Source organism: Photinus pyralis, unplaced genomic scaffold, assembly GCF_008802855.1.
Source record: "Photinus pyralis isolate 1611_PpyrPB1 unplaced genomic scaffold, Ppyr1.3 Ppyr1.4_LG9, whole genome shotgun sequence".
In the NCBI taxonomy this organism is placed as follows: domain Eukaryota; kingdom Metazoa; phylum Arthropoda; class Insecta; order Coleoptera; family Lampyridae; genus Photinus; species Photinus pyralis.
In genome coordinates this window covers 15,713,189-15,779,513 of record NW_022170878.1, presented here as the reverse complement: position 1 = coordinate 15,779,513, position 66,325 = coordinate 15,713,189, and the positions used below count along the sequence as shown (strand labels likewise).

General features: G+C 36.8%; 3 protein-coding genes and 1 pseudogene across 3 annotated transcripts; 1 reads left to right on the top strand and 3 right to left on the bottom strand.

Annotated features, from left to right (window-relative positions):
• Nucleotides 1–1,866: 1,866 nt before the first annotated feature.
• Nucleotides 1,867–5,081, bottom strand: LOC116180014 (ionotropic receptor 25a-like). The gene is made up of 11 exons (XM_031499836.1): nt 4,832–5,081; nt 4,586–4,789; nt 4,371–4,537; nt 3,811–4,323; nt 3,470–3,767; nt 3,247–3,424; nt 3,014–3,197; nt 2,801–2,922; nt 2,435–2,752; nt 2,265–2,386; nt 1,867–2,212 (listed from the first exon to the last, which is right to left on the bottom strand). Exons 1-11 carry the CDS (start codon nt 5,079–5,081, stop codon nt 1,932–1,934), a joined length of 2,637 nt encoding a protein of 878 aa, XP_031355696.1. The 3' UTR covers nt 1,867–1,931.
• Nucleotides 5,082–6,239: 1,158 nt separating this feature from the next.
• LOC116180013 lies at nt 6,240–6,770 on the top strand. The gene is made up of 2 exons (XM_031499835.1): nt 6,240–6,315; nt 6,448–6,770. Exons 1-2 carry the CDS (start codon nt 6,240–6,242, stop codon nt 6,768–6,770), a joined length of 399 nt encoding a protein of 132 aa, XP_031355695.1.
• Nucleotides 6,771–9,627: 2,857 nt separating this feature from the next.
• LOC116181302 lies at nt 9,628–10,246 on the bottom strand (annotated as a pseudogene).
• Nucleotides 10,247–16,789: 6,543 nt separating this feature from the next.
• LOC116181108 (histidine-rich glycoprotein-like) lies at nt 16,790–43,359 on the bottom strand. Its single transcript, XM_031501382.1, has 5 exons — nt 43,224–43,359; nt 23,334–23,448; nt 22,796–23,037; nt 19,107–19,259; nt 16,790–17,098 (listed from the first exon to the last, which is right to left on the bottom strand). The coding sequence occupies exons 1-5, from the start codon at nt 43,242–43,244 to the stop codon at nt 16,925–16,927; spliced, it is 705 nt and encodes a 234-aa protein (XP_031357242.1). The 5' UTR covers nt 43,245–43,359; the 3' UTR covers nt 16,790–16,924.
• Between the last annotated feature and the right edge of the window lie 22,966 nt (nt 43,360–66,325).

Below are 66,325 nucleotides of genomic sequence, written 5' to 3'. Positions count from 1 at the left end.
AACATTTGTAGTCGCACGTTATATTCTCCTGATAGAGGATTGATAAAAGTTAAAATTCTTTAAGATCCTGCTCAAGACTTCTTTCCCCAATTTCGTAATTATAGGTTCAAGAGGCCAATAAAAACGTTATCTCGCGGTGATGGAAAAAGACGTCTATCATGTTCCCCTGGAAGCCAAACCAATTTTAGAGTAGTTTTCCACTACCTTTGCGCACATTATATTCTCCTGATAGAGGATTGATAAACGTTAAAATTCTAAGATCCTGCTCAAGACTTCTTTCCCCAATTTCGTAATTATAGGTGCTGAGACCAATAAAAACGTTCTCTCGCGGTGATGAAAAAAGACGTCTATCATGTTCCCCTGTTAGCCAAACCAATTTTAGAGTAGTTTTCTACTACCTTTGCACACATTATGTACTCCTGATAGAGGATTCATTAAAGTTCAAATTCTTTAAGATCCTGCTCAAGACTTCTTTCCCCAATTTCGTAATTACGGGTGCTGAGGCTAATAAAAACGTAATCTCGCGGTGATGGAAAAGGACGTCTATCATGTTGCCCTGTTAGCCAAACCAATTTTAAAGTAGTTTTCTACTACCTTTGCGCACATTATATACTCCTGATAGAGGATTGATAAAAGGTAAAATTCTGTAAGGTCCTGCTCAAGACTTCTTTCCTCAATTTCATAAATATGGGTGCTGAGGCCAATAAAAACGTTATCTCGCGGTGATGGAATAAGACGACTATCATGTTCCCCGGTTAGCCAAACCAATTTTAAAGTAGTTTTCTACTACCTTTGCGCAGATTATATACTCCTGATAGGGGATTGATAAAAGTTAAAATTTTTAAGATCCTGCTCAATACTTCTTTCCACAATTTCGTAATTATATGTGCTGAGGCTAATAAAAACGTTATCTAGCGGTGATGGAAAAAGAGGTCTATCATGTTCCCCTGTTAGCCAAACCAATTTTAGAGTAGTTTTCTACTACCTTTGCGCACATTATATACTCCTGATAGAGGATTGATAAAAGTTAAAATTCTTTAAGATCCTGCTCAAGACTTCTTTCGCCAATTTCGCAATTATGGGTGCTGAGGCTAATAGAAACGTTATCTCGCGGTGATGGAAAAAGACGTCTATCATGTTCCCCTGTTAGCCAAACCAATTTTAGAGGTGTTTTCTACTACCTTTGCGCAGATTATATACTCCTGATAGGGGATTGATAAAAGTTAAAATTCTTTAAGATCCTGCTCAAGACTTCTTTCCCCAATTTCGTATTTATATGTGCTGAGGCCAATGAAAACGATATCTCGCGGTGATGGAAAAAGACATCTATCGTGTTCCCCTGTTAGCCAAACCAATTTTAGAGTAGTTTTCTATTACCTTTGCGCACATTATATACTCCTGATTGAGGATTGATAAAAGTTAATCCTGCTCAAGGCTTCTTTCCCCAATCTCGTAATTATGGGTGCTGAGGCCAATAAAAACGTTATCTCGCGGTGATGCAAAAGGACATCCATCATGTTCCCCTGTTAGCCAAACCAATTTTAGATTAGTTTTCTACTACCTTTGCGCACATTATATACTCCCCGCTGTTTCGGTAAAACCCACACAAATAGACACATAATACCAAAAAGGAAGTTAAAGCAAAGAGTTCCCTAATTACTCTTTGGTTAAAAGGGTCTCAGTTAGGGAAATAAAGAATTTAGCCGCACATTGTGAACTATATTTCAGCCTCGATTTCAGCCGAATGAGTTTAGGTGTCGTAGTGCAAAATAAGTACACAAGGCTTTTTTTATTTGAATTTTAATGTCTTATTGACTCTTGTTTTTCTGTTAGAGAATTGGCTAGAATAGAACTACCATCCCTAAATCGTATATTTGCAATATCCTACCGGCGCACAACTTAAGTTTAAGAGTTCCTCCATTTCTCAAGCATTAGTTGGGGCGGTGCATCAAATGGGGTTGATAGATGTGAGATAATTGTGGTGTCATTCGCCCATCCTGTCGTGGTTTAAATTCCGATCCAATTGTGATAGTGTTGGGATAAGGGTGAATGTTCTTCGAATGCTTCTTCTTCTTCTTGGTTTTCTTCGAGGGTAGCTCAACGGGTTTCGGTACGTTCATATCGTCGTTCTTCTTTTTGTAGTAGAAGATCTCCCCCGCCAAAGTCAACATGGCGAGACCCAACCCGACCAGCGTCGCGATGAAGACGCCGCCTGTAAGTCACGTGACAATTCGAAGAAAAACCACCTGACTCATGGTACTCACCCAGACTTTCTAGCGTGATCCCCTCGCTCTCGTCGAAATCCGAACAGTCGCCCCTGATCGACGTATTCCAATATTTCGTCTGGAGAAAGTCGAAGAAGCGTTCCCTTTGCAGATCTAAAATTCTAAACGTCTTTAGTTAGCGCGGAATTGGCCGAGCGTGGGATGATTACGCGATGCTGATGGGATCCTGGAGGTAGCTGCCCTGCTGAATGGCGATTGCGTACGGTTTCTCGGCGAAGACCTCGCCGACCTCGCTGAAGTTGCAGTTCCTCGAAATTTCGTACTTGATCTCGGACGAGTCGTGAATGAAGGCGAAGTCGCCTTCGAGCCGTTCGTTTACGATGCGGAAACCTTCGGACGCGTTCGGCACGGGGTTCGATTCGTTGATCGACAGCAGGATGTGACCGTACTGCTCGTGAATCGGATAGTCCCACACTCTGTACCTTTTGTCCTCAGTTGAGGCGTTGAGGGTGAGCTCTTTCCACATTCTTAAAGTGAAATAGCTATGAAACGATGGGGGGCGTGGCTGAGCGTACCTGTAAAGGGTGTCTTCGGCGAACTTCATGTTGATGAAGTATTCGTGGGTGAGTGACTCCCTGACAACTGTGTAATTAATACGGGATTGTCGGGAGAGTTGATCTAAGGACTCTACGGGCGACTGAAAGAAGTACCGTCTTGACATAGGTCCCAGAAGATGACAGTCAGGAAAACGGCATTCTCCTGTCTCTTATCTCCTTGGGGGTACCTACTTGCATACGCTCCACAGTTAAAAATGCAGCTAAGTTGGCTGTGAATGTCGCCAGCATGAGGACCACGAACAGCCAGTAGGCTGCCACCAGGGTGCGCGCTGACAAAGACTTTGGTGCCTCCCCTCCACCTTGGGGGGTGAACGAAGTCAAGGCGAACCAGAAGCTTTCCTTCAAAGTGAACTTCCTGAAAGCACCTCGTCTTTAAGTGGTAGTAACTGGGTAGATAAGCCAACCTGCAAGTGTAGGGATAGGCATCCGGGTTGTTCTTCGCGCTGTAAGGGGAGTACCGGTCTAAGAACCAAATCATGCAGGCCGCCACGATTAGGGCGGCAACAATGCTAAGCCATACTTCCACTTTGAGCACAGTCATAAACTTGAATAGCGACGTTTTAATGACCGGTTTCCTCATCACTGCAATGGACATGGTGAACACGATGGCAGACAGGCGCTACCAACCTATGGAAATTCCCGACTGCTCAAAGTATGGTGGTACAAAATCGACCACCTCCTCTCGGTCAGCTGTCATGATCAAAGGAGCTATGGACATGTACGTTTCACCTGATACAATATCGCCAATGATCCCGTCCCATTTGCCCTTCGCATTTTTGTGCCCAAATGTTCCGCTTTTGGGCACCACCAATTCGTAATTGAAGTGAAGCATTTCGGAAAGCTTCTGGACGAACTCGATGCAGTACCCGGTCCACCGCTTTTTACCAGTGACCGGGTCAGTCTCTTCGTACGCCCAGGGCACCGCCTAAAAAAAATCGATGACCGAACTTTGAGTTCAGCCAACTTACCGTTATGGTTCCGATGCGAAAAAACGGCTTCACCGGCTGAATATCGTAATTTGCTTCGGCCACCAACTCACCACCTCGATACCTGGCGATGATCTCCCCGTCGGCTTCGACGCTTGCCACCGCATCCAACCGTAACGCCCCTTTAACCAAGCGGAAGGTACCACTACCCCTGCCGTTCTCAGTTAAGCTCTGTAGTAGATCAGTTGCGATTGTCTCGCTGTACTTCTGCTCAAAGCACGAGACGTTTCCCCCCAGATCCACACCGCGCGCAACCATATCTTCTAAATTTCGATCGATCTCCCAAAGGATGGCGTTAAGCAGGTCGCGCTGTAACCGAAAGTCTTGGGGGCAAACGCATTCCTCCAACCTTCGCAGCTTGCAGCACGTCTCCGGGGCAATCCGCAGCAAGTTTACGTTTGTCAAATTTAGCTCCTGATCCAAACATTCGGAGGGGAAATCTAGAAACGCCAAATTCCAACGCTCGGGGAATCTCACCAGCCTCTCGCTGTAAGCCTAAACCACCAATTATTACAACCGAGCTTTTAACAAAAGGTGATTACCGAGCGAAACAGTTCGGTAACGTTCGCCGTGTGCGCGATGATCGCGAAGCTGTTCGGCATCGGTCGCATCTTCTTCAACCTCTCCGCCGTGACCTTGTCCAGCTGGTGCGTGACCACCATGCGCAATCGCGTTGAGTCGATCCAATAATACAGCGCTTGGTCGACGTCTGAAACAAATCCGCTGATGTGAATCGGCGGCGCTCTTACGCACTCACTATTCGGATCGTCAAAGATCGCGACGAGATCGGACGAGTTTCTCATGGTGAGCAACTTATCCAAAACGTCCAGTATCGGACTGATCGAAAGGTCAACTCTTACGTAGGGCACGTCAAGCTTCTCGGCCACTGACTTCGCCTTCTCGTTGCCGCTCCAGGTGGCGTCGATTACTAACGGGGGGTTTCCGGAGAGGGTGCTGCAAACTGTAAAGGAAATTAGCGTTGATGTACCATAGCGGAACTTACCCTTGTCCTCGTCCTCATCTGTAAATGCTAGCGTCAGAACGTCACCGGCGAGAGTTACGCGGCCCTCGCCGTACAACGGCAGAAGGTCCCGGAACCATGTTACGAATTCCTCTTGGCCTTCTTCTGTGACAAAAACTGCAACATAAAGATACTTTTGTTGTTGTGTAGAGGCAAATTTTGTCAAATCAAGAAGGGGGTACTGAATAGAGTCTTTTTTGAGTTTTGGAAGAAATTGAAACTGGGAGAACATGATATTGTGGACGATGTGACATTCCCTTCAGGCAAGATCCGTTGAAAAACTGGACAAGATGTAAAGTGATCCAAGATCGAAGATCCGAGATGGAAGCTCGAAGATCGAAGATCCGAGATCGAAGATCCGAAATTGAAGATCTGAGATCGAAGATCCGAGATAGAAGATCCGAGATCGAAGATCCCAGATCGAAGATCCAAGGTCGAAGATCCAAGATCGAAGATCCAAGATCGAAGATCCAAGATCGAAGATCCAAGATCGAAGATCCAAGATCGAAGATCCAAGATCGAAGATCCAAGATCCAAGATCCAAGATCGAAGATCGAAGATCCAAGATCCAAGATCGAAGATCCAAGATCGAAGATCCAAGATCGAAGATCCAAGATCGAAGATCCAAGATCGAAGATCCAAGATCGAAGATCCAAGATCGAAGATCCAAGATCGAAGATCCAAGATCCAAGATCCAAGATCGAAGATCGAAGATCCAAGATCCAAGATCGAAGATCCAAGATCGAAGATCCAAGATCGAAGATCCAAGATCGAAGATCCAAGATCGAAGATCCAAGATCGAAGATCCAAGATCGGAGATCCAAGATCGGAGATCCAAGATCGAAGATCCAAGATCGAAGATTCCAAGATCGAAGATCCAAGATCGAAGATCCAAGGTCGAAGATCCAAGGTCGAAGATCCAAGATCGGAGATCCAAGATCTGAGATCCAAGATCGGAGATCCAAGATCGGAGATCCAAGATCGGAGATCCAAGATCGGAGATCCAAGATCGGAGATCGGAGATCCAAGATCGAAGATCCAAGATCTAAGATCTAAGATCCAAGATCTAAGATCCAAGATCTAAGATCCAAGATCTAAGATCCAAGATCTAAGACCCAAGATCTAAGATCCAAGACCTAAGATCTATGATCCAAGATCTAAGATCCAAGATCTAAGATCCAAGATCTAAGATCCAAGATCTAAGATCCAAGATCTAAGATCCAAGATCTAAGATCCAAGATCTAAGATCCAAGATCTAAGATCCAAGATCTAAGATTCCAAGATCTAAGATCCAAGATCTAAGATCCAAGATCGAAGATCCAAAATCAAAGATCCAAAGAATTCAAGATTCGAAATTCAAGATTCCAGATTCAAGCTTCAAAGATTGATGATGCAAGATTCAAGATTCAAGTTTCAAGATTCAAGATCCAAGCAGCAAAGTTCAAAGTTTAAGTACAGTGGAGAGAGTTATGAGTTCAGAATTTAAAACCCGAGACTCTTGTGATTTAAGCTTTTCTAGATTCGAAAATGGTCAAGATTCTCTTGATCCGAGATGCTCAAGATTCAAAGTTCATAAAATTCTAACTTCGAGACTCAAGACTCCAAGCTCGAAGATCCAAGATCGAAGATTCAAGATCGAAGATCCAAGATCGAAGATCCAAGATCCAAGATCGAAGATCCAAGATCGAAGATCCAAGATCGAAGATCCAAGATCGAAGATCCAAGATCGAAGATCCAAGATCGAAGATCCAAGATCGGAGATCCAAGATCGGAGATCCAAGATCGAAGATCCAAGATCGAAGATTCCAAGATCGAAGATCCAAGATCGAAGATCCAAGGTCGAAAATCCAAGGTCGAAGATCCAAGATCGGAGATCCAAGATCGGAGATCGGAGATCCAAGATCGAAGATCCAAGATCTAAGATCTAAGATCTAAGATCCAAGATCTAAGATCCAAGATCTAAGCATCCAAGATCTAAGATCCAAGATCTAAGACCCAAGATCTAAGATCCAAGATCTAAGATCCAAGATCTAAGATCCAAGATCTAAGATCTAAGATCGAAGATCCAAAATCAAAGATCCAAAGAATTCAAGATTCGAAATTCAAGATTCCAGATTCAAGCTTCAAAGATTGATGATGCAAGATTCAAGATTCAAGTTTCAAGATTCAAGATTCGAGATTCAAGGTTCAATACCAAAAGTTCAAGATCCAAGCAGCAAAGTTCAAAGTTTAAGTACAGTGGAGAGAGTTATGAGTTCAGAATTTAAAACCCGAGACTCTTGTGATTTAAGCTTTTCTAGATTCGAAAATGGTCAAGATTCTCTTGATCCGAGATGCTCAAGATTCAAAGTTCATAAAATTCTAACTTCGAGACTCAAGACTCCAAGCTCGAAGATCCAAGATCGAAGATTCAAGATCGAAGATCCAAGATCGAAGATCCACGATCCAAGATCCAGGATCGAAGATCCAAAATCAAAAATCCAAAGAATTCAAGATTCGAAATTCCAGATTCAAGATTCAAGATTCAAGATTCAACATTCAAGAGCCTCCAAACTCAGGACCCAAGAGGCAAGATTCGAGAATCAAAACCCAAGATCCAACAGTCAATATTCAAAATGCAAGATTCAGGATTCAAGAATTTGTATTCATGGAAGAGAATTTAGAATTCAAGGATTCAATATTCAAACCTCAAAGTTCAAGATCCAAGAGATATGGGTCATGGTTCACTGATCGAGGTCATCAGGATTCAATATTGTAAAGAAAATTGTGCGTTTCGGGTTAAAGATCCAAGAATTCTATAATTCAAAATTGTCAAGATTCTATCTTTTCAAATGTAATTATTTTTAGGATTAAAAATTTTCAATGCTTAAAGTTTTCTCGATTAAAAATTGGATTACGGATTTAGCATTCATCAGGACCAGGATACAAGATTCAAGCCTCAGAATTCAGGAATCAGGACTCAAGATTCAAAATCTAAGGTTTGGGATTCGGTATTCAGGATTTTGAATTCAAGGAACGGAAGTTACGATTCAAGTACTGTATTGAGTACTGAAACTCTTACCAAAGTTCAATCATCGGGGTCAGGATTCGTAACGTTGTCATTTCAGGATTTTATGATTTTTTTGGATTTTCATGTTTTAAATTTACTAGATTTATAATTAAGATCAATTCAGGATGCATCAGGACGCGGAATGCAAGTTTCCAGATTCAAAAATCGAAATTAAAGATTAAAAATTCAATATTTAATAGTCAAGATTCAGGGATTCAAGATTCAGTATTTTGAATTTAGGACTGGGGATTCGAGGTGAAGAATTCAGTGTTCAAGATTTATGGTTCAAGATGCAAGATTCAGAATTCAATACGGAAGGTTCAAGATCTAAGCCGCAAAGTTTAGGGTTAAAGGACTGCGGTCAGGATTGAAGAGTCAGTATTCGAGATTCAATACCCGTGATTCAAGATTCAAGATTCAATGTACAAGATACAAGGTTCAAGATTCAAAATTCAAAGTTCAAGGTCAAAGATTCAAGATTAAAGTGTCAGGATTCAGGATCCAAGATTCAAGATTTAGGATTCATGAGCAAGGATTCAGGATTCCGGATTCAAGATTCCAGTTTCAAGATTCAAGGTTCAAGATCCAAGATTCAAGATTAAAGTTTCAGGATTCAGGATTCAAGATTCAAGATTTAAGATTCAAAAGCAAGGATTCAGGATTCAAGATTCCAGTTTCAAGATTCAAGATTCAAGATTCAAGCTCCAAGATTCAAGATTCAAGATCCAAGATTCAAGATTAAAGTTTCAGGATTCAAGATATAGGATTCATGAGCCAGGATTCAAGATTCAAGATTCAAGTTTCAAGATCCAAGATTCAAGATTCAAGTTTCAGGATTCAAGATTCAAGATTTAGGGTTCAGGAGCCAGGATTCAAGATCAAGATTGGGATTCAAGATTCGAGATTCGAAATTCTAGATTCGAGATCCGAGATCTAAAATTCAACAGAGAAGCGGCAAAGTCCAAGCACCAAGGTTTAAGGACCGGGGTCGGAACTCATTATTTAGTATTGAAAGTTCCGAATTGAAAATCTAAAACTTTTGTAATTTAAGCTTTCCAAGATTTCAGATTCTCTAGATTCCAGATGCTTCTAAATTCGATACCCGAGACTCCAGATTCAAGATTCAAAAGGCTCAAGACTCAGGGCCCAAGAGTCAAGATTCAACACCCAAGACCCAAGACTCAAGATCCACGGTCCAAGAAGCAACATTCAAGAGTGAAGATTCAAGGTTCAAGATTGAATTCGAGATTTAGGATTTTACAATCAAGAAACAGAATTTAGAATTCAATCCTCAAGGGATTCAAAATTCAACATTTGGAATTCAAATCTCAAGTACCACAAGTTCAAGATCTAAGAAGGAAGGATCGGGGTTTAATGATCGAAGTCAGGATTCAACATTAAGTATTGACAGTTGTGAATTCAGGGTTAAAGGTCTAACTCCACTGAATTGGTCTTATTAGAACCTTCACGGCTTAGGCCTTAGGACACGTGATACAGCCCCTTGAATTTTTGGTTTCTGGAACAGCTCGAATATACTGTAAACGCAACCCATCTCAGGTAGACGGGTGGTACTTTTGAAACCAAAAGTATTAAATTCTTAGCCGGGTTCTTTGTCTCGACTCACTTACCTTCACTCATGTGTGGGCCTCAATTGAACCACTGCAAAACCATCAGCAAAACCAAAGAGTTTGAATAAAATTTAATGTTTAAAAACGAATGATACAAATAATTACTGATCATCCTCCCTCTCAGACATACTGCTATCCTCCGCGCCCGACGAGTCCACCTCCTCGCTCTCCTCCTCCAATCTCACAATGTTCGCGTACTTTTTCACGTACAACTTGACCCTCTTCAAAAAGGTCGCGTTGTCAAACAAACACAAGGTCGCCGCCTCCGGATTGAGCGGGTCTCTCGAGTTCGGGTACGTCAGCAGTTGAGGCAGAAACACCTCAAATATGTTCGACAAGTCGTAGAGAGGACTCCACGTTTGATTGATGACGTCCAAGCAAACGGCGCCCGAGGTCTCCTCAACGTTCGGATGGAAAATCTTGTTCACGAAGCTCACGCTCGGCGAACTGAACGGATAGTTGCTCGGTATCAGAATTCGAACCTTCCACACGCCGCCCTCGTAGGGCGTCTCCTTCGGGCCCAAGAATTTCACGAAGTACTCGTTCGTGTTCATCATCCACACCTCGTGCTTGTTCAAGAGCAGTTTGGTCACGTCGGTGTATGCCCGTTTTTGCGCTGAAATTTGTGCCATTTTCAATCACTACTTTTTGAGGGCGAAGTGTCGTCTTGAAATTTACTAAAACGCAATCACTCAGATCAGCTGTCACATACAAACTGTTAACATTATCTCAACGCCAACTAATGAACAATCTTTTTATATTTGGCGCACCAATCCTGTCGCACTTCTAAGAACTTTTGTAATAAGGGTGACTTTAGTACCTATTTTCATTGGGATCAGACTGTTTAATGGAGTCTCGAGAAGTATGAATTTTTGAACCCTTTAGTTTCTGGTAATGTGACTTTTGAGTGTTCCAAAACTTGATGTATCTTGAACATTCATAGGAATCTTGAGGTTTGTATTTTGAGAAAAAGTGATTTTGGGACACTTGTTTCCCTTCAGAATTTTGGATTTCAAAATTTGTTTAGCATTTCTCGACAACTATGAGTTTCGAGAATCTTCTTTGAAAACGATATAGCGGGTGACCCAATAAGACTGTTCCTCGACCATATCTCGGGAACCGTTCGTCGTATCACGTATGACTTGGTGGTAAAAAAAATTATTGGGTAAATCGTTAGGAAGAATCGCTGGAAAATATTTTCAAGTTCTAAAAATGACCACCAGAGTGCGGAAATGCCATCTTAAATTTTAAAATTGCATTTTCTTTAAATTTCGCATAATAAACTAAACATTCTTTTTTCTCATTTTTAAAGAGAACCCGTTTATCTATCGTTTTTGTAAAAACAAAAACTCATTTATTTCAAAAACAAAGATGGTGTCGGGCGTTCAATTGTTTTTGGAATAACCTGCTTTAACTTCTTAACCGTTCTTTATGAAAAAGTAGCCAAATGATATCCAAAGAGGCCAGTGAAAACCGTTTTTCAAAATCTCGTTCCTAACCTCAAATATTGGGAAACTGAGATTAATTAATTAATTAATTAAAATGCTTAAATTGTATCTTAAATTTACTTTTGACGTATTTCCGGTATTTGTCGATGGCGCGAAAGATTGTTTGGAACAGCACCCTACACTTTTAGGTAGGCCTTGGAAAATTAAACAAAGGAAACACGATGCATTATAAAATATTATCAGCCGTAATTTGTAAATTATTCTGCTGTGTTTACATTCAGTTTTTTGAATTTGTAATAATAATAATAATAATAATAATAATGATTTATTCCCTACTTCTGTACAAACCAATAAACTAACAGTATAAATAAAATTATAAAATAAACAGAAGAAACCTATTACAGGTGTTGGGAAGAAAATAGAGCGTTTATACAGTCACTAAAAAATAATAATTTTTATTTCCTTCTTAATAATGTGAATAGAAATAGAAATAATATGGATGATGAAATGTGAACTAAGGATTGGTATCATGAAAGCTATAGACTCTTTTAATGAGTAAAATTCCTGTGATTTTAACCATAATTTCAGGCTGCGTTCTTTTCTAAAATGCCGATTTCTAACCAAGAAGCATTTAATATTCTGGCGATATATTTGAGTGTTTTCAAAATGCGACCATCGCTGCCCGCATCTTCTATTTGCGTTATCCGAATCCACCACGAACCATCGCCGCCAGCATATTAAATGCTTCTTGGTTAGAAATCGGCATTTTAGAAAAGATTACAAATTCAAAAAACTTCACTTTCTGAATGTAAATACGGCAGTTATTATTTTATAATGCATCGTGTTTCATTTGTTTAATTTTCCAAGGCCTACCTAAAAGTGTAGGGTGTTTTCCAAACAATCTTTCGCGCCATCGACAAATACCGGAAATACGTCAAAAGTACCTAAATTTAAGATACAATTTAAGCATTTTTATTAATTAATTAATTAATCTCATTTTCCAAATATTGGAGGTTAGGAACGAGATTTTGAAAAACGGTTTTCAATGGCCTCTTCGGATGTCATTTGGCTACTTTTTCATAATAGAAAAAGTAATATCATTCCATTTGATTTTTTTGACTTTTTTAGGATTTTGAATCATGGTGCAAAACTAGCCCCCTGGCGGAGAAGGATTCAACTGAATTAACCATATTTTTGATGGTTGATTCTTGTTGCCCAAGGAATGCTCTTTTCAACGATACCATTTTGTTACAATCGGTCAAACGGTTAAGAAGTTAAAGCAGGTTATTGCAAAAACAATTGAACGCCCTACGCCATCTTTGTTTTTGAAATAACTGAGTTTTTGTTTTGACGAAAATGATAGATAAACTGGTGCTCTTTAAAAATGTGAAAAAGAATGTTTAGTTTATTATGCGAACAGACAGAAAATGCAATTTTAAAATTTAAGATGGCAGTTACGCCCTCTGGTGGTCATTTTTAGAACTTCAAAATATTTTCCAGCGATTCTTCGTAACCGATTTACCCAATAATTTTTTTACCCCTAAGTCATACGACGAGCGGTTCCCGAGATATGGCCGAGGAACACAGTTTTTATTGGGTCACCCGGTACAACGAACCGGCAGCTACGAAGACGAGAGCGGGCTACGCGCAGATGAGCAATTTACAGCATGTAGGAGGAGCCAGTGTGGATTAGTGGCGCGTCAATAGGGGGGGCAATTAATAGTGTGGATGACTCATCTCTCGCCTTCCTACATGCCGGTACCATTACCTACATGGAACATCTCGAATCTTGAACAATCTTGAAGATGGATAACATTGGATCTTGAAAACCTGAACTAGTAAATACTTGCAGCCTTAAGAACAATGCATTTTGGACCTTGGATTTTGAACTCTTTAGCCTCTGAAGAACTTTGCAGCTCAATATCTTCAAGCCTTAAACATCTCTATAATCTCGAACCTCCATTAGACCTTGAACCTTGAAACGTTGAGAAATTCGAATCTTGAGAAGATTGACTTTTGAAAATCCCGAACCTGGAAACTGAATCTTTAGTGAAGAAAACTTTGATTCTTATTGAATCTGGAGTGTTGAGAATCTTGACCTATTGACATTTGAATGTTGAGAATCTTGAGAGCCTTACCTATATCATAGGGATCTTGAACTTTTTTTATACAATTTGGGAATCTTGTCCTTAAAGACCCTCAACCTTTTAAGAACTACGAAAATTAAGGGTTCCCTATGTAATTCATTATCATTTGTACGTAGTTAAACCGTGCGAATTTTTAACAATATTGCCAATTTGTACTAAAAACTAACGTGCCGATCTATAACCAGCTCCAGTTCCTCAGTAAAGGGGATATATTTCGTTCTCCCTATCAACTCGGTCACCATATTATGCAACGCTGTGCATTCAGAAAAGGTCCCCTTCAACTACAAACTGGAGATTGGGAAAATCAGTAATTTCAAGAATAGTGTACACATACGTCTTTATAAGGTAATTTTTATATTCAATGCAGATCGTAGCATTTAAGGATTTTGTTTAGTAAACATTTGAGTTGTTTGAACGGATAATTGTAAATAAAATTCGTCCAGGGACCCTGTTAGCACAGTTTTCCACTTTCAATATTAAATAACGAAAGTCTTCTAGCTGAGTCGAATATGTAAATTATAAATTTTCAAGTGTTTGGTAAAGAGGAAACTGATATTAGGTGTTCAAATTTTGTCATTGATGCTAGTAGTAGCTTATTGTTCATGAATACCTAAACAATGGTCGTAGTTAATAGCAAGAGTAGGCACGTATCACTTCGGAAAATTTTGGAAACCGGATTCTTTCAATGAATCTAAGATTTATTTGTCTGAAGGTTGAGATCAACGATTGATCCGATTTTCAATATACAAAAATGATAAAATCAAGGGTAAAAGAGGCGTGAAAGAATCGCGAGAAGACGAGAACTATGAGCGCAATTTTTAGGAGAGGAAAGCGATTTGCGTCATCTGAGGAGCACGAACTTGGATTACGTTTAGCATCATGTCTTGAATGGCGGTCGTAAACGCGTCGCTCCATAAATGTTGTTATTTTGGGGTTTTTTAATGCAGGTAGTAATTTTTGCATTTCTTTATACGTATTTGTGTTTTGTATGCCGCATTTTATACTTTTTGTGTGTTTCAATCTTTCTTTTTGAAATTTACTTGGTTTAACCGCAATGCAGAATGAAATGTTTAATACCGTTATCCTTTTGTTTGTAATTGTTTACGTTTTTGGTGTAATGTTTGCTTAATTTATGTTTATTGATGTTGATTACTTGGTCTTGTCTTCATATAAGTTTTGATCATTTTACTTTAATATGTGGAAATTACAGATTCGTTTGTTGTATGTACGGACTTGATGTTTGTAACTAACATTTTTTCCGTGAAGAAAGCAGTCACGAGGATGGTAAAAACTGTAGTCAAAATTGAGCTACGACACTTAATTCCGTGATTGTCTTCGACTTTCAACTGTAGGCTCGAAATCCCGAAACCAGGGGCGGGTTACCTATCTTGCAGGAGCGGGATTACGCTAATCAAAGCTCTTCAGTTTAGAATCTATGTGCGATAAATGAGTTACGATTCGTAATTTCCACATATCTTGTTTTTAGTTAAATTTGCCTACAAGACCATGTAATTTTCCATCTTGCTTTTAACAAAAGGACTTTATTGCACCAAAGATGAGTCACATCCTGTGTATTTCAATACCCTTTCTTACAATCTTGGTACCTGCTTACTTGACCCATAATTCCCAAAACTTGTTTTTAAGCTATTATATTAATTTGACGGTTGGTTTTTTTATTGGTAAGTTCTTTTTTTCCCAATCTATTTCTATTTTTATTCGGTGAACTACCATTTTCAAAGTTTATTTTTCCGAGCTTTTACAATCATAATAATAAATAGGTAATAATAAATTAATTAATCATTATTAAACAAGCTTGTCACAATTTCGGTGTTTTTTTACGTTCCTTCCCTACTGTGCTTCAGGTGATAGCGTTGTTTACAACTAACGTAGGGGGGCCCTGCCTTAGATGTTTGATCACGTGCCACTTTTCAAATTTAAGCGCGATCTTGTTTAGTTTTGGAGGGAATAGTCATTCGGGTGGCTATATTTAAACGTTGCCGAGTTGACTTTATTTTCGTGTTCTTGTAGTGTGAAGTTAGCGTAGAACCTGGGAGTTAAGTACTCCACAAAGTGCAAAACCTTTTGGTTAGTGACGATGAAAACAAGTTTATGAACCAAATTTGTGCGTTTCTATTGTTTATACTGAGGGATAATAAAATTCTGGATTAAACGGCAACCGTTAAAAAGTTTACAGACGATTAATTGGTGCTTGTGTTTTAATTAGAACCCTACTTACACAAAGGGAAATGGAAAATTCACTTTTCCATCCTGCGGAACATTTTTAAATTATTCCCGTGAGTAATTATGAAATTTCGAGAATCCTGAAGCCCAGTTTGTTCCCGATTCAATTTATCAACAATATCTCTCAATATCCAAACCATAACGAGCAGTCAAATTTTTACAAAATGGTTCAATTGTATTGCCCAAGGGGTTCCACCATCCAATTTTCCGAATTTCTCCTTTGAAAAGGAGAAAATCGACTGTGAATTGAAGAAAGTTCCAATGCATCGATAAATTAAGTTATTTACATTTTTGCGTTGTGTGAAAAAAGGAGTGGATCGTTTTGGGGATTTTGTATATAAATATATGCTCAAAATTGATTTAATATTCCTGTAGGAGTCGACCCACGGAAGTTTATTCCGTGAACGAATCTTTTTTTATGAATGATAACGCAAACAAATGAAACGTGAAAGAAGCCTCTGGAAGCTCTTGCAAAGACGCGCTCTATGCCTTCTTCAAAATCTTGTCGGTTCGCCTAGCTGCCGCAAGATATTAGAAAGTTTTCAGACCAGGAATGGACACTCGCAAACCTCTGGAAAGCCCTTAAGAGATTTGGGAAAGCGCAATCCAGACTATTTCACGATGTTTTTAGGTCCATTCAAGCATTTTATGTGTCATGTATCTAGAAATTTCTATATGATTTAACTAGAACTTATAGATACCTACTCCTTAGAACCTTCTAAAACATTCAAAGGCTTTCCAGAGCATTCGAAAGATTTTCCGGAACAATAGATGGCTCTCCTAAGGCATCTTCCTAGGCCCCTTTTTAGATTTATGTTAGGATTTTGTTTTCGCCTTTCAGAGCTTTATAGGCTTTTGAACCTTCCAGTCCCTAATTTTTCCTGATCATTTTTAAAGTAAAATCATACAGGTGTAAAGTGAAAATGAGAAATGACCATAAGGGAAAGTGTAATAAAGGCGTTCAACTAAAAATCGTTTTACAAAAAATGGTGATTTTTCATTTGATCTCAGAGAAAGCTTCGCTTGACAAAACACCAAAATGTTATATGATAACCGCGGAAAAACGTATTCAACAATATTTGGTCTGAAAAACTTACTGACATTCATCGTAACTTGTTCTTCACAAAGCACACTCACAATAAAATGGACCAACAGAAATAGCATCACCACATCCATATCCTTACACAGTCAAAGCAGCAGTAAAAGTTTACAATATGAAATCTGTGAACTTATAACACGAAGGCTTGAATTATTAATCACGCATCCACTCCGTTATTCACAACCACGGTATTGTCAAGAGCGAAATTATATCATTTAACTACAGAAATTGATTTCTAGTCGGAACGCAAACGATTTGATTTCTCCATCAATTATGCATCCACGTTGATTACCTACCTTTTACGGTAATAGACCTCAATTTACCCTTCAATTTTTTACAATATCAATTTTATTGCATTTAAAATTAATTGTATCCACTTAAGTAGGCTTTGGGACAAGGTATTTTATAAAAATAATATAAAACTAAATGCTATCGTTGTTTATAAATAAACGCCGACGCTCGTTTACTGGACGAGATGTGGATGCTGTTTGTTCGCCTTCAAGCTCTTCTTCGCCCACTTCTCCTGTTTCGCGTACTTCTCGCGCGTCGTGTCGCGCTGGTAGATCTTCTTCGTCGGAACCTTGTGCTTGTCGGATTTCTTTCCCGTTTTTCCGTTGCGTTCGGAGTGCTTTCCTGCCTGAAATAATAAGTTGCAGTAATTAATAATAAAGCAATAAAAAAAAGGGTAGAAAGATTAACAGCCACCTTTTAGTGCAATAGGGGGTATGGAGTCAGAGATCAGAGTAGGCCATATTATAATAAATTCGCTGGTTCCGTTTCAGATTTTGTGGTGGGCCAATCTCATTGGTCATTACATCCGCTTCGTAAACATACAAACTATTGCTTTCAGTTGATTTACTCAGCTTCTGGACTCACAATTCAACTTCCAGCAACTTATCCAGTAAAACTTTCAATAAGATGTAAGACCACCGTAACGTTAAATAAGGAGATGTTTTCCCTTCCTTATTTAATATATTTTTACTTTCTAGGAATTCATTTTCCAAAATTGCTTATCTGTCAATGTTCAGCCATGTTTAAATTTGCAACCTATTCCCCTTTGAGAAAAGTTCGCGTCCCCCGACTCGTTTAGAATAGGCAGATGTTAGACTACGACACAAGACAACTCTGGTTTCGAATCCCTATTCAGGCATTTGATTTTTGCAAGTGGAGTGAATTGGTAAACATGAGCGTTTATGAGCCTTTGAGATTGTCCTGTGGCGGTCATCAAGACACAATTTTTTGTAGCATTTAATATCATTAAGAACCGTTTAGTGGTATTGGGTCTTTTGCGTTGTGCCTTTTAGGTTTTAAAAGCCTTTCAAGAGGCTTCAATAACCTCAAATATTTTCAAGAGCGATCAGGAGGCGACTGTAATCTTAGAAGCCTTTATTAGTCCTTTAGAGTATTTAAAGATTTTATGAATCTTTAAGCGTCTTTAGACGTTTTATTGATCTTTAACGGCATTTAAAAGCCATCATCGCACGCTATTTCTTTGCAAAAGCCTTCAATCATTCATTAAATATGTTGATTTTGTTTAAATAATCACTTTGATTATTTTAATTTGTAATTGTATAGTGTGTGTTAAGAGATTTGATTTTAATCATTTGGAAGTAATTGCGTTATAGCAAAAGTTTATCTCCGGTCAATGCGATAAGAGTTCCTTATCGCTGCGAGATTGTGAGTAGCAGAGTTTAATTGAGCTAGCTGAACAGGTGTTTGTACGAGTGGTTTAGTCCCTTAAGATCTGCTACAGATCTACACTTGTAACGTTTGTCTTTTCCAGTTTCGAATTTATATTCCGTTTGTGCAGTGACTTTATAGAGACAGTGTCGACAATAGGAGCCCAGCCGCCGTGTTGCATCGAAAATTCCAATGAGAAGTATACTCGATGCAACATGGTCGCCGATCCCACCAACCAATCAAAAATTACCCCACCACTGTCTATAAAGTCACTGTATCCGTTTGCTACCCGCTACGCCTCTGTGTATTTCTAGTGCAAGTTCGTTGTGGTTAGATAAATTTTGTCGATGTTATTTCGTAGTTTTTCATTCTGCCGCTAGAGGTCATCCGAATGTATCTGTCTGTACAGTGACTTTAGAGACAGTGGCGGGTGTCTAATTTTTGATTGGTTGTTGAGATCACATGTCATACGTGTATTGTGTGTTGCCTAGAGCTAATTCGAATTTTCGATGCTGAGCTCCTTCTATTCTCGCCACTGCCTCTATAAACTCACTGTACCTTTCCGTATTTTTCCTTGGTCCATCGCGTGCGCGTTGTTCTTCGTTCTTTTCGATGGTGGTCAATTCTGTTTACAAAATTTGCTCTTTACCAGGAGTGGTAACCATAGCGACGGATGAACTACATTTGCGTACTGTTTTTAAATTCTTGGAACTTTTCTAAATTTTTTGTATCTTTCCACAAATTTTTGAGTGATATAGAATTTTGCCGTATTTTCCAAATATTTCTAAATTTTCAAATTCAGCTGAACTTGTTTGAATGTTTATGAATTTCTCTTACGATTTTTTTTAAATTTTTGAATTTTTACCATTTTTTGTTCAAGATGTTTTTTATCTCTCCAAGAACTTTCCGAAAATTTTGGACACCCCCTCTGCGAACAGAACAGATAAAAAACTGCGAATATTTACCGTGTGCTTTCCATGCCCATTTTTGGTGTAGTGAATGTCATGAAATTTATGATTTTTTCCTCCGTACACGTGATATTCGCCCGATTTGTGACCGTTGCTGTAAAACGCGTCGTGTTTATTGTGCTCGTCCTTGTGGTACTGTTCCCTGAACGCCTGGAAAAAATGAACATCATGATAAACTATGTTTAGATTCTTCATCCAAGAAAATGGGCTCAATTTTTACTTTTATTAAATACTAGCAGACCCGGCGAACTTCGTGACGCCTTGGGGAAATCTCGTCTCCATGGATGGGACGTACGCTCGGGTTCGGCGACTGCGCCGCCTCTCCTCGCCCACCCGCCGATCTTCATACCCCCGTTTAGGGCTACGTCGTCTTGCTGAAGATAAAAAGTTTGTTGTAGCCCCCCCCCCCCTCACCCCGACAAAACACATTTTGATCATCATAAAGCTAAAGTTTGTGCTATATCTAGAACAATCGACTGTGTAAGGGCTTCCTAAAGTAACGGATGATGACGACTGTTAGTACCCGAAGTCCCAATAAATAAATTATTATTTATATTAAAATATTATAATCCACGTGTTTGAATGCAATTCAATACTTGATCACGTGATCTGCAGTAAACTGTTGCGAAACCAACTTGATCTTTTTTTGGTGCGAAACAGTGCTCCGTGTTGTTTTACAATCTGATTATGTTGTGAGAGTTTTTTGAAAACAAGCACTTACTTTACAAATTACGTAAATATTGCGAAGGTTGTGAATTCAAGGTAACTGTAAACTTTAGCGTTCGAACAATAACGCCACAAATATTTCCATTAACGGAAGAATCTGCGCATAATCTGGATGATCACTCTAAAAGAACTAATGGATCGAAGAAGTTTGAAGAATTCAGAAGATTTGAGGAGCTTGCAAAATCAAAAAATTAGATTGGAATACTTAAATGAAAGAATACGAAAAATATGAAACCGAAATGATTTTGAATAGAACAATCTGATCAATTTGCTTAAAAGAAGTCAAGTCAACCACCTGTAAATTACTGTAGGGTGTGTTTTTCTTTTGTGAAAACAACACTCGCGCTTAGAAGTGACACAGAGTTAAGGTACCTACATGTAATTTAGCGCCGGGTGAATATTGTTTATGTAGGATTAAAGAGCTCGTACTGGTACAAGACAAGAAAATTAGCGAAGGGTGGTTTTATATTTTGGTGTCGGACTCTAATAATAGACAAAATTTCATGCAAATACATTAACCACAGGCAAAACAAATGCGTTTAAACGCGGGAATTAAGGTTTTGGTGGCCCTCAATTACAAGGGATTATTTGCGAATTAAAAACTATCACGGTAAATACGAAAATAGTGGAAGTTTTAAACGGGCTCTGTAACCCTAATAACTCAATAAGAATGATATTCTTCTATACATCTAGGTTGGCTTAGGGACTTCATTTTGAATGACGGTAAACTTGAACTGCCAATCAAAGGTCGATTTTCCTTGTCATTAGTTGGATCCATGATACAATGGATCAAGCAATTGGATCAATCCGTGTTTTGAGATTGAACGAGCAAGCACTAATATTGCTGTATAATTAATGTAACTAATTTATTGTATTCAAAACAGTACGAAACTGACTACTTTAGGGATGTTGCAATTTTATTTGTTTATCAGTGAAATAGTAAGGGACAACTCATAGATTCGATCATTTAATGTAACCGGTTTAGAAAATCAAAAGGAAATTAAATTGTGTGGACCCATCTTGAAGAAAGTAAATTTTCCAATGATAATCCTTCCATTTATTATTAATACTGTAATTGCTAGTAAAGGTAATAGTGGCCGTTTATATTATTCGGTCACTTTCACCAATTTGACCTAAAATAAACATTACTCTTTGTTATTGTCACAAATGTCAGTAGATTAATGCTAACTTTTATCTGTAATACACAGCGTGGAAATTTTGTGTGGAACACTAAATATAATATTGTGTAAATTACGTCATGAAAACATTATTTTAGCCTTTAGGGCATTCTGTATGTGCTTTATTTTCAATATTTTAAATGCAAATCTGGTTATTTACGAATAAACACAAAGTTGGTTTATTTTATTTGAATATGTATCTCAGTGTTCGATTTTCCTTTTAGAAATGTTTGGAAATAAATAATTCTAGAAGTAGAAGTAAGGAACATCTGGTCGTTGCGATAAGAAGTTTTATTGTTAGGCGAAATTTAATGAACCCAATTTCGCTGATAAAGAGATACATATTTTATGAAGAATTGCGCGTTTCATGTGGAGTTTGGGTATTTTAAATTTCTCTAGAGTGAGAAAAGTAGGTAGCGCGAATGTGTTGCGAGTAAAACAGAGTTATAGGGTTATACGTGACCGTTTTTGATGAGTTTCATGAAGCACTCTGAGAAACGCTGACGCTAAGGTTTCTGGCAACTGCTATTCTAAATATGGGATTGGGGAATGGAGATGAAGTGTATTAGTTGAAACCGATTAGAAACCATTTTGAAGGTGTATTTGTAAAATAAAAAAAAAGTGGAGGTTAAATCTGGAGAGGTTTTCGGAGGGAATGATGGGTTTGGCCAAGATGGCGCCAAATTAAGCATTATGCGACGGCGCGAAAAATTCTAAGTGCAACGAGAAGAGTAAAATTCTCAAGGTACAGAGGAGATCGCATTAATAATCAAAAAGAACAAAAGTCGCGACAAACTGCGAGTATCCTAAGGTCTCCCCCCTAAGTTTGGATTGGCAACTCGGACGTGCGGAATCTAAAATTGGTGTAGCCCAAAAATTGTAAACTTGCAAAACTTCAAGGTTAAGTTAAAGCCTGATGCTCAAAATCTGAAATTTGAAGTCACAACTTAACACTACAAATCTGGGGCTTAAACTTAGTTTGGATTTTGGAGTGGGGGGGGGGTCTCAACGAAAGGTATTAATGTTTACCACCAATCATAGTCCTTCTGATGGGGGTGTAGGAGGAGAGTACCAACAAAGGGCGATTGGGACGTGTAAAAGAAGCATCTACTGGTGTTTAAGAGCGAATATCTCGAATGTGTCGAAGGATAGTACTCACAATACACACAAACCGCCCCGTAATCAGGACGAATGCAGAGAATTTCGATGTCTGTAAAACTGTAAAATATGGTAATTGCGTCTTTCTTATAGTTGTGTATTAAATCCATTACCGTGAATTTAAGGGTCAAAATAAAATTTTAAATAGTTCAAATAAAACCTCCACGGCTAATTTTCAACAGTGAGTAACTTGTTGTTGGGTTCATGAATTCTAGTATAAGTTTGCCAGTTGTGTTTCAAATAATAGGTAAAATTTGGTATTGTTTATCCAGAAATTATACAGTTCCTTCTGAAAGCGATTCTGGTATATACCTTTTTTTTGCAATCCGACAAAATGTGTACATTGTAACATTACCTATAATTACTTAAAGAAATTCAGCATTTCCACCGAAGCGGAGAATGGTTTGTTATTAAAATTAGTAAAAAACTAATTAGAGCAGAAAATGGCGCTCTCCGAACCGGATCTTTCCTCGTAAAAAGAGATTAACAGATATTTACCTGTATATTAAAGTACTCTCATTTATACTAATTAGACAATTTGCAATTAATTTTTTTCTTGTTTCTGAAACGCAGACATTTCCTGCTGTAATCCGGCATATTATAACGAAATAAAAAAGAACAAACCTTGCTGTAATGAGTTTTTTTGTCTTTGGCGGCTTGCTTGTGTTTCGCGCCGTGCTCGGAACCGCCGGACAACTTCTTATGGCTCTGCCGGTAATTTCCGTCCGAGTGTTCCGTTTTTTTCCCGCCACTTTCGTTGTCGTGCGTCTTGTGCGCTAGCGTCACTTTCTCTCCCTTATGCGACTTCTCGCTGTCATGGTGTTGATTATGTCCGGCGGTTTTCACGTGCTTGTGGGCGATTGCGTCTGAAAAAAGGGAACGGAATTAGTGTTACGCGATGTAAACTTTTGAGCTCGGTTTCGTTTTGGTAATTTTCGACACCAAACGAAAGTACCGAAAGTTTGCGGTTGAAATCGCTCGCTATAAGGGGAGGTGTCGTACAAAAACTAGCCTCTTGTAATAGATGGTTAGAGAAAAAAACCAATTTGTTAGAGCTGAAGGATTTTGCTCCGCGGACTCCATTTCAAGGTTCAAGGCCTCGGTCTGACCAGAATGCGTTCAAGAACGTTTATGTAACATGCAAACAATAACACAATCTCACCTTTTTTCTCATTATCTTCCTTATGAGAGTTGTGCTCGGCCTGGTGGTGCTGCTCCAACGCCGGCGCGTGATTTGCTAAACTTAGATTTACGACCTCCAGGAGGACTACGGCCAACTGTAACAATAAATAAGCAAAATCAACACAAAGACGCCACAATTAGTACAACATGCATTGAATGTACGTTCCATGTACGTTCGATTTCGATCACAGTTTAATATCATAAATTACTTAGAATGGTTCTGGATATTATATTCTAAACATCAACAACACTATAATTAAGAGCAATAAAGACGCGATCTTCCATTTAGTGAACGAATAAACCGATACAACGAAATATCGAAGGATCCTCAGTATTACAATCACTTTTAACGACAATTTATTTTAATCTTACAAAATACATTTTATAGTTAACAAAAATGCATCAAATTCATGTCTTGGGCTTTGAGATAATGCTCTTGGTTTTTTTCTCAACGATCTTGGTGCATAAATAACGATTTTGACATGTTTTGATCAAAATCCATGTGGTCCATAAAAATAGATCAAATTCATGTTTAGATCATTGAGATAATGCTCTTGATCTTTTTTCCAACGATCTTGGTGCACAAATAACGATTTTGACATGTTTTGATCAAAATCCACGTTTTCGCCAAAAATTCATCAAATTCATGTCTTGGGCATTGAGATAATGCGCTTAGTCTTTTTCCCAACGCTCTTGGTGCATAAATAACGATTTTGACATGTTTTGATCAAAATCCCCGTGGTCGCCAAAAATGCATCAAATTCATGTCTTGGGCATTGAGATAATGCGCGTAGTCTTTTTCCCAACGATCTTGGTGCATAATTAACGATTTTGACATATTTTGATTAAAATCCATGTGGCCTCAGAAAAATAATTTAACATTTTTGAATCACACACATGCGGTTATCAAACGTGCACGTTATCAACTCTTTCAGCATCAAGATAATGCGTTTGAAAACTTTTACAACTCTAAATTCATGTGTAAAGAATAATTTTGGGTACATTTTGCTCTAAAACTTTTGACCGAGACCACAGAGAAGAGTTATATTGAATCGTTACACATCTAAGAGTCATAGGGAATAATCTAGCGAAAGTCCGAACTCGATACATGACCTAGGGAATGAAATATGTTAATTTTTATTATATTGAGTTCGCAGTTTTTCCTGTCCCCGATTCACTCGAAGTCGTATAACTTTTGTTCCTGTTGAACCAGCTTCCTGAAAATCAATAGCGTCCGTTCTTAATGTCCAACGTACCCGTATACCAAATTTCAACACAATCGGCCACTTTTAAAAAGAGTTAGAGCGCACACGGACGGACGGACGGACGGACGGACGGACGACAATACAAAACTATAAAGGATCTGAGGATCCTTAATAAATTACACTGGTAGCAATCTGCAGCCAAAACCAAAATTTTTGGGATGGGAATGAATACATACATATATGTACCTATGTACATTAAATGTACGTCCACTAAGTACAACCTTGTATCAAATTGAGTATTTCAATATTATGTCCATTACTTATATAGGTACTACCACAGACACTACGTACATAGTAAATTAAAGAGATGGAATGCAAATTGTTCGTGTATCAGTGGCGTAACTACAATGTCTCAAAGTTACGCAATGAGGACGGGCCCCGACTTAAAAGGGGCCCCGGCAAAAATGTACAAAAAATGAAATTTTTATATAAAAAATACTGAAAAAAATTGAAAATTTCCCGAACTCCTTCAATGTTACGCTTGTGTTAATTATTAAGGATCCTCAGATCCTTTATAGTTTTGTATTGTCGTCCGTCCGTCCGTCCGTCCGTCCGTCCGTCCGTCCGTCCCTGTGCGCTCTAACTCTTTTTAAAAGTGGCCGATTGAGTTGAAATTTGGTGTACGGGTTCTTTGGACATTAAGGACGGGCGCTATTGATTTTCAGGAAGCTGGTTCAATAGGAACAAAAGTTATAGGACTTCGAGTGAATCGGGAACAGGAAAAACTACGGGCTCAATATAATAGACGAGATAATAGAAATCAACATATTTCATTCCCTAGGTCATGTATCGGGTTGGGACTTCCGCTAGATTATTCCCTATGACTCTTAGATGTGTAATACTTTAATATAACTCTTCTCTGTGGTATAAGGTCGAAAGTTTTAGAGCAAAATGTAGCAAAAATTACACTTTATACTTGAATTTAGAGTTTTAAAAGGTTTCAAACGCATTATCTTGATGCAGCAAGAGTACATCACGTGCACATTTGATAACCGCATGTGTGTGATTCAAAAATGTTAAATTATTGCCATATGGGTTTTGATCAAAATAATCAAAATCGTTATTTATGCACCAAGATCGTCGAGAATAAGACTAGGGGCATTATCTCAATGCTCAAGACATAAATTTGATGCATTTCTGGCGACCACATGGATTTTGATCAAAACATGTCAAAATCGTTATTTATTCACCAAGATCGTTGGGAAAAAGACTAAGAGCATCATCTCAATGACCAAAACATGAATTTGATCTATTTTTGGCGACCACATGAATTTTGATCAAAACATCTCCAAATTGTTATTTATGCACCAAGAACGTTGGGAAAAAGACCAAGAGCATTATCTCAATGATCAAAACATGAATTTGATCTATTTTTGGCGACCACATGGATTTTGATCAAAACAAGATTAAAAGCATTATCTCAATGGCCAAGACATGAATTTGATGTATTTTGTAACATTAAAATAAATTATCGTTAAAAGTTATTGTAATACTGAGGATCCTTCGATATTTCGTTGTATCGGTTTATTTACATAGTTTGCGTTACTAAAGGAACAGATAACATTGTTCACAGGCGGTAAATAGGTACCTATAGGTGAAAAATCCGGACCAATATCTACAATATAAAAAAATTAACAATCCGAGGAAGTAACTATTGAATTTAAATCATCATATCATATCATTTAAATCTGACCTTAATTTAATACGAAATTTGATATGCTCAAAAGTAGCCAGCTAAAAGAGATTTAAAAGCAACGCCATCCGTTTCCCATTTGTGAAACATAAAATTCCGAAGTCTCTTACATAAAGTACCTTCATGAAACACTTTGCTAATTAGCGGGACCTTCTGCAGTCCAGAAGATATCTGAAGGTGCTGAATACGGTAACCTTAAACTGAACTTGTATTTCGAGATGAATGCGACTAAGTACTTTTAAAACACTCTAGCATTTACCTCTGCATGGACGAAACAGTTACCGTCATTCAAAAAAGGCGGATTCATACACAAAGAATAGAAATCGCTAATCAAACTTAATAACTAAATGAGTTTAAATGTATCTCCAGCGGTGTCTGTAGATACGCCACCTGTACTTGTCGTTTGAAATTTTGAAAGCAGACATCTCAGAATGGACGAAAATACCATAGTGGAACCTCCAAGAGAAAAGCAAAAAACGAACGTTGAACAGCGAATAAATAAGTTCAGAGTTAAGCAACGTCGGAAGATCGATATGAGGGTGATATCTTTATTAAAGAATCCAAATCTTCTGGAGTGTATTTCTAGTGAACTTTCATTTATATATTTTTAAGATGGTTGTCATTAGAAATCCAAGCGGTTATATTAAGCGTAAGGGAAAGGGCCCCCAAATATTTTTGAGGACGGGCCTTTAAAATGAAGTTACGCCACTGTCGTGTATGTATGTACATCTAGTGTACATAGTGTACGTGCACTAGAATTACTACCCGGTGACAAAGTGGATACGTCCACATTATCAACACAATGTGCAACTTACTCACACCACTTTCCGTTAACGTACATCGTATGTACATCCATGGTGCATGTATAAAAATCGCAACACCACAAGATCAGTTCAAGGTTTAAGATTTAAGGTTTGTGGTTAGAGGTCCAAGCTTATCTGTTCGGAGCTCGAGATCTCCAGGATTCAAGATTTTTCAAGTTCCAGAGCATGCAGGATTAAGATGCAAGACTTAAGATCCTGAGAATTCATGGTTCTGAAGATTCAAGACCTTCAAGTCTTAGATCCCTCTATCCTGAAGACTTAAAATTTGAAAGAGATTCATTAGATTCGAAATGTAAGGTAAAGTTATAGAGGTCAACATGATTCAAGGTTCAAATTTCAAGGTTAATTTCAATATCCAACCCGCAGAGTAGAAGGTCTAAGGTTGAAGTTTAACTATCAGAACTCAATACAGAATTCAGAACTACGGATTTCAAGGTTCGAGAAACGTATGACTCAGTGTTGCCAAGATGAAGGATCCAAAATTGGAGATTGCCAGAATTCAGGATTGACGACTAAAAATTTGAAATAAGTTAAATTTTGTTGTTGTCAAGATGCAAGACTCAACATTCTTAGGATCCAAGATTTTCAAGATTCTCAAAATTCAATATTCTCAAGATTCAAGATTCTCAAAATTCAAGATTTTCAAGGTTCTCAAGATTCAAGATTCTCAAAATTCAAGATTCTCGAGATGAAAGATTCTGAAGATTCAAGATTCTCAAGATTCAAGATTCTCAAGATACAAGATTCCAGATTCTCAAAATTCGAGATTCTCAAGATGAAAGATTTTCAAGAGTCAAGATTCTCAAGATTCAAGATTCTCAAAATTCAAGATTCTTAAAATTCAAGACTCTCAAAATTCAAGATTCTCATAATTCAAGATTCTCGAGATGGAAAGATTCTCAAGGCTCTATTCTCATGAAGGCTTAAAATTTTAGGTTCAAGATTCTCAAAATTCAAGATTCTCGAGAGGAAAGATTCTGAAGATTCAAGATTCTCAAGATTCAAGATTCTCAAAATTCAAGATTCTCAAGATATAAGATTCCAGATTCTCAAAATTGGAGATTCTCAAGATGAAAGATTTTCAAGACTCAAGGTTCTCAAGATTCAAGATTCTCAAAATTCAAGATTCTCGAGATGGAAAGATTCTCAAGGTTCTATTCTCATGAAGGCTTAAAATTTTAGGTTCAAGATTCAAAATTCAAAGATTTCAAGTGTAAAACACAGTAGACCTAAGTTAACGATTCTGAACTTCCACATTCAAAATTCAGGATTCATAGTTCAAAAGCAGGATTCAGATCGGATGGAGTTGCCAAGGTGATGACAGCATAACATGAATTGAATTACCGTGGTTTCAAGTTCCTAGCCTAGACATCAAGGATCCAAGATTGGAGATACGAAAGTGAAGACTCCAGGTTGAAGGTTTGAGGTTCGCTGTACGTGGCACGAGATTCCCAGGATTGGAGATCCTCAGAATTCAGGATTTTCAAGATTCAAAATCCTCAAGCCTCTTCCTCTGAAGGTTAAAAATATAGAGTTTAAGATTCAGGAAGCAAGATTCATAATTTGAGGTTAAAGGTTTAAAGATCCATCCCGCCCGAGTACATAATTCGGGATTCATGGTTCCGCAATCAAGATTCAAGGTGCAAGAAACTTATGACTTAAGAATCAAGATTGGAATACGAAATTGAAGATTCTACGCTTAAGATAAGTGGCTCGAGATACACAAAATTTAAGGTTCTCTAAATTCAAAAGATTCTGAAGATTCTCACGATTCAAGATTCTCAAGATTCAAGGCTCTCAAGATTCAAGATTCTCACGATTCAAGATTTTCAAGATTCTCAAGATTCAAGATCCTGAAGATTCAGGATCCTCAAGATTTTCAAGGTGTAAGATCCTCAAGATTCAAGATTCCCAAGATTTTCAAGATTCAAGATTTTCAAGATTCAAGATTCACAAGATTCAAGAGTCTCAGGATGCAAGATCCTCAGGATTCAAGATTCTCAAGATGCAAGATTCAAGATTATCAAGATTTAGGATCCTCAAGATCCAAGGTTCTCAAGATTCAAGATTCTCAAGATTCAAAATTCTCAGAATTCAAAATTCTCAAGATTCAAGATTCGCAATTCTCAAGATTCAAGATCCTGAAGGTTCAACATCTTCAAGTTTCTCCAGGTGTAAATCCTCAATATTCAAGATTCTCAAGATTCAAGGTTCTCAAGAATCAAGATTCGGGCTTGTGACGATTCAGGATTCCCAAGATTCAAGATTCTCACGTTTTAAGTTATCACGATTCATGACTCTAGATTCTCAAGATTCAAGATTCGCAATTCTCAAGATTAACGATTTTCAAGATTCAAGATTCTCAGGATGCAAGATTCTCAGGATTCAAGATTCTCAAGATGCAAGATTATCAAGATTTAGGATTCTCAAGATCCAAGGTTCTCAAGATTCAAGATTCAAAATTCTCAGGATTCAAAATTCTCAAGATTCAAAATTCTCAAGATTCAAGATCCTGAAGGTTCAACATCTTCAAGTTTCTCCAGGTGTAAAATATCCTCAAGATTCAAGATTCTCAAGATTCAAGGTTCTCAAGAATCAAGATTCGGGCTTGTGACGATTCAGGATTCCCAAGATTCAAGATTCTCACGTTTTAAGTTATCACGATTCATGACTCTAGATTCTCAAGATTCAAGATTCGCAATTCTCAAGATTAACGATTTTCAAGATTCAAGATTCTCAGGATGCAAGATTCTCAGGATTCAAGATTCTCAAGATGCAAGATTATCAAGATTTAGGATTCTCAAGATCCAAGGTTCTCAAGATTCAAGATTCAAAATTCTCAGGATTCAAAATTCTCAAGATTCAAGATTCGCAATTCTCAAGATTCAAGATCCTGAAGGTTCAACATCTTCAAGTTTCTCCAGGTGTAAAATATCCTCAAGATTCAAGATTCTCAAGATTCAAGGTTCTCAAGAATCAAGATTCGGGCTTGTGACGATTCAGGATTCCCAAGATTCAAGATTCTCACGTTTTAAGTTATCACGATTCATGACTCTAGATTCTCAAGATTCAAGATTCGCAATTCTCAAGATTAACGATTTTCAAGATTCAAGATTTTCAGCAATCAAGATTCACAAGATTCAAGATTCACAAGATTCAAGATTTTCAAGATCCTGAAGATTCAAGATTCTCAAAATTCAAGATTCTCAAGATTCAAGGCTCTCAAGATTCAAGATTCTCAAGATTTTCAAGATCCTGAAGATTGAAGATCCTCAAGATTCTCAAGGTGTAAGATTCTCAAGATTCTGAAGGTTCAAGATCTTCAAGATCCTCAAGACTCTCAAGATGCTCAAGATTTTCAAGATTCTCAAATCAGGGTTCAAGGTGCAAGAAACTTATGACTCAAGAATCAAGATTGGAATACGAAATTGAAGACTCTGAGCTTAAGATTAGAGGTCCGGGGTTCGCTACTCGTGGCTTGAGATACACAAAATTTAAGGTTCTCAAGATTCAAAAGATTCTCACGATTCAAGATTCTCAAAATTCAAGATTCTCAAGATTAAAGGCTCTCAAGATTCAAGATTCTCAAGATATAAGATTCTCAATATTCAAGATTCTCAACATTCAAGGTTCTCAAGATTCAAGATTCGGGCTTGTGACGATTCAGGATTCCCAAGATTCAAGATTTGCAAGATCCTCAAGATTCAAAATTCCCAAGATTCACGATTCGCAATTCTCAAGATTTTTAAGATTCAAGATTTTCAGCAATCAAGATTCCCAAGATTCAAGATTCTCAACATTCAAGATTCACAAGATTCAAGATTTTCAAGATCCTGAAGATTCAAGATTCTCAAAATTCAAGATGCTCAAGATACAAGTTTTAAAATTCTCAATATTCAAGATTCTCAAGATTCTAAATATTGAATGTCAATTGTCACGATTCAAGATTCTCAAGAATCAAGATTCGGGCTTGTGACGATTCAGGATTCCCAAGATTCAAGATTCTCACGTTTCAAGTTCTCAAGATTCATGATTCTCAAGGTTCAAAATTTTCAAGATTCAAGATTTTCAAGATACAAGATTCAACATTCTCAGCATTAAAGATTCACAAGATTCAAGATTTTCAAGATCATGAAGATTCAAGATCCTCAAGATTCAAGATTCTCAAGATACAAGATTTAATATTCTCAATATTCAAGATTCTCAAGATTCAAGATTCTCAAGATTCAAAATTCTCAAGATTCTAAGATTCAAGATTCTCAGCACTTAAGATTCAAGATTTTCAAGATCCTGAAGATTCTAGATTCTCAAGATTCAAGGTTCCCAAGATTCAAGATTCAAAATTCAAGGTACAAAGTTAATAAATAATAATAATATTCAATTCGATTCAATTCATTACTTCCAGTGCGCAGAGTAGTAGGTCTAATGTTGAAGGTTGACGATTCAAAATTCACGAGTTTAAAAACTTATGGCCCAAGATGGCAGAAAGATTTTAGAAGCGAAATTGAAGATTTCAGGTTGAAGATTTGACGTCCAAAGATTGCTATTTTCAGTTCGGCATCTCCAGGATTGTAAATTCTTCCTGTGCAAGAGTACCTATGGTTAAGATACAAGATTAGATCTTCAATCCAAGATTTTCAAGAATATTAAAGACTTTCAATATCCTCTGGAGTCAAACTTCTGGGAACCCGATGTTCGAGAGAGATTGAAGAGTCTAGGCTCAAGATTTAAGGTTCAAGTTGTATTTAAACCATACCATGGATTCATGATTTTAGAAAGAACAAGGATCCAAGATTGGAGATGTACTGGTGATGTCAAGACTTTTAGTGCAAACATCTGCAGAACAGTGTCGGAAGATGTACTCCCAAAAGGTTTAACCCTAAGATTTCTTCGAGAAATTTTGGTGGAAGTGCTACGGGCGCTACACATTTTGGGGAGAAATGTAGAACCGGAGGGTCCTCCCAGGCAAAAGAAATAGTCGATCTTCATTTACCCACAACAGACAGAAATAAAGACCTTCGTACACTTGCCCCACACCCCCCGATGATACGTTCACCCTCAAAGCAATAACCCCGTCGTTACTGCTTTCAACAAGGGTAGGAAGCTAACATTGCAGGTGGTCGCAGTGATGCAAAATTGGAAGCAGTAACGAAGCATTAGCGATGTGCACTAATATCATCGTTAGTGCTTTTATTCAATGGCCGTTCTCACTTCAGGGATCTTGCAACAGAACTATTAAGAAATTGCTCACTTCACTTCATAAACCCCGTCATAAACACTTTTCCCGCCCTTCGCGGTCAAAAGTTAAAGAACTACAACAACGTCCAAAAACTTTTTTCTGATAGAACATCTCAAGATCCGTCGACTTCCGGCTAGTTAGGCAATTACATGAGAAAATTACAGACAATTACTCGTCATTAATTAGTTGACGTATAGTGAGAACAAAAATACAACCTACAGAATGGATATTAATAGCACGAAGTAGGTCCTTCAACGTGTTTGTGGAACTTTCACATCGTAGTTCTACGTTTTAATTGGGTCAACGCATTTTGCGGAGATCGAAAACTTACAAAGATTATTTTTGGATATCCGTTGAAGAGAGTGCGTTTTTTCTTCGCCACTTCGAGCGGTCATAAATTATTGCAAAATCGGGGAGCGTCCATAGTAAATATAGACCACTACCAAAACTCGTTTGATGCCTTGCGACGAGATCTGATCGTTTCGCTTTTGATTTATGGATTTAATTGGCAAAAAATTGTGGGTTACGAATTCTAAGCGGCCAATAACTTCGGTTACCACTAAATCGTCATCTAAGCTTATTTTTTGAATCGAACGCCAATTAACCTAATCGGTTTCTAATTAAAAAATGGCGGATTCCTGGGTCGGCATTAATAGCGGTAGGTACAACGTTCCTGCTGCATTGTAAATGATCCATTTGTGGCAATTTCAAGGTAGGTACAGACACAAAGATCGAGAAAGAACGAGTTAGTTATTGGAATGCGCTTTTTTAATTAGAAACTTGAGTGCAGAATTTATTGTGACGCAAACAGTGCAAATTTTGTGTGCACTAATATTCTAAAACATCTAAAAAATAACTAGAAAATTCTAAAAATAGTTTAGAATAATAATTCCTGTGCATGTGCGTTCAAAATAATTCTAGAAAATTCAAGAAACATTTTAAAAAATTTTTAGAACATTTCTAAAATTCTTTTTAAAAACTCTAAAAATCTTTTTAAAATTTCTCATATTTATTTTTGAAAATTCTAAAAAAAGCTTCAAAATGCTAGTAAAGTATACCAAAATTCTACAGTGATTTTCCTATTGGGTAAACCACTTCAAATTTTGTGTACGCTAAAATAAAACATAACAACTTTGGAGTAATTTGTACCTTCGCCGTTTCCTCCTTGGTAAGGTCCGGTAATGGTTATGCAGAAGTTTGTGGAACAACCATTTTGAATTTTTCGTTATGTTTGAAAAATGTCGAATCACCGTGTAATTGTTGAAATGTACATTCTTCAAGTGCCTTTTCATAAAAAAATTGTGCCATTGCCCCTCTTTCTTTCAACAATTAGTTTTTAGGCAGCTTGTCAGTTCTCTTGAAAATGATCATTTATCTAAGTTATTGTAGCGAATTTTCTAGAGCGATATCGAGGGGCCATCAAGTCGCCTCGAAGTCGATAAAAGATTAGATTATTAAAGGGGATGTGACGCATTCTATCCATGCTTATTTTAGACTTTTTGAGAAAGTGTATTGTTTTCTATATAAGCAAATTGAATTGTGTTTAATTCAAGTTCCAACATAGATGCCGAAGTGATAAATAAAGAAATTCGCGCTTGTGCTATAAATATACATGTTATAAATTTGAATACAAGTAAGCGGTAAATAACAATTAGCTATTACAAATCAATCTATTTAAGATCATCGTAATACTTTTTTCGACTCTAGTCATTCTGTTACGTATGGTATGATGGAAAGTGTTTAGGAAATTTGTAAAAATGAGCGAAATGAAATTTTGCTTCGGTTGGGCACCTGCAATAACCATAGGACACCCCTTTGGTGCATTTCAATTATTTTTAACATTAAAAGTTGGTTGGAGTTTAAGTACAATTCCGACCATTCCATTTTCTTTGTATCAGATCAGAATTATTAATTGTTAATTTTGTTTAAATAATCATCTTGTATTTTATATATTTGTTCAATTCTATTACGTGATAAAAGATAAATTTAAACATCTGGAAATAATTGCCCAGGATTTGTAAAAGTTTATCTCCGGTCGTTGATAAAAAGTTGTTATCGTGGCGTAAGCTAATTCGTTTCAAGATAAGAAGACACAGGTGCAGTTTATCGTTCAACGAGGTATTAATTTCTTAAGGAAGTGGAGGCAGAAGTTGAAAAAAAGGGCAAATTATTTTAAATAGAAGAGACGGACACTAATCGTTTGGTGGTGGACGTCAATTGTTGCTTGTTTGTTTTGGTGGACGTTGAAAAGAGTCTCTTGTTGTGTTGGTGATTGGCAGTTTTGCCGTTATTTAAGCGTACAGTTCGTCTTGCCAGTAGGAAACACAGTCAGTCTTTACAATCGTAAAGTTCTTGATATAGAAGCAAGGTGCTATGTGAATGTTTTAAGTCGAATTTAAGAAGAAGTAATTATTTCCCAATACCCGTAACAACAAAGAACTAAATTTTACATCAATAATTGCAACGAATCCAGTCGAGATTCGAGTGCTATAATTGAAGTAGAGAAGTGAAGTTTCGCGGAAATATCACCTGATGTTTTGCGATAGTGCGGCTGCTTGTTGAAAATCACATGTACGACTGGAAATTTTGGATTAGTAACATTTTACAGTAAATAAGATTTCTTTTAATTAATTTGTAATTCTATCGATCGCTTGTTGCGTGATATTTGTTTTTTTTGCCCTGCGTGCCTGTTTCTTCCAGCTTATTTGATTGATTTATTTGGGATAAATTTGTTTCATCTGTAACCTGAACTCTGTGACTGCTAAAGACGGAATCTCCCCCAAAACTCTGCTCTAGATTAATACCTACCTATCTTTTTGATATACAAATCACCCACAAAATGGCACTGACCAATTCAACTAGGCATCTTTAGTCACGAACTAATCTCCTTTGTTTCTGCTCCATGAATTACCAGTAATTACCAAAAATATTGTAAAAAAATTTGAAAATATCAATATTGACAGTGTCATCTGAAAGAGTTCTAGTACTTATTAAGATGATTAGCACAAAATTTGGAATTATGGGCACAATTTAGCACTAAATAAGCACAAAATTATAGTACAAAATTGAAACTATCGGCACAATTTAGCACAAAATTATAGTAAAAAATTTGAAAATATCAATGTTGACAGTGTGTAGTGTCATCTGAAAGAGTTCTAGTACTTATTAAGATGATTAGCACAAAATTGGGAATTATGGGCACAATTTAGCACAAAATTATAGTAAAAAAAATTTGAAAATATCCATATTGGCAGTGTTTAGTGTCATCTGAAAAAGTTCTAGTACTTATTAAGATGATCAGCACAACATTTAGAATTATCGGCACAATTTAGCATAAAATGAGCGAAAAATTATAGTAAAAAATTGAAAATATCGGCACAATTTAGCACAAAATTATGGCAAAAAATTTGAAAATATCAATGTTGACAGTGTGTAGTGTCATCTGAAAAAGTTCTAGTACTTATTAAGAAGATCAGGACAAAATTTGGAATTATGGGTACAATTTATCACAAAATGAGCACAAAATTATCGTAAAAATTTGAAAATATCGGCACAATTTATCACAAAATAATAGTAAAAAAATTTGAAAATATCAATGTTGACAGTGTGTAGTGTCATCTGAAAGAGTTCTAGTACTTATTAAGATGATTAGCACAAAATTTGGAATTATGGGCACAATTTAGCACAAAATGAGCACAAAATTATCGTAAAAATTTGAAAATATTGGCACAATTTAGCACAAAATTATGGCAAAACAATTTCAAAATATCAATGTTGACAGTGTGTAGTGTCATCTGAAAAAGTTCTAGTACTTATTAAGATAATTAGCACAAAATTTGGAATTATGGGCACAATTTAGCACTAAATAAGCACAAAATTATAGTACAAAATTGAAACTATCGGCACAATTTAGCACAAAATTATAGTAAAAAACTTTGAAAATATCAATATTGACCGTGTTTAGTGTCATCTGAAAAAGTTCTAGTACTTATTATGACGATCAGCACAAAATTGAGAATTATCGGCACAATTTAGCACAAAATGAGCGCAAAATTACAGTAAAAAATTGAAAATATTAGCACAATTTAGCACAAAATGTAGTAAATAGATTTGAAAATATCAACAGTGTGGAGTATCATCTGAAAAAGTTCGATCAGCACCAAATTTAGAATGATCCGCACAATTTAGCATAAAATGAGCACAAAATTATAATAAAAAAATTTGAAAATGTAAATGTTGACAGTGTGGAGTGTCAGCTGAGTAAGTTCAATTAGTCATTAAGGTGATCAGCACAAAATTTCAAATCAGCACAAAATAATTATGGGGTTTCAAGTATACAACTTCATGGACCCGTATGTATAGTAGATCTTCCGCTACATTTTGTTTCGACTAGATAGATTTTCTTAGATTTTGTGTGTATCAAGAGAATAAATTATAGTGACGTAATTGCCACCTTTGCCTAAACGAAATTTGCGGCGTAATGAAGTAGGCAAAAACTCCTCTCTCGTTAAAACTAAATTATTACGGGCATTACGGCACGAAAACAATGACCTTTGATCGTTTCGAGGTTATTGAATGACGAGAGTCATCTGAAAAATTTGATACACGAGCTTTTTTTAGACCCCCATCTAACCTCTTGTTACGCAAAATTTAATTACATGCCTGGTTCCATTTACAATAATTATTATTTTACGATAGATTTACGATCGATATAAGCTATGAATAGAAATTGCGAAACTGTTTATATTTGAAATTTGTTTACCTCTTTATTTTTATTGAGTATGAAAGGGAAGTGCACCGCCATTTAGTGAAAGTATGCGGGTGACAAAATGGAAATCTATCCACCCGTATGGTATGTGATATTAATATTTAACATGGGGGAGAAGTGCTTACATAATTTTGAATCAAGTTACAATACCTTTTTTGGATTGTTTTATTTTTTTAATTTTGCAACCCTTCTTTGGGGTATTTAGAATCTTCTTTTTTTGATTTTTGAATTTTTGTTAGAGCTATTCTAGTGTTTTGAACTGCTTGAGATTTTTAAATTTTTGGGTTGAATTCGATCTTTTTAATTGTTTGAATATTCGGGAATCTTTGGTATTTTTCAAAGATTTGAAAATTATGGAAACCTCGGAAACTTTATTAATGAACGTCGTTGAAGTAGAGCTCGCGGGGTTTTTTTGCTCCTGAATTCTCTGTAATATTTGAAATTTGAAATTTGTTGCTTTGGATTTTTGAAATTGACGAAATCTTTAGACTTCTTGAATTCTTTTGGAAATTGATTGTTTCTAAACGTTGAAAACAGAAATTTTGAATTCTTTAACCTTACAATCTTGAATCTTTCAAATTTTAAGCCTTCTTGAGAATAAAATCATGAATTCTGAGGCTCTTTAATTTTGTATCTTAACCCTCGGTGATCTTGAACTTGGAGAATCTTGAATTCTGCGGATCTCGAACCACGAACAGCGATCCTCGGACCTCTAATCTTAAATTTCCAATCTTTGATCCTTGATGATCTTTCTAAAATCTTGAATCTGGAGAATCTTGAGAACCTTGAATCATGTTATGTTCCGATCATCTTTACAATCTTGGCTCATAAGTTTCTGGAATTACTTTGTATTTGGAGTGTCATGAATAGTCAACTTTTCTTATATAGCAAAGCTGAGTGTGCTCGAGACCTTCTAGAATGTTCTCCAGGAAAACACGTCATATTTCTCGGAAAGATTGCGTCACATCAGCCTTCGTCGTCTATCGCCGATGATTAATCTTTCACGGCGCCTCGATGTCTATTGAGATTTCTGGAAAATTCGCTACAATAGCTTTTGTGCGTCCTCCTCGGCGTCCCTCATTCAAGATTGTTGAAAATTGGAAATTTATCACACAAACTCCTTAAGAGCAATTTAAACACACATCCCTGTACCTTTTATTTCTAATTACGCATACGCGCTCTTTTCCGGTTTCCTGATCGAACAACAATTAATTTCAGTGCCAGTGACTGTACAGAAGACGTTGGTTAGCTTCATTTCATTACGACGTCGATCAACTTCACCGTTCGATTTACTTGTCTGCAGTACTATTAGAGCTCCATTTCCCATAATTACCGTAAATTAGACTTGCAATCAAGTGTCATTGCTCTAATGTTGGTTAATGACTAAACAATTAATATGCAGTTACACGGTCATCCCAGGTGACCTGCTTGTCTATTAGTTCACCTAGTAAACCGTAACATTTGTTACCGTTTAAAATAGGGGTTGATGGATCTAATTGAGAATTTTGTTGTTGGAGTTCAACATTTATTTCGTAGTGTAGGTACATCACTTGACTGTACCTACTTATTTATTTTCTGTACACAGTGTGATTGAACAAAATTAGCGCAAGAAAGGGAATTTTAAATAAAATATAGGACAATTTTTGCAAAACTTTCCAGTGGTGCGTTCCAGAAAGAAACTCATTAAACTGCTTCTACAGCGTTAGAGAGCTATCTCTTTTTCTTGTTCACTCGAAGATCTTAAGTAAAAAAGTATTTTATCGAATTTGTATTTTGTTCAGTATAGGAAAATTGATACACGTACCGCTTCATAGCGAACGTGAACGTAAGTATGTCTGGTGATAACAAGAAACGTATTACGCAAAACGAGCGCACACAATACCTAAAAGTTCGAGTCAAAACGTACTATAATGGGTGCGTTAAAAATAATTATATTGGAACACTAATTAGCGAGGGATGACACTGTATACTGTACGTGCAAAATTTTTCTACAGGTGAAGATTTATTATAAGTTGACAGTGAATTGCGGGGCGAAGAAAAAAAACTCTGTCGCAGCCTGATTCGTAGCAACGTCGTTCATTTATAAGTGATAAAGGCAAACGATAATTTCAGGAACGACTTAAAAATAAAAAAACAGAGATTTTTTTTGGAATTTTGGAACAGTATCGGCTGGTTAAGAGCAATGCATTATGTGATAAATAAAATTTTGCTACAAAGGCATATGTAAGGGATTTGAAGACAATTAATCGGTACGTTGATCGCAACAAAAAATCTAACTAATAAATTGGGCAAAAATCAGTGTCAGTTGCATCATTAGCCATTTCTGAAGGGTGCAGAATTCTGCCAATTCTAACCTGACAGGAATCTCATCCACATCAATTACTAAAAATTTTTGAATTATATAAGGTAGTGGTCGATTATTTTTAGGAATTTGCATAAATAATTTTGTTTGGAGTAATTTTAATAGTCCTAAAGGAATCGACCCGTGAAAACCATTTAACGGATTTTGTGTTGCACTTATTGATAAGAATTAAATTCAAAGAAAGGAATCTAGTCATTTTTGTTCATTGAATTTTGCATTTAATTTCAGTAATACTGTAGCGAATAGTCTAGAAATCCCGATAGACATCGAGGCGCCATGAAAGATCTTTCCTGGAAATATGATGTGTTTTGTTCTAGAATGTTCGAGAATATTCGGGACCACTCGTGTTTGCTATATAAGCAAATCGAATTGCGTTTCAGGACAGTTCCAATTTCAACGCCGAAGTAATAATAGTTATAAACTGTGTATATGTCCGCGATAAATAATATGTTCAATGTTATAAATCAATTCATATCAAAACTGTTCTAAATTTAATGTTAATTAATATTATATAAATAAATAAATTACATATACAGGGTACATTTTGTATGAAACACTGGATATATGTTCAAAACAACATTTTTTTAAAAGAAGCTTTTCATGGTATCCAAAATTACAAACAATTGGCTACCAATCTACGTGCTTTAAATTTGTAATCAGTGGTGTCCTTCTGCATGCTCACGGGAGGCATATTTTTTTAATGGCAATTACTAGTTTCGTTACAGATTATTAAAGAGCACACTTTACTATTAAACAATGAATCTTTTTAGCGCATTTTTGAAAATTGACTTCGGTATTCTGTCGTATCGGATTTTTATTTATCACTCACTTGCACTCAAATTAATCAATTTGCATATATGGCAAACGAAAACTTCTAGAACATCCTCCAATAAACACTTCATATTTCTCGGAAAGAAGACGCTTTCATTCCTTATCGCCGATGACCAATCCTTTATCGGCTTGATGGCGACCTGGTGGCGCCCCGATGTCCCTCTGGAAGATTCGCTACAGTCGCTAAGTTGGATACATAAAGCAACTAACGGGTCTCTATATGACGTATCCGCCGAAGTTACGATCTTTTGTTTTAGACCCTTAAATCCCAGGAACTCATCGTAAAATGTAAGTGCGAACATCTTTGAAAGATCTTTTGCTGGTTTCGAAGACTCTTGATTCACTTATTAACTATCCTGGAGATTGTTTATAATTTTGTACTATCCAATCCAACACGAGATCCAACACATGTTCTTCGGGATATAAGAAAGAGAACTATTGCTTTTCAGCCACGGTAGACCAACGGGACAAAAAGTTACAGCCCAAAAACTGCTCAAACCTCAAAAAAAGGTTTATAACTCTTGTTACAAAGAACATATGAATATGCCCGGGTTTCTGTGTTAATAATATATTCCTTAAACCTCAGGCAGATATTATTATACCCTGTATTATACCATGGGCAGATACAACAAAATATTGCGCATGCGCATTCCAACTTTTGTATTTGCGCAATCTCATCTATAAACTAATGCCGAATCAAAAAATTTGTTTTGCGCATGCGCAGTCGGTTTTTTAAAAATTGATGTAAGGTATATAGGCATCTGAAATAAAAGTAAAACTAATGCCGATTCAAAAAATTTGTTTTACAAGTCATGCTGATATGGTGGGACAGAATGAACTCCTTAAGATAAATTGCATTTTTTGCATGGCCACCTCGTTATTACTTACGTAAATTACACACAACTTATTTATTTAAGATTTTTATATTAAGATTATATTATTTAGATTAAGATATTTCGAAAACTATCAGATAGCTATAGGACATTATTATTAAAAGTTGAAGGAGAAGCTAAAAGATGACAGAAAAATATACATGGTGTTCCATTTAAAAAAAGTGAGATTTTTAATATAAAATTTTGCAACTTTTGACCTACAAAAAAAACACCCTGTAAGCTATTTTTTAATGTTTCATAGTAGATGTATTTATTTGACTTTTACTCGCCGGGATAAAAGATATAGAACCTGGAATCAAAATTTAAGCAATAATTTTGACAATATACTGGCGCTTGCAAATTAAAAAATGCATTCAAATACAGGGGGTTCCATTTTAAAAAATGTACCATTTTGGCGCCCTACTTTGTGAGCGCCCCCTGTATAATTAAAAATATTTTTAAAATGTGGAGAATAATCAGCCATATCGTAATACAAAAGCATTCAATCGAAAAATCTTATCTTCAAGGCATTAAGTTAAGCGAAATCATTGACTCACCCTGTACATCGCTTTCAGTCAGATTTATGATAAATGAACAAGTTCTATTAACATACTGTTATTTTGAGCATTTCCCTATTTATCTAAGTGTATATTTTTCCACATAATAATTAGAATAAAAATAAGGGAATTTATTGGTGCAATGGAATAAAGGAGGTTTGGTGCTGCAAACTAAGCCGCCTATAGGAAATATAAACCCTAATAATAATATATACCCTCTTACTAAGACTATTTTTACATAACTTCTATTCTTTCTACTTTTTAGGTAGATTTCTATCTGTAATGGTACCAGTATATTTATAAGTTTATAGATTATATCACTTCCAAGAAACACTCTAACTTCCGTAATTAATGAACCGATTTGGACCAAACTTTAAGGGTTGTCGTAATTCATAAATATCTCGGTCAAATTCGTGAATCAGCCAATTCCGCCATATTGGAACAAAATGGCGGACACTTTTATATGTTAATCCGGTTAAAGAAATCTACCTACACCTGATCGGGCGAGCCGAGAGGGATTTTTTGATATTCCACACAAATATAAAGCAACAACTTTTCATTGCATTTTTGGACCTTTGCACTGTTGCCACGTTCGCGAAAGTCATACGTCAAAATTGACATCGTCAAGCTAAAAGTAACAAGTACGAGAAATGCAAACCGTATCGCGCTATAATTCTTAAGATATCATCGAAAACAAGCATTTTGCAACACCCTGTACATTTAAAATCATTCGTAAAACTGCTCTCCAAAAAAAAATATTTCATCCATCGAACTGCAACAAGCCCAAATTGCTGGATCGATTTCGCGAAATATCCTAAACGGGCAGGTTATGGGCCCAGCAGACGCAAATACGAATTTGGTAAATTCTAATTTCTCAGTGCGATAAAATATAGGTCGTATATTTTGTACTTCTAGTATAATGTTGGTTTCAATTAGTGACCCTGGGACAGTTAAATGCAAATGTCCAACTTGTACTTTGGATAGTGGGTAGTTCAAACAACTACTATAAAATGATGACGTCGATTCGCGATTGTGCCGAAATGCAACAATTTTGTTTTTACTGTAACGTTAACTGCTACATTGACCTACACACCCAATCAAACTTTGGCCCACGCCGCAGCTGTAACGAATTAATAATGGAACAATTACCAAAATATAAACAATATCCCGTAGTGACTAAGTGACGTTTCCTAAAACATTAAAACTGTCACCTGAAGCCGGAAATAGAGCGATTTAAAAAAATTAGTTGACAATTACACGAATTTATTTAACTGTACCCCTCATTAGAAGGTACTCAGTATTCAACGGGTGTCCTCCGCAAAATGCTGAGTGCATTACAATTACAATTCGACATTCGGCGCCCATGTGGCAGAAAAATAATGAAAGTGATCGCGTTCTTGCAGACCTTGCGATGCACTTTTTTTTGTTACAGCTCGAGAATGATTTAAAAGAATCTTACCAAAATAGCAGCAAACTTCATGACGACGTCTCTTTTGTGCGGAACTTTACGCGAACTAAGTCTAAAACAAGACTAAATCCTAAATCCTTGATCCACCTGTACTGTAGTAGAAGTAGATGGAAACTTGAAAGAATTAAGTGGGGGAGGTATGCAGGTTACGTCATCAACGAAGCCTGTTTCTTGCTTTGGTCGAGTTTGAAGTGAAGAGGTTGTTGGCACTCATGCGTGCTGTGCTGTTTTTATTGCAGTTTGTTCGTTTTTTCCTGACTTATCTGGCTCAGTCAAAACGATGCATATAAGCTTAGATTTGCTTGTACAGGGGAACTTCATTTAATTTTATAATATTGTATAAATTATATAGGTACCTACGTACAGATCTATCGAGAGGGTAATTGCATTATTAGTCTTGATAAAACGAAGATGTTTTTTTCCACCGTTGTGCAACCCCCCATAAGTTGCACTACTAATTCACGTGGGTCGTGGACAGGAAGTTTTTGTAAAATGGAAAAGGATGTTTCTAATTATCAATACTATTATACAGGGTCACTAGTAAAGATGGAACCAAATCTCACCGGTGTCAAGTTAGTCCCCCACTTTTGAAATTTTCAGAATATTTTTATTGGAATGGTTTGTAGTCGTTTGTTGGTGTTTGTTAGTTACATGTTGTTTGGTGTTTGTTGGTTGACGGTTATTTAATTATTCAAATTTCAAAATTTGGGCGTATAGTTAGCTCCTCACTTTTTGAATGTTCAAAATATTTTCACTTCACCAATAGATATGTCCCGTCCAGTCGATAAACCGTTTTCGAGATATTGGCTCTTAAAATTTTGAAATCACCAATGATACCTATCTTTCTTCCAGACGTCCCAATAGCCCTTTGTGAGTAACCTCTTCTGACAAACCGTTCTGGAGTTGAGACCTTTCATTGGAGTACCATGAAGGATAAAACCAGTTCCGCTACCCCCCCCCCCCAACCCACTCTTTTGGTAAGGAGTCAGAAAATCAGCAGTAGTTTAGTTGGTATAGAAAACGGTCCCTTTCGTTGAGACTTGAGACCATGAATGATAACATTTTTCTAACCCCCCCCCCCCCTCTCAAACCCCGCCGCCCACTGATTTAGAAAAGAGTCGCGCGGGAAAGTTATAGTTTGTACAAACCGATTTATTTCAAATGAGACCTTTCATTAGAATACCATGCCCCCCCCCCATTGGCACCACAAAAGGCATGCGTATGCAAAATCTGGTTGTCGTATGTAAAAGCTATGCACGTTTTACTTTCAAAAACAGCATCTCGGGAAATAATTCATGGGGGCCCCCATTTACGACATCGAAATTTGATGGCCGCCAGGCACACCTTCAAGGTGTAGGCTACCTATTGCAAAAAATTCAAGGACTCTAGAAACATTCCACTAGAAGTAGTTCAAAACGGCAGAAGTGGGTCCGGCCGGACGGACGCAAACAATAGCACATTTTTTTTTAATTCTTAAAAAAAATGCGTTAAAAACAGCCAACAAACCCCAACAAACGACCAACCAACGTATGCAAACAAAAAAAATTCAAAAATTTTAATGTTGGGAGCTAACTTCGCGCCCAAAACAAAACAAAATTTATTATGAAGATGCTATCAACCAACAAACGGTAAAGAATACCCAACAAACGACCAACAAACGATTACAACTTTAAAAAAATGAAATATTGCCACTTGGGGGGGCTAACTATACGCCCACATTTTTGAATTTTGAATAGTTCAATAATGATCAATGAACAAAGGTGAAAATGTAACTAACAAACACCAATAAACGACCAACAAACGATTGCAAAAAATATTTTGAAAATTCAGAAATTGGCGGGGCAACTATACGCCTAAATTTTGAAATTTGAATATTTAAATAATGGTCAACCAACAAACGTCAACATGTAACTAATAAACACTAACAAATTACCAACAATCGATTGCAATAAAAATATTTTGAAAATTCCAAAAGTGGCGTGCTAACTATACTCCCAAATTTTTGAATTTTGAATAATTCAATAACGATCAACCAAATAACGTGAAAATGTAACCAACAAATACGAACAAACGATTGCAATAATCATATTTTGAAAATTCCAAAAGTGGGGGGCTACTATACTCCCAAATTAAATTTTGAATAATTCAATAACGATCAACCAAAAAACGTGAAAACGTAACCAACAAACACCAACAAACGATTGCAATAAACATATTTTGAACATTCCAAAAGTGGGGGGCTAACTATAGGTACTCCCAAATTTTTGAATTTTGAATAATTCAATAACGATCAACCAAAAAACGTGAAAATGTAACCAACAAACACCAACAAACGATTGCAATAAACATATTTTGAAAATTCAAAAAGTGGGAGCTAGCCTAAATTTTGAATTTTGAATAACGGTCTACCAACAAACGTCCAAATGTGGAGAAGGGGGGGGGGGGGGCTAACTTTTCTTGAAAATTGCGTTAGTTTTAATTCCACACTCGCTGTTTGTCGATAAATTGTATTTTTATTTTTCCTTAAAACAAATATGCATTCATGACATGACATCGTACAACACATAATATCTCCGTTGTTGCCAAATCTAAAATAAATCAGTGGCGCACGTTAAAAGTTCAACAACTTGACACCGGTCCAAAACTCTCACGCTTAATCCGTTTCAGAATTGAGCTATAGACATGAAAATTAATAAGCTTCCATTTGCAATTATTTCACATATTTTGAGGGTTTTGAGTGCGATTGCCATTTTGAATTTTTTTAAATGGCAACATGGGGCATGTGATACGTCATTAGAGGGCTTATTTTTTTTCTTTCTTACTTAATTAATCATAAATGGTGTTAAATTAGAAAATAATGGACAAAAAAACTGTCAAATCGTCCGTATTTCAGTCCAGATTTATTTCGCACGTAATATGCACTGCGTTTTTGTCACTTATTAAACACCTGGTCCGGTTTTTTTGTTAATTTTTCACGTTCTGTTAATTCACAGGTATCTTAATTTAAAGTACAATACTTTAGCCAGCCAAGCGTATGGTATAAGGGTTTTTTAATTTTTCTGTATTATTTTCTAGTATAACACCAAAGCTAAGAAAGAAAAAATAAAGCGGTGATGACTTGCGTAACGCATCATAGGGATTTTAATGTAAAATTCATAACATGCGATTATTGGCTCCCCAAATTATTTTAGAGCAAAAACGTATTAAAGTTTTTTGTAGAAAAAATTTTTTTAAGTCAATCAACCGTATTAGTTTTCAATTTTTTGCGTAATAAAGACGGAAAGTTGGAAAAATAAAACCCGCATCTTTTTCAATAATCTGTGATGTCATGGAATTTTATAATGCAAAAACTACACCAATATCCGTCATGCCACGGAATGTCTGCTATAAAACAAATCAAATTTCATATGTCCAGGGGCGTAGGAACCGGAGGGGCAGAGGGGTCAGCCCCCCCCCCCCCAACCCACCCATATTTTATAGTGGGAGATCAAACACTGTATTTTGACACCCCCCCCCCCCCCAACATTCAGTAGTATTTTTTAAATTTCTATGTGACATTAATATTCTAACTAATTTAATTATTTTATTAATTCTCGGGGAAGTATGAATCTGCCTTTACACGACAAAACTAATATTTTATGAATACAAAATTTGTGCTGTTCAGACGGCCATTTACTCACAGTACCGAGGGTATGCGAAAAAGAAAATTATTTTGAATTAATAATTGTTGAAAATTATTGGTAGGTAGTGCTGCTTGAAATTGAATTGAATTTTGAGAATGAATATTTACTTTTTACCTTGAATTACTATTTTTAGCGCACTTTCCAAATAGAAAATGAACACTATTGTCCGTCAGTCAGTCGGTCTGTCCATCTGTACCACTACCACTCCAAGTCCACTCGGTGCAGTTTGAATTGATTTGCAAAAATGATATGCTATCGGAATGATTTGCTTTAAAGAGTGAACCTTTTAACCAATTTCTTCCATTGTAACTTATATGAAAGGATTAATTAACTCCTTCTCTTATAATTGACTCATTCTTTTTTATTAAAATGTTCCAAAGAAAGTTACAGTCGTTTTAGGCGGGTATTAAATTGGTTACTATGGCTAAATGGTGCCATAAATGTTGGTTATGTGAGTAACAGACCTAGTTTGAACTATGCCTATTATAATCTGCTGTGGGGTCAATAGAATCTCCAACTTAGTTCTGTGAAACGCTGTTCATTTCAATCCCTTAATGCCAGTTCTCGTAGTTAATGGATCCCGAGTACTCTCATGTATGCCTTGGCTCGTTAAAACGAAATTAAAAGGGCACAGTCAACGAAAAAGATGTGAGCATAATGCTCCTGGTCCGTAAATAGACCTTTTTGCTAGGCAGGGTGCTTGATATCGAAAAGCGTGGTTGTTTGAAGTCGTCTAGTAGCAGAAAAGCACAAGTCGCCAAGTTGCGAATACAGCAGTGAATCGGAACCTTGAGCTATTACTTGTAACAAAAAGTCGTCTCAAGAACCGTATTCACGAAGGGCCATTTCTGCAAATGCTTCTTACTTTGAGATGCCCCAACCATAGCAACGTCCTGTGAATATTATTGTCGATACGAAGCACCCTATACATCATCTTAGTTGCACAAGCTGCCAACTGAAATCTTGTGGGAATACAGAAAAGGGAAAGAGAGCGAAGATGAGACGGATGGAATTTCTTGGAACACCACAATATGTGTTTACAATTTCAAACACCTGCAGTCCACTTTTTTCCTAGAAATGCGTGAAATGCAGGGAATGGGTGATTTTCGGGTGGTGTTTAGGGGTATTAGCAGATCAAATTACAGCGTGGCTTGGGGTGGTCAATAAATAGGATTTAACATGTGTGTTCATGGTCTTTTCTTGTAACCGGCTGAAGTGTAAAGTACGGCATGTCTTAACATATTTTGTTATATCTTAATCATTGCTGTGTGCTTTTGCTTTTTTATATCAGGTGAGGTATTTGCTTTATTCAATTAATTTATAAATGTGTGTAACTTGAATGTAGATTTTAACCCTTTACTTATGTACTTACTGGATTCAATTACTTGTACCTCTAATGTGTAACCTTTGTTGGTATTGGCAATCATGTTTCATTGTCGGTAGGGCTGTATCTGTACTGTACATATTTGCATGTGTACATTATTAATTTGTGTATCGTGCTTTTTAGTCACTCTCGATTATATCATTGCATTTCATTATATTTGCTTATTTGGGCTGTGAGTAATCAAGAGGGAAGTGTGCTTGTTTAGAGGGGATCGAGTTATTCAAGTTTATACGGCCTTGATGAACCTAACACTAACATTTTCACTCGTTCCGAACCGAACCAAACAACTTTAGCCCACGTCTTCAGGCACCCACTGGCCCTGGGTAGTCCTCCTGCCCGGCGAGGTATATTTAACACCTCTTAGTTTTGTCTGATGTATGTGTTGTAATACCTGGGGAATGGCTCGATTCCATTTTGGTTACTCATTTTTGTTTGTAGTAGTTACCCCGGTTTCGAGAAGGCTCAAAAGTGCTGTACATTGGATGTTGTTCATTACAGGACTACTCCGAATTAGGTTTTCCTGCAGTTTTCCTAATTCGTAAGGTAAATGCCGGAGTAGTATAGAACCACTTAAGACCCTCTGCAGGGGCGCCGCTAAAAACCATTATGCAGATCACTCTGTAACCGTATTAGTATTAGATTGAATATAAACTTAAGGTGGCGTTTACAATGTATGGTAAACTAGTACAAAAGTGTCATTGCGATTTCCACAATAACTTTGTTGCGAAGTAAAAGAATGACCTTCTGTAAACGATCGATTGTAGTTAAAGGTTTAAACTTGTGAATGAAGTAAATTTGGTAACAAATTGTTATCAGTGTGGGATAAAAATGGAAGATAAATATGGCTAATTTTTAAGATTCTTATTTCTTAAATAACAGTGTAAGTACAGGAATTAGCTAAATAATTTTTGTTTCATGCAAATCTCTGAACATTATATATTTGAATGAATGTTATTTCAACCAAAAATGTTGACTCTAAAGGCCGTTTTTGTGGAAAGAAAATTTCTTGACGACATCTATTGAGCCAAGGCACATCGTCACGGCAACGCCATGATCTCCAAATGTATTCATCGTTATCGGGTGCGATTCTATGCTACACAGTTTAGCAATTATAAGAGGGAGGTCGCTCACGTCATTAGAGGGCAAAGTACATTTTATTCAATGAAAGTACGTAATTTGAATTTCGTACGTAGGACGCATGGAATTTTAATTTGATATTTGATATTGTATTGTATTATTGAAATACGAATTATTTCCTGAGATGCTGTTTTTCAAAGTAAAGCGTGCATATCTTTTACATACGATAACCAATTGGTATCAGATTTTGCATACGCATGCCTTTAGTGGTGCCAAGTTAAACTGTACAAAATTGGAGGGGGGGGGGCATGTACTACCCTTCACGGTATTCTAATGAAAGGTCTCATCGAAATAAATTGGTTTGTACAAAGTATAACTTTCCCGTGCGACTCTTTTTCGAGATCAGTGAGCGACGAGGCCCGAGGGGGAGGGGGGTGTTAAAAATTAATGTTATCTCTCATTGTATTCTAATTAAAGGTCTCAACGAAAGGAGCCGTTTTCCGTTTTCTACCAACTACTGCCCTTCTTTCTGTCCTCTAATCAAAGTACTGGGTGGAGAGGGGGGGAGTGGAACTAGTTTTATCCTTCATGGTACTCTAATGAAAGGGCTCAACGACAGGAATTAATTTCTACAAACCATAGCCTCGACCTCTTATCGTGTTCGGGTATATTCCCTTATACCTCAAGAACAGATTGTCGGAATAGGGTACTCACAAAGGGCGATTGAGACGTCTGCAAGAAATATATCCATTGGTGATGTCATATGCATATGCATGCCTTTAGTGGTGCCAAGTTAAGCTTTAGAAAATGGGGGGGGGGGGCATGTACTACCCTTCACGGTATTCTAATGAAAGGTCTCATCAAAATAAATTGGTTTGTACAAACTATAACTTTCCCGCGCGACTCTTTTTCGAGATCAGTGAGCAACGGGGCCGGGGGAGGGTTAAACATTAATTTTATCTCTCATTGTATTCTAATTAAAAGTCTCTACCTCTTCTACCAACCATATCCCTCCTCCTCGAAATCTTATCGTAATCGGGCGGGTATATTCCCTTATAGCTCAACAACGGATTGTCCGCAGAAGCTGGGATTATTTACCTACTGCATTATTACAGTATTGCATTGAATAGTTTTTATGCAATTATTACACGCGTGATAGAACAATGGGTTTTTGTATTATATTATGTTTGTCTTGAAGGACGGCCTTAAAATTTTATCAAAATTGATGTACACTGGGTGTTCAGATACTTGACGGCAGCTGCTACCTACTACCTGCGATCAATTGAATGCAATGCAGAAACCAACGACCCCGACCGGGACCTCGACAACTTGACTAAGAGGTTCGAGGGGGCGGAGAATATTAAGCGACTAGTGATAAAACAAGATTGGCCCGGAGTTCATGTTTGAAACTTGATATTTACTTTTATTACACCTCAAACTGTCACGAAAAATTGATACCATACTGTAGCAAATCGCCCAAATTTTCCGAAAATTCTTACATTTTTGGAAAAATATTATACATAATTGGCCCATGCCACAGGTATGGCGTATCGAAATTTCTATTTCTGACTATAAAAATAACTGGTGGAAAAATGTATAGGGTGTAGCAAATCCCTCAAATGATTAACAAAAATGACATCTTTGTGCCGGTATGGCGGCTATGCGGGCCCGTCGCTGCGGTATGGCAGGTTGATTTTCGTGAATGACTGATTGAGGCTTGATGCTCATAAAAAAATTAGCTTGTAGCAAATCACCCAAAAAAAGAAAAAACAATCGACACGTTCAAATGAGTATGGCGGGCTATAAGGCCCACCGGAAAAGTATGGCGTTTCGTTTCCGTAATTTGTTTGTCACCGACTACCAGAAAATCCAAAGAATTTTGTGTAGCAAATTGTCCAAAATCATTAAATTTTCCGACATGTTTAAACAATCGTCACGCAATAACGGCCCCACTCCCAGAGAGTTAGCACCATTTTCGTTTTGAGGAGTAGGTACTTAATTAAACCTTTGAATGGTCGCCATACTTGTAGCAAATCACACCACAAAAAGTGTCACCATCTCCCGGTCTATGTACCTATACTCGCATTTCATGATATGCAATAAAAAATAGACCAAACAGAATATATCTCTCTCAAGTTCATATTACCTACATTACAACAGAGCATTATCGTCAATGGGTTCTTATGCCAGACGTTTTATTATTTTATTTATTTATTATCTCTCTCTTGTTCTGGGCCCTCAACAGGTTTCCGCCCAATTACAGAGTGACCCGCATAATGCTTTTTAGAGGTGTCTCTGCAGAAGGTCTAATTCTCATCTCTGCCACAGATGAAAAATTCACCTCAACCCAGGTTGGAACACCCGACCTCCGGATTTATAGCCCAACTCTCTACCACTGAACCTCCATTGTAAGCTAAATGCCTAGTTAACGTTTTCTTGGAATGTGCTCAAGTCGTCCACAAACAAATGCCCACTAAAAGGGATTAAATTTCTTTGGGATGCGCTAAATGAGTCAGTACCTTACATACCTAGTTTCTACGACTGACCTGCAGAGAGTGGAAATGAACCACCACTGAAATTTTGCGTCTTATTCAGTTTCATCAATAAATTTATTTGTTATTTAAAATCTCATCTTTTTAAATTTTTATGTCTTTTTTGCGAAATTTTGTCGTAATTGCATTTTTATTTTGCATTTTCGCTGATTTTTAACGTCATTAACATTCTAGCACTATTTATAAGTATGTGCTGTATTTAGTTTCTTGCACCATTAATAAATTATTAACACGTTTCTCTTCTGCAATTAAAAAAAACTATATTCTAATTGATTTTCGAGAAACGAATACTATAAAATGAAGCAAAAAAATTGGCCGGTAACCTATGCAATTACACCTGGTCCGTAAGTACCCAGTCCGCCCCTGCGCAAAGGGCACTGTGCATGCTGATCGATTAGGCTGAATTTTTGAAATTGTGTTTTATATGGTTAAAGCTATGCGCATATTGAATTTCATGCAATTCGGTTCATAACTAACGGAGGTGTCAAAAGGGCCTACTTTATTTTTTGGTCTACATACCAATTCACGAACTCCGATCTACAAATTTGATAAAGAATCCACCTGCAAAATTTCATCGTAATCGGTCCATTCGTTTATGACTTATCGTGCTAACGGACGGACGGACAGACGGATAGACACCGCAAAATTTTAAACTCGCTAGGAGTTCGTTAATAACTGTTTTACGAGTATAATGACATGATAGTCAATTTAGAAATAGAATATTGGATTTAGATAATACAGAGGCTGATGTAATCCTGCAAAATTTTCGCTAGTTCTTCGATCCTTCATGAGGTTGCAATGAATTATAATTATAGGTCTATAATCTAATTCATTTATTTAATTATAAAGGTTTAAAAATGAAATGGTTAGTACTTTAGTAGGTAGTACAAAAAGTTGCTCACGAGCATGAAATGGAATACGCCGCAGCCCGGAATTATTAAAATAAATGCACTGTTGAACGAAATGTTTTTACCAAACTATTTACAGCTTTATTTACAAATTTTTGCTAAGGTGCGCTAAGAACTTATACCATTTTCAAATTTTTGAGATCTAAGTGCATATAGTAGAATTCGGTGCTACATCCTAGTTACTCATATAGGATGTAGCAGACACAACTATTCTTTCCAAATTTTCGAAAATTCCTAACCGAAGACGGCGCATGCCTAAACGAGGGTGCAAAGAAAATTGCGATAATTTTTGACATTCCCTATTCAATTTCGTACAAGGTCAATTTATTATTTTGAGAGAAAATAGGTATTTTTACTTATTTGGGAAGATAAAGCACTTGGTAATACAATTAATTACAACAAAATTAATCGCGGTAAACGTCAGCAACCGAGAAAGCGGAATATGAATTGAATACAAATGCTAAAAACCCAGTTCTATAAATTACAGATATCAAATTACAGCGATCGTCCTCGGTATATTATTATCTCGACAGTTGCGCCTTATCTCTTTATTTTTACGTTCGAATATGGTAGGTAGCGGAATCTTGTGGTGGATAGCGACACTATTCTAATATTGCGGGCGGTGCGGGGAGTGATTTCCAAATTCTTCAATGTAAACACCACCTTAATCAGTTATTGCTGTTGGTGTTCCTTACCCATAAAACTCCCTCAGTGCCTACTGAGAACCCAGTTATTAGTTATTACACAACGTAGGTGTCCTACTTGACGATCACGATCTTAGTGCACTCGGAGTGGCCCCCGAGTGACAAATTCTCGCGGGAAGCTTAAGCGATAATATTGAAATAGGCAGCCATGGTTTGGCATTCCCGCTACTACAGAATATGGTCAAATATTCCGGTGTGACTTGAAGTTGGCGTTAGCCGCTAAGGTAGGGAGGCTAAGACCATAACAACTTTATAAGCATTTATTATTAAAACATGAAAAACAAACTTCATCAAATAAATAGTCACATAAAAGTTCTAATTCTGCTTGGATTGCGTACGCACTACAAGAAACCACTGTTCGAAACACCCTAAATGCATGTAACATCAGATTGTCACATATAATTTCATTCCTTGTATGATGACTTTGGGATGTGACAGAAGGAATGTTAATCTCATCATCACACAAAAAGAAACATCACTCATGATAATCAATGATATATTTAGTACACGTTATGAAAATCTTAATTTATCTAGTGCTAGTTGGTCGCATTGTGGCAACATACCCCTACGGTTAGGCAACACTACTAACAACTGAATGAATCCCAGTAGGTATATGTGAAAAATACAAAACGTTTAGTGTGCCTACTACTTTTTGTTTTATTTGAAAAGTATGTTTACAGACTTTATTCTTTCTTGTACTTTACTATTAACCATTGAATTTAGTGTCACAATTTGTTATTATTTACATTTTGCATAAAATACTGATTGAAGCGTGGCGTACTTCAAGCTTTTGTTTATATACCGCTACCTTTACCATTGTTTAAAGTATTTAAACAATGCCTTTACATTGTTTTATTAAGTATTTATTTATGTATTCACGCGAAAGTTTATTATTAGTGTGCTGTTGCTCCGAATGAATCGATTTAACTCTTCCGTCAAGGCAATACCTAATACCACAGATCTACACATACACAGATTGCTAACCTTATGCATTTTTTGGGAAACAATTTATGTATACTTAAAAGCGCCCTCTATTGCGGAGCAGTATAAACACGTATCGTTTAAAACTGTAATATGACGCTTATGGATTCATGCGTTAGATGTCGCTGAAACAAAATTAAATCGCTAAAGTTTGCAGAATTCGAATTCCTTTATATTCATAGCCATAATTGTTTAATTTAACACTGCGGCTACTGATTTGTCGTAAAGGAGTTATTAAAAGTGGGTACTTGTGGTCACATATACACACAAACATAGGGCAGGTTCTTAAAGAATCGTGAAGGTTTGAAGTTAGCGGAAACTATTTGCGGCTTTAAAGGTCTTGACAGATTGCTAACCGCAAAGGTATACTTAAAAACTATGTATATCTCTGCCATGATTAACGTTACACTCTTTACCACGTCGATCAGATTTGGAATACGTACGTATAGATAGATGAGTATGATATCTTGAATACGTGTCTACTCGTATAAACGGATTGAAACATTTTTATTTATATTTTAATTTTTAACTTTAGCAATTCACATTTTTTCCAAGAGTGGAGAGGGTAATGGAAGTAATTAGTTACACCATTGATAGGGCAAAATTACAAAAATTTCAATTATGTAGGTACTCATTTTTGTCTTTAGGATGACGCGTGATGTATATCTTGTGAGCGACCAATTTGAAATTGAAAGGTGAGAAGACTTGACGAAGGTTGTGTTGTGTTGTTTTATAGTTCAAAACTTACTAAAATGAAACTTGCTTCTTCAAAGTTTTTAAGTGACATTATATTTGGTCAATTCTCAATAATACATTGTGTAAACAGACATCGGGAATTCCCATGCAAAATTAAATTTTCGTAAATATTAGCATTTATAACATCAAATTCAACAATTAAAAAAGGGAAATTTTAGCTTTGGATACTATTGAACATTGCATTATTTATATCCAGGATGGTCGTCAGCTTCTAGAAGATAACTGTTCGTAATGGTTATATGATCAATGTCCAGTCTACGATTGAGGGTGAGATGATGGATGGTTGTAGGAGTTTGGAGTGTGACAGAGATCAGATGTTCTGCATATTTTATTTATGTAGCATAATTTTTAATTTTAATTTTGCCGAATAGTTCGGCATTAAGGACCACCGACACTCCTTGTGAATTTTTGAATTCAGGAGTAACTCAAGGAAAAACTGTTTGTGTTCCTCAACCGTACAAAAATTTTCGCTCGTAAACAAAGATCGACACTTTAACATTAATTTCGTTCGAATTCCTTTCTTCCAAAAATTATTTTTAAATTCCTCATGGAAAATAATTAAACACTGATTCACTAATTTAAAAATATGCTGTGATGGTGAAAACAGCCCTTTTGATGTGTCCGCTTTTTCATATAGTTTGTTTATGATATGTAACTGAAGTTTGTCATTTAATATTTCTTCTTTTTCGGAAAACTTTTGTACACAAGTGTCACAATTGAACTTTCGAATAGTTTTGTTACAAATATATCCCGCAAAATAATTAATTGCACAATCTTCAACTGTAATCGGTTTATCTAATTCTGCAGCACTTGGGAGATTTTCAATTTCTGAGAGAAAGTCTTCGTTTGGAAGAACGTTGCTGTTTGATGAAGAGGTTCTTTCTTCTTCATTCGAAATACTTGAATGCGAAGTACAATCAGACGAGCATGAAGTATTTAGAAAATTGTCTTCATCTACTTGGCAGTTTGAGTATTCAGAGGGCAAAATAGAATTAATAACAGTTGATCTGAATACGCTTCTAAATACTCTGCATGTCGGATTCCTATTGCAACCGCCTTTCCTACGAACTACGGAGAAATAGTTTTCCAAGACGTCCTGGCACAACCGATTGGTCAGTATAAAATTAAAATCACTTTTTTTACATTCAGCATGTAACAACATCACACCGTTAATCGTTTGTATGAGCCCGGAAAAGCAGGGCGGTCTAGTCAATTTATACCTCCAACACATATTTTAACTAAACTTTTAACTAATTGTTGACATGACTGTAATGTTTTTAAAACTTTCACGTTTTCGTCGCAGACGGCACTTCGATAAGGGTTCTTGTCATATTTAAATTTACTGTTTAGAGCGTCAAAAGTGTTATTAATTAAATATATGAAATTAGCGGTATCAATCGCTGTTTCGCTTGCCAGTTGATCGGTCTGGTAGCAAGTTTTTATTGCAGCCGAGACGCTATGACTGAAAATTTGAAGTGCAAGCTTACAGGATTGCTTCTGGAAACTATTCGGTGAGATGTGGACGTCTGTTATTTTCATTAAAGTTCTCGCTTTGCTAATCTTATCCAAGTTATAAGTCTCCACAATATCAGAAAATTTTATGATTTTATCGCCGAATTGAAAATTTCCTTCTAATAAATTGTTTCGAAAGTTTTTTAAAATGTGTGGTACATCGTAAATAAAAATTATTTTGTCCGTATTTATGGTGATGTAAGGTTTTTCTTCTGTTACTCCTAAAATCTTGAGAGCAGCAACGTTTGTAGTCGCCTGGTCACAAACAACGGCCCTCACAACTAACCCGCATTTTTTAATTTCGCCGATAACATGAGTGATCAGGATGGTCAATTGCTCCTTTTTGGTGCTACTTTTAGATAGGTAGTAGGCGAATGGTAGTTTCCACTTGGAGAAAAGACCTCTTATCATAAATACCAACGCCTTTTTTGCGATTGCTTGCGTCCTCCCCAAATGACCCATGTCTTCAAAACCTTCAATAAAATCGAAAGGTTTAGAATATTCTAGCTTTTCCATTATGTCCATTTCATCAAAAGCTAAAACACACTGTTGATCGATAGCTTCCATACTTTGGACTTTTAGTTGAAGTTGTCGTGTCAATTTATTGTCGATGCCAGGGAAAAATTTTGTCTCACAAATCCATTTTCTTATGGTAGATAAGCCAGGAAGAATAAATCCATTTCGTATATAAACATTTTATATGCGGATGGAGAACTATAATAAAATGCCAAAGAAAATTTTTTCTCCGATTGAGTCCATGACATTCTAGACTTGTGCAAAAACTGCATCGTGAACATAGCTTTTACAGCCTCGGATTTGTGGAATATCGAGTTAAACATGCTATTGATTGCAAACTGCCGCCTATATTTTAAATTCGCTCGCTTATGTTTAGAATTTTTAACTTGCGCGCGTCTCAGTAGCGATGTTTTGCGTTTTAACTTTAGAGATAATTTTTCCAAATTTTCGCAGTGATTTGACAAATGTTTCTGTTTCTTCGGTAAATTTGGAAAATCACAAACCTCGTCCAAATTGCGCTTTACCGACGAGGACGTTGATGAACACGATGTTTGGGGAGGTTCCTATATCACCATAAGTTCTGGTGTATGGCGTTTGTTTATGCTCGAAGAAGCAGGTAGTTTGTACCGTTGGGGGGGAAAGTTAGCAACAATATCTTCTCTATTGTGCGCCACAGGAATTACATTTGGATTCAACCTGGTTCTATGGAGGGTGCTATTTGATAAATCCCCATGATGAAAATGTTTTTCGCATATAAATTTATTTCTTAATTCTTCATGTTGAACATCAAACAGCATACTATTCCCGCTATTTAAAATCCATTCTCGCATGATAGATTCATTTTTGGGGAAATGGAAAAAAACGATGCTAGCATCCTTCCAAGTAGAAGGGCACCCAAAGTAGGAGCACTTTGCACCTCTTCTCGCAGGCATGGTAACAAGAATCTAAAAATTAATATTACTTAAGAAAAATGTATAGTATGCTTTAATATTTCCACATCAAAAGTCTTTGGACATCAAATTACATTGTCTACACGACACGACAAGAGGGAAACGGCGAAGGGAAAAATCGTTTTTAGTTGGAAAAAATATTTGCACAATCGCTCGGCGGGGCGGCAGGTAGCTTAAAATACTACCTGACCATTAAGTCGCGCGCCCGCTGCGGTTGAGTAAATATGCCACAACATATATCCGCGGTGCGGTACTCTTTGATTAATGAGAATGAGTAGATGAGCTTATCAGACATTTTAATGCAAAAATGTTACTATAGGTACTTACCTACCTCAAAGACTATTCCAGTCCAGATACAACAATCGTCAATATAGATAGATGCTTCACAGAAACTTAAGAACGAAAGGCGGGCAAGCAACAAATTAATTAATCAATAACACACTGAAACAACTAGTCCTAAACAAATCACAAAATAAATTCACCGATTACAAATATCAAATGCCAAAAATAACGAGTAACGAATTCGAATTGAGCACACTTTACCGCTTTAAATTTTTTGCAGCGACATCTAACGCATGAATCCATAAGCGTCATATTACAGTTTTAAACGATACGTGTTTATACTGCTCCGCAATAGAGGGCGCTTTTAAGTATATCTAAATTTGTTTCCCAAAAAATGCATAAGGTTAGCAATCTGTGTATGTGTAGATCTGTGCTAATACATTCCGATTCCTCGCTGTAACTGTTACTGTCTTTCTAGTACGGGCCGCAGATCTTACGTTAGCATATACGAGAAGAGGCGTCGTCTAGTTCCATGTATTTCAAAGTCGATTAAGTATATTCCGTGGGATAAGTACCTACCTCATACAGTCAGATACTTCGTTGTATTATCTCGTGCGGACCGCAGCTCTTACGAGACCGAGCGTCCCCCCGACCTCGTGTGAACCCGGAAAGTTTCGATAGCTTCCGCCAGGTGTTTCCACCAACCGCAAGCATTCTTATCTATAATAGTCCCAAGCTCTAAAACCAACACGGAATTTTCTAATAAACCCACGGTTTCCAAACCCGTCAGGGTTCTTGAAAACCTTTAATGGCTCTTAAGAGTACTTGAGGTCAAACATATTTTTAATTGCTTTTAAACACTCCTAGGGCATCTAGGTATTCTTTTGGATGACTCTTGACAGCTCTTAAACATTTTTTAGAAATTTGTTGGGGGATCTAGTTTATAGAAGGCTAGTCTTTAGAAATCCCCTTGGAAGTTTGTGAATACCTGTGCGAAGGCTCTTAGATACGGATACCCTTAAAACGCTTTTAAAACTTATAAAACCTGCTTAAGGCTAAGCTCTGGAGAGGCTTTAGAATTATTGGCAATTTTAAATAGGTACTTTTGGAACTTTTAAAGAACCCCGAAATGTCTAAAATGCATCTCCAAAAGCACCCTAATCACTAGGAGCTTCGTAAATACATTAATGCCCAGTTTCACAGACGATGATTGATTAAAAATATTAGAATGGGAAATATCTTACCTTCCAATTAATTGTAGCTACAAATCTAATATTTTTACTGGAACCGGATATGAGGAATTTATAATGCTCTTGAGGCCTTGGCAGACTGTTAGGGAATTTTGGAGAACCCCTCAAGCTTCGTTTATTAAACATTCTTAATGAATAGGGCCCTTGAGGTCTCTCAAAGGTCGATGACGTTTGAAACCTTTGGAGCCACTCAAACATTAATGAATACTACCGTTAAATGCCCAGCACTTCTGGAAGGTTTTTAAATTCCTTGAAAGCTTTTGGATAATGCTTGTGACTTATGAAATTACTCTGAAATAGATCTCAATGGAGAAAAAATACGACTGTGAAAGTATAACGTTAAATTTTAATTAAATTCTAAGATTGCTGTACAAAGCGATATTGTGCACTGCGCAGAAATGAATATTCGAGGAATCGCTGAGGAACCACGAAAGTACTAACAGGAATCATCTTAAAATTCTTTTGAAGTACTCTTCTCGGTTGATGTCAAGTGGGCAGATTCCTTTCAGGTTCATATCAAGTTCCTCTTTAAGTTTTCCCCGAGTCCTCTCTTATGGTTCTTTCACTCAAAAGTCTTAAGTTTTTGTCAAATCCTTCACCATCTCTTTCATACTGTGCCGACGCGTGTCTCATTTTGACCGTAAATTGTTCTCCAGTTGTGCCCACATACTTACCCTTCAAGTTTTTCTTCCGCTTCCCTTAAACTATACCATCAAGTTCCTATTTAAATCTTGCTCAAGTTTCCATCCTGGGTGATTCAATTTCCTGTTAAGTTCTCATCAGCTCTCGTGCAGTGTCTCCATTGATCCGTAAGCGCTCTTCGACTTCTTCAACATCGCCCAAAGTACCTAAATTCGCATAAAATCCTTCCCAAATTATTTCCTTCATGGTGTTCTTATTAAATAATTTGCAACTGTGGTCACATGCCCCTACGGTTAGGCAACTCACCTCACATGAGAGAGAAACATACGAAACGCTTTCTATATACAGGGTCATTCTTGACGAGCGTCAGTTAGAAAGATATGGAAAACCTTTGAAAATTAAGCTGAACTGATAAGTCCCTTAAAGGTTTTGGCACATGATGAATTGAACTAAAATATTTTCAAAATGGCGCCACTTCCGGAAATACCGGAAGTAGCCATCAACTTTGTTATTTTAAATAGGGACCCCCTATTTTTTCTACATTTTCGGATTCTACGTCGAGTTTGGAGTACAACGATACCCCATAGTTAACTCTTTGCTCCAAGGGCTTCGCCGATATTCAAGTTTTTGTGTCAAAAATTGAATTTGCAGGGGTAACTTTAAAAATTTATTACTCGAAAACGGTGAGAGATATTGCAAAACAGTTTTCAATGCTTTATTAAGGAAAGATCGAATTTTCTTATGGTATACGTAACCGTCTAAAAAAGTGAGACTACGTCACTTTTTCAAAGCTCTCAACTTTTAAACTTTTAAACATCCGTAACTCCATTTTTTCAAATGGCACCCCCCATTTTGTTCTTCACCCTTGTTTGCCTTTTTCCCAGACCTTTAATTTGATGCAAAATTTCAAAAGCTGCTTCAAACGGTTTCCGAGATATTCCATGTTTTAGTTACTTCTTGTGGAAAGTTGATAAAAAAATTAAATCGCTTGATGTTATTCTTTTGTTTTTATTATGATAATGTTTAAACGTCAAATTTTCGCTGCTTTTTCCTGGCAGCTATTCGATTACATTCCCCGTGTATTAATATTAAATTCAAAAAATCTTCATTAGTGTAACCCAAACGAGCCATTATTGACGAGAAGTATAAGTTCAAGCAGCGAAAATTTGACGTTTAAACATTATCATAATAAAAACAAAAGAATAACATCAAGCGATTTAATTTTTTTATCAACTATCCACAAGAAGTAACTAAAACATGGAATATCTCGGAAACCGTTTGAAGCAGCTTTTGAAATTTTGCATCAAATTAAAGGTCTGGGAAAAAGGAAAACAAGGGTGAAGAACAAAATGGGGGGTGCCATTTGAAAAAATGGAGTTGCGGATATTTAAAAGTTTAAAAGATGAGAGCTTTGAAAAAGTAACGTAGTCTCACTTTTTTAGACGGTTACGCATACCATAAGAAAATTCGATCTTTCCTTAATAAAGCATTGAAAACTGTTTTGCAATATCTCTCACCGTTTTCGAATAATAAATTTTTAAAATTACCCCTGCAAATTCAAATTTTTGACACAAAAACTTGAATATCGGCGAAGACCTTGGAGCAAAGGGTCAACTATGGGGTATCGTTGTACTCCAAATTCGACGTAGAATCCGAAAATGTAGAAAAAATAGGGGGTCCCTATTTAAAATAACAAAGTTGATGGCTACTTCCGGTATTTCCGAAAGTGGCGCCATTTTGAAAATATTTTAGTTCAATTCATCATGTGCCAAAACCCTTAAAGGGCTTATCAGTTCAGCTTAATTTTCAAAGGTTTTCCATATCTTTCTAACTGACGCTCGTCAAGAATGACCCTGTACAGCAATGAACAGGGATTTTTCATAACGAAGCTGGAGAGAAAGTTAGTGTCAGTAACGGGATACTTTCCCGACTCCTTTTCGAGATCAGTGAGTGACCGGAGCGCTGGAGGAAGTTGAAATTAATTTTATTTTTCATTGTATTAATACAAAGGTGACAACAAAAGGAACTGTTTTCACCGCCCTTCTTTCTGACCCCTTATCAAAAGAGGGGTTGGGATGAGGTCATGGTACTCTAATGAAAGGTCTCAACGAAAGGAATCAATTTCTGTCAACCATAGTCCTTCTCCTCGACTCCTTATCGTGATCGCATATAATTCCTTTTATCTCAAGGAGAGCTTGTCGGAGAAGGGTGCTCACAAAGGACTATTGGGAAGAAATAAGAAATTGTATTATTTATCATGAGAGTAACAAAATCGCGGCAAGTTTAAATTGCTCATTAACAGAGGATTTTGAATGTAATCCAAGCGGTCTTCAAATTTTTGTGTGTAAAGGGCATTCTCCCCTTATAACCCAACCATTTACTAAGCCATTTCGGTTAAAAAAAATGCGCACAAGAGTTGTGCACAATTTATTCTTGTTTATCGTATCGTATCTGCAGAATAAATTTTGTAAGTTTTGGGCGTGAAGTTAGCCCCCCACATTAAAGTTTTTGAATTTTTAGCAAATTTTTTATAAATTTAAAAAAAGTTTTTAATAAATGTGCTATTGTTTCATTTCTACCAACCATAGTCCTCCTCCTCGACCCCTTATCGTAATAGGATATACTCCCTTATTATATCTCGAGAACGGATTGTCGGAACAGGTTACTTGCAAAGGGCGATTGGGACGTCTAGAAGAAATATATCCATTGGTGACGTGAAAACTTTTAAGAGCGAATATCTCGAAAACGGTTTGCCAGTGGAAAGTACTCTCAAAGGCAAAATGAATCGTTTGCTCTCAATTGAACACATGTGCGCGCTATTTGTCATCTGACCCTGAGTGCATATTTTTGTTTCATTTCATTATTTATGTCGAATAAATTTGTTTCATCTGTAAATGGTTAGTTTTGTTTTTAATCGAGTCCAAATTACGACCTAGATAACTGATAAGGGATAAGGACTTAAACCGATGTTTTTTGTTATTTTCGACATTTTCTAGTAGGCGGGGGGACACTTTGTAATCTGAAGGCCCAATCTTCAAATGAGTATAACTTTTGTTTCAAAAGTTATTTAAAAAAACTGTCCGACAATTTTTTGCGTTAACTCATCAAGTATGCACACAACAAATTTCGTGGAATTCTCTCCATTTTCGTTGTCCGGCCAAGAATTGCAGTGGAACTTTTTTTTCGAATTCTCAATAAATAATTTCAGATTCGTCATTTTCATGTTCAAAAACCCCCATCAGATACCAAATTTCGTCGAAATCAAAATTTTTTCGCACCCCCAAGTAGGGGTGCGCCCTTTCGTGGTAGGAATTTTGGAAAACATTTTTCAAAATCGGACAGGGCATACCCGAAAACCTATCAAAGACGTGCCACCCATCTTTGTACTCTTATGGTTGCTGAGAAAAACATTAAAGAAGAAATCCACATTTCAGCACTTCGCTTTGGGGGTGGCTCCCAAACAAAACAAGTTGGGCCCTCGGTTTATTGGGAAAAAGTGGTTGTCCCCTCTTATCGCCCAATTTTTTTTAACATCCGGTCGTGTAACACCCTGTATACTGTCTGAACTGTGAGGACAAGAATTTTTCTACATTTGTTTTAAAAGTGAAAAGTTTAAGTAGTGAATATTTTAGAAATCCCGATAGACATCGAGGCGCCATAAAAGATTAGTCATCGGCGATAAGATACGAAAGCGGATGTGACCGTTTGTATTTAGGCTGGTAACGATGTGATGCATTCTTTCCGGGAAATATGACGTGTTTTGTTCGAGAAGATTCTAAGATACTCGTTCGGAAGCGTTCGAAAGCTTTCGAGAAACAGGGCGTATGCTGTATAAGCAACATCGAATTGTGTTTCGTCAGGTTCCAATTTTCAACTCCGAAATAGTAAATGTCAAACACAATGTCAACACTCGCAAATCCATAGAATGCGAAGCGTTAACTCTTTGGTTTTAATTTTAACCACAGATGCTTTTAGTGAAAGCAAACTTTAACCTAAAAATAGATCGTTTCAATGACCTTTATGGAAGTACTGATCAATGCATGGAAAATGCGCCTTTGGGCGAAAACTTTTTTCTTTTTTTTTGTTCCTTTTACATAGTGCCCATAGGTTTAGTCATCTCGGGTTGATGTACCAATTTATATCTTTTATTTTATAGCAGATGTTAAACTGACATTTTAATAGGTTTGAATGAGAAGGCTAAGTCGCCCTTAACCTTTAATGGTAAAAATTCAAACAAATGATGTGCATTCTAATGCATATTTGTCTTCTATTGAAAATTGAGACCGCGCGCCGCCAAAATAAAATGAAATTCAGAACAAACTACCAATGCTGTTTCTATGGAACAGACCCATAGCAGAATCTAACGTTTGCTATTTTTACGTCCAAATTAAACTCGAACATTCTTCAACAATTTTCGAATGATTTTACCATGGCTATAATCAGAAAATGTACCCACATTTATATTTGTTAGTGTTAAAGTTACAGTACAGTTAAGATACTTAAAAAAGAATGTAGAACTTACCGGCCCATTACTTCTGTCTGTTTACTGAATAAACACTGTCTGCTTTCATTATCTGCTCATTAGAATATGCAAAACCAATATTAAAGATAAAGTATTACTCGAACTTTGCGGAAAAAGCGTCAAATTTAATCAAATATTTGAACAATTATGGCAATTAGGTTATGGAATATCTGGAAACGGCGGGAGGCGAAACGAGTTATTGGGACGCATAACATGCGCAAACGAAGCGCAAACGATCACAAGAAAAAAAATGTCAAATTTGTAAACTTGGGGGGCAGTTGTGAAGTTGGCTCCTCCAAATTTGATTCCTTCGTAATTTTGAAACCGGCAGCGCGCAAACAAGGTGCAATTGTGCGCAAACGTGCGCAAACGAAGCGCAAACGATCACAAGAAAAAAAATGTCAAATTTGTAAACTTGGGGGGCAGTTATGAAGTTGGCCCCTCCAAATTTGATTCCTTCGTAATTTTGAAACCGGCAGCGCGCAAACAAAGTGCAATTGTGCGCAAACGAAGCGCAAACGAAGCGCAATCCATTTCAATCACGTAAATTATTGCTTCCTAAAGTTGGGGGGCCAAGTTCACACAAGGTGCCTCGTCCTTATTTGTTCATTTTATCTCTTTCTCCCATTATTTGTAATCTAGTATACTTTCCAATTTTGTCCCTTGCTCTTTCTTCATGTCACTTTTTGGCGCAGTTTTGCAAATTTATTTGTGAAAAGGTAGCTTTTAATCTCACTTTGGCTGGCTGGCTGACTGGATGGCTGGCTGGCTAGCAGTAAATGCGAGTTCGTAGAAGAACGCTTGTAAAAAAACGTGTTACGCTAACCTGGAGATTGTTCAGTTTTTTTTCTATCTTCTATAGTTTTTCTCCGATTGTTTTCCAATTGGTGTCGTCGGAGAGATCTTGTAAACGCGCACAACTTCTGCGTCGCGGAATTTTGTTTTTTTTTCTTAGGAGCGAAATGAACCACATTTTGCATGGCCTGCTTCGAGGGGTAGTCGACTTTGGAAGCCCAAAAGTTTCTTAGAGCTCGAATCGCGGTCTCTCTTTCTCGTGTCACCAATAGCCGTGTTTTTAGCGAAATCCACCAAAATGCGAATTTCGAGTGTACCCTCAAAGAGGCGAGGAAAGTTGGCAACACTTGATCACTCAAACCTCATCCTGCTAGTGCTGCTAGCATCCTGCTTCATCCTGCTTTAAATTTCAGGTCAGCAGCACCATCCTTTCGAGAGATATGAATTTTTGAAATTTTGTTGCTAACTTCCCTCTCAGCAACAATTGGGAGGCAGGATTCCCCAAATATTATCCTGCTTGTGCTGCTACGTGTCAAGACCATCCTGCTTCAAATTTCAGATCAGCAGCACCATCAGTTC

What these genes read in the sequence shown, in the direction of transcription:
- LOC116180014 (XM_031499836.1), bottom strand. Translation starts at nt 5,081, where the DNA reads ATGTTCTCCCAGTTTCAATTTCTTCCAAAACTCAAAAAAGACTCTATT. An exon ending in GCCTATCCCTACACTTGCAG is followed by an intron (nt 3,198 to 3,246) that starts GTTGGCTTATCT and finishes AGGTGCTTTCAG; the next exon opens with GAAGTTCACTTTGAAGGAAA. An exon ending in GCCGAAGACACCCTTTACAG is followed by an intron (nt 2,753 to 2,800) that starts GTACGCTCAGCC and finishes TTTCACTTTAAG; the next exon opens with AATGTGGAAAGAGCTCACCC.
- LOC116180013 (XM_031499835.1), top strand. Translation starts at nt 6,240, where the DNA reads ATGCAAGATTCAAGATTCAAGTTTCAAGATTCAAGATCCAAGCAGCAA. An exon ending in GTTTAAGTACAGTGGAGAGA is followed by an intron (nt 6,316 to 6,447) that starts GTTATGAGTTCA and finishes TCGAGACTCAAG; the next exon opens with ACTCCAAGCTCGAAGATCCA.
- LOC116181108 (XM_031501382.1), bottom strand. Translation starts at nt 43,244, where the DNA reads ATGAAGTTTGCTGCTATTTTG. An exon ending in GGAAGATAATGAGAAAAAAG is followed by an intron (nt 23,038 to 23,333) that starts GTGAGATTGTGT and finishes CCCTTTTTTCAG; the next exon opens with ACGCAATCGCCCACAAGCAC. An exon ending in ATGGGCATGGAAAGCACACG is followed by an intron (nt 17,099 to 19,106) that starts GTAAATATTCGC and finishes TTATTATTTCAG; the next exon opens with GCAGGAAAGCACTCCGAACG.